Below are 72,089 nucleotides of genomic sequence, written 5' to 3' on the forward strand. Positions count from 1 at the left end.
GTAAAAAGTGAAGCAGTTTGCTATTAAGTACAAATCAGTTGAATTCAAAGAAATAAAATAAAAAAGGAGAGGAGAAATGATGAAAATGGGTTTTGAACCCACGAGATCCAGCAAAGGCGAAAACTTAAGCACCCCACAAAACCATTCCTCCAGTTCGCCTCTGTGGGGGGGACACACGAAAAATATTTAACAGGTCTCACCTGTATGCAAAAATATATATATAAAATATATATATATAGAATTTTTGCAGAGTCTAACAGGGTCTTGTGACCCCTCAACCCGAAACATAGGTCCGCCTCTTATTGTTAGTAGTTAGGAGTAATAGTTTGTAACCTATATAGAGGTTGAATTTCATAAAATATGATCAATGGACATTCATATTTTGAGCCGTTAATATTAAAGAGGATATAGACTGTCTTTGCTCTTTGAGCAGCTGATTGTACATATTTTTTTCAGCACTCTTCTAGTCTTATCTTAGTACAACTATTATCTTTGTGAAAAAAGAAATAGTTTTTCCACTTCACTCTACTGTCCTAATTACATGATAAAAGTGAGAAAAAATTAGATCATTATATTAGATAACAAGCTAGAATTGCACATATAAGATTTTAATATTTATATTAATTAATCATGTAGGATCAATTTCTATAGAAAATTATTATTAGCTTAATATGAAATAATGTAGTATATTTTACAAATAAAAACAAAAATTAGAGGTCAACTATTTGTGGCTCTCGAGACGGTCAACTATTTTCTTTTATTGTACTCCACTAGTATTGATCAAAGATAGACTTCAGTGTACCAGCTAGTATCGATGAAAGATAGACCGGGTGTGTTATTCTAATTTTTTTCGATTTATTATCATGTACAATATTACTTTTCTTTCGTGTTGCGGAAGGAAGGGGATTGTGATCGCTCGAATTTGGTCTCATATGAATTGGCTTTGAGTTTGTATTCGACAAACGATGGTATGTGTTTTGATTTATTTTGCAAAAAATTTACTCTGGAAAAAAATGTGCTTGGAGTTGAATTATAAACTCTTGAAAAAAAATAGTTATTTTACTCCATAGGATTTTGTTAACATTACGAATTAGACTTCTTTCGACTTAATTTATTTGCAAATAGATGACAGAGGTAAGAAAAGTAGTGAAGGGAATGTGTTTGGGCAATATGGTAGAAAAAATCAGACAAAACTCAGAAATGTCTTAAGTTTCATATGTGACATTTAAACTTTCATGACAATACCTATTTTTCAATTATAGAAGCTTATAACTTATAAGTAACCAGCTTGTGCTATAGTACGAAAAAGTCCATATGTCAAAATTTGTGGACATGAAGCTGTAGCTGAGGAAGATTTTTTTGAACTGCAAGCCAAGAGACAAATTTCAGTGAACCACATATTTTTTCATTTATTGTCCGTTATAAGAAATTTAAAAACAAATTACAATTATTGAAATGTCCGCACGTGCTATCGGATGCAAAGTCTTTATTCAAACCAGTATAAGAACCCGCGCAATGCACGGATAATTTAAAAGAATATTAATCTTATAAAATTATGATATAATATATCATATAAACTTAATAAATATTAGTTGTATTTTATTATTTAATATAGTATGCAGAAATATAACATAATCTATATAAAATTAAAGGATACACATCATTGCATATAGTAATCAAATAAATTGTTTGATCCTTTTTATTTTTATTATTGAATTAGCAAGTACTTATTATAATTGATAATTTTCTTGAGTGTTATTTATTTATCTTTTTATTTTTAAATTAATTTAAAATATAAATATCATAAAATAATCTCTATCCTCATCTTTTAGGACATTGATTTTTACTGTAATACTTATTTGATTAGTTTTTAAATTTTGTAGTTTATTAAAAATTTAAATAATGTAATATTGTTTTACTAAATTATAATTTTGAATTCATCAAAAGTACAAAAAGACAAGCATTTATATATATATATATATGTGTGTGTGCGCGCGCTTATCTTATATATAATATCTGAATAGTATCTTTATATTTTTGTATTTTTCATTTAACTTGAAAGTTTCTTTATTTTTTTATTTTGTTTTTTATTTTAAAATAATTTTAAAATCCCAACTTGAAACTACTCCCCAATTTGAATGGGTAGTATTTTTTCCTTTTGTTTATTATATATATATATATATATATATATATATATATACATTTTCATTTTTTTATTATAGCCAATTTTTTTTATTTTAAAATATTTATAAAACTCCAACTTGAAATTACTCCTTAATTTAAATGGGTAGTTCTTTTCCTTATTTTATTATAACTAATTATAAGATATCTTTATTTATAATTTAAATAGAGTAACCGATTAATTCAAAATTTAAAATTCAAAGGTTTTTTTAGTTAGAAAGGAAGTAACCAAAACTACTCCCCAACTTGAATAGGTAGTTTTGTATTTTGGTTGTTTGTTTTTTAATATTTTCGTTTTATACTGTAGCTAATTTAATATTTTCTTATTTTTTGTTTTTTAATTTTAAAATTCCAACTTGAAACTACTCCCCAATTTGAATGAGTAGTTATTGTTTTTTAAACTTTCATTTTTTTAATATAGCTAATTATAAGATATCTATATAAATTAATTCAAATAGAGTAACCAATCAATTCAAAATTTAAAAAGGTTTTTTAGTTAAAAATATAGTTTATTTTATCTTAATAATGTCACTTGACTTTTTGTGGTTATACCACTTGTCTTATGTGCAGAGGCGGCTTAGCCCTAAGGCAACTAAAGCCAAGGCTTTAGGCCCCAAAAAATATAGGGCCCCAAATATTACTCATACTATATATATAACAAGTATATTTTAAATAATTACTCCTATAATTCTTTATAATAGTAAGTAAATCCTTTCAAACATTTGCTATGTCAATAATCATTATGGCATAGTCCAAACATTATTGCTATTTTTCAGGGCGAATTTAGTTGAGCTATAACAAATGAATAACATACACTTAAATGATCCTCCTTCATTCTTCGTATTCTCTTCAACTTGGATTAATTTTTACTTTACGGTAGCTTCTATACATACCCTGAGCGAATTAGTTCCATATTGATATTTTTGACTTATTTTGTAACAAAAGTACTACGAAAAACCATCAAGTAGATCGATAATATTCTAATCGATATACTAATGAATTAAAAGATTGGGTTACATAATATTGATCATCCTAGTCACTATGGACGTATTTGCCCAATTGACACATCTGAAGGAATCAATGTTGGACTTATTAGAAAAATAAAGATATTTTCCCCAACGGAAAGATATTTTTCGAAAATAAAATTAATAAAGCTTTACCTAAGATCAACAATATCTTAAGAATAATTAAATAAATTAGCTATATTATTAATTAGGAAGAAAATATGAGAAGAAGTTGATATATTTAATTCTTGATATATTGCCTCCAAAGGCCTAACGATTCAGCTTTAGGCCCTATATTCCATCGAGCCGCCACTGCTTATGTGATAAATATTGTATTCTCTCTTTACAAAGCCTCCTTGGTGAAGTTATTTGTTCTTTTATACATAAGTTTCTTAAACAATTATAGTCAAATACTATCTTATTTTTCTTTTTAATTCGTAAATCAGATCTCGTGTGATAACGCGTTATCTACGGTGCAATAAATATTTAAGGTGAGACTTGTACTTAGGGGTGTACAAACCGAATTGAAAAATCGCATCAAATCGATTAAAAATCCGACTAGGTTTGGTATCAAACCGATTTAAAAACTCGACTAAATTTGGTTTGGTTTGATTTTGTATTAAGTAAAAAAATCCGAACAAACCGACATATAAATATATAATTTTTATATATATTTTTAAGACTTTTCATAGATTTTTCTTTAAAAAAATATCTAAAAATATTTGTGATTCTCTTATGGGATGTAATATTTAGTTAAATATGAAATGTTCTATTTTTATTAACTTTAAATAATGGGTTGTACCATACTTTCTTATCAGGTGTTAGTGAATTGCGTCAATCTGTTTGTTCTTTCATATTCATATGTCAAGATCTATTAAATTTTTAAATCTTTTTTGAATTTGAAGTGGTATTTCGATAATTTAAAATTAAATAGAACATATTATTATATAGGTATCATATTGATTTTATGTTTAATTATTAAATTCAGTTAACCTTGAAAGTGTACATCAACGAAAAATTATTGTCAGACGACTAAAAAATACCTATCATATATTATAAAGAAAATTCTCATATAAGAATATGATAGATCATATGTTTGTCAAATTTTTCAATTTTTACTAAACATATATTTACTTATAAAAAAATTTAACAAAGTAAGATTGAAATAATATTCATGTAACAAAAAACTTCAAAAAATCCGACAAAACCAAACTAATCCAAACCGATATAGTTGGTTTAGTTTAATTTTAATAAAAATCGAACCAACCCGGTCAATGTACACCCCTTGCACCTCCTTTGAACTTCTGTATCGTACTTTATCTTAATCATATAATGTGGTTTTGTTTATAAAAAAAAATGTAGCTTCATGAATGAAGAAAAATACTTTTCAATACTTAACTAAACCAAAAACTGGGTTTAGGCTTCCTTTTTAAAAAAGAAAAAAAGAAAAAAAAAACACTTCGCATCAAACTTAATTCTAATGCTTTGGATTCTGAAACAAGATACAAACTTTATGTAGAACTTTTGAAGTAGAAAAAAACACACATGAAATTACAGATTAGATACCGATGCTACTACGTACTTCATATCTCTTTAACCTTTTCAGTATCTTCTTTCTCCTCTTCTTTTCCACCCTTCCATAAATCGGACAGTGTTGGAAGCTTGATCTCGCCACTATGAGAAAGGGGAATGGTGAAGTTGCCAATGACTGGAAGGTCAATGGTGAGACCCAATTCCAATGTATAGTCAATGTCCCAATCTGCGCCAATATCCTTAGCCAAGCTAACTAGCACACTGTGAGGAACTTTCACTGGCACATCTAACATGGTTGTATCATCTGCCTTTATATTCCCTGGGTCTGGAATTGTTCCTGATACTATAACCCTGTACTCCATAATCGATTGATTTAAATATGATAAAAGTCAGTATATAAAAATATTTTCCGTTCGTTATATCAGTCAATGAATTATGTCTCAATCCTAGTATCCTACACTGGATCTCCGTATTTGTAATTGGAAAATTCACTATCAATTAGCAAAATCTAAAACAAGACTAAAAATCAGGGGTGTCAATGCATATTTAAAAACCGATTAAACCGAACGAACCTCACCAAACCGATTTTTAGGTTTCTTTTATTAAAACCGAATCTATAACCTTACCGATAATTAGAGTATTTTTTTGGTTTATTTAAAAAAATATTGAACCGTACCGAATGGTTTTTAAACCGAACGAACCGTACCGAACCGATTTTTAGGTTTCTTTTAATAAAACCGAATCTATAACCTTATCGATAATTAGGGTATTTTTTTGGTTTATTTAAAAAAATACTGAACCGTACCGAATGATTTTTAAACCGAACGAACCGTACGAAACCGATTTTTAGGTTTCTTTTAATAAAATCGAATTTATAACCTTACCGATAATTAGGGTATTTTTTTGGTTTATTTAAAAAAATATTGAACCGTACCGAATATCGAATAAATTTATAATGTGAAAAATATATTTATATATTAAGTTTAAAATAATAAAGCATTAATTTTTTTACAAAACTAGCAAGACGTGAGTTTTTACTCTCTTGTGTGTGGTAGAATCACTTAGCCAGCATATGCCTATAAACTAGATCAGATAGCCAGTGAATTGAGTCCAAGGTGTACCTCAATATAACAAAAAAACGGTAACAAAGAAAAGTAGAACTTGCTTCTTAGAGGAGTTTCTATAAATCTGAAAGGTGAAAATTGTTAGTCCCGCCAATATTGTTGTATATGTAAATAATAATTCTGTAAAATATAAGTTATCGTAATAAAACAGTAATTAATTCGAGCCCACTGAATTCACAGTGTTTCCTTAAGAAATTTAATTCCCTCCTAGTACCCAAGGTAATGGATTATTTCCTCCCAGGATAGAACGAATCACACACTGGTGTAGCGATACTTCAAACCCTAGTGTTTTAACGAACACAAAGTTCGGTAGCAAATCACACTTACAGTTGCTTGTTTGAAGTTAAAAACAATGCAGAACGAAGGAGTAGAAACTCAGAAAATCGTATGGAAATGCTGAGAGGAAGGAGTGCAATGTATAGCCAAATCTGTTGAGCGATTTCAGTCTTGTGTATTGTGTGTTGTGTGTCTTTCTTCAACAGCTGTTGCACATATATATATATAGCAGCCAGTGTTGAAGAAAAACAATCGTCCACCCTCCATGGTGGAGCAAGCATTAGCTTGTTTGTGGAGCAAGCACATTCATGGTAGGAAGAGCATTAGGCGGCTGCCTTAAAATATCCGTTACAAATACGGATAATCTTACGTTAATATTTACTATTAACAAATAAATTTAGTCCAAAAAATTAATCAATCAATCATTTGACCGAATCCGAATCCGGGAATCCGAAGCCGAAGCCGAGCGAGCGACGGCGCGAGGCTTACTTTCTTCTTAACTCTTTAAGAGCTACAAGAAGAGCAATTATATATATACCCACCAAAAAAATTTTCCTCTTTCAATATGGAAGAATGAAGAATGTCTCATTGTCAAGAGTGAAAAACTTAAAATTTTACTCAAAAATTTTATTTTCCCTCCATTTCCCATTCACCTTCTATTTCATCTTAAAAACAAAAACCTCAACAAAAACTGCATCGAAGTTAAGCTTCACCAACATGTGAAATTAACATAGAGAAAAAGTAAATATATACTTCAAAGTTAAATCTAGAATGATAAGAGGAGATTTATAGGACCGACCTGCCGGAGCATTTAAGGGTGTAAGAGATCTGCATGATAGGTACGGGAACGGAGTAAGGGTTCTTCACTGCCACCTTAGCATGATATGAAATGCTGTCCATGCTCACTTTCTTCATATCCACGTCTGTGATGCTAGCCTCTGGTTTCTCCATGTTAACCACCTTCTCTGCCACGAAATTCTTCGCTTTGTCTATCAAACCGGCCATTACTTTTGAATCCAGGAATTAAGAACGTTTTCAGTTTAAAATGTAATGCTTGATATATGAATCACTCTACAACTCCTTTGGATATAATTAAAGCATCTATTTATAGGATGTGGTTCCGTGTGATAGACTTTGAGAGTTGACACGTAACAAGGTTACTCCTATCAAAGATATGATGTGGATACCTCTTTTTTTACAAGAAAAAATTGTAATGCCGACACCAGTACACGTGATGGTCGGTCTTGAGCCCGTGTCCAAGGTTTGATCGCATCATTCATGGATATCTATCTTCACCATTAATTACGTACGTACTACTCTTTAGTTGGGTGGAAAGAGGGAAATTAAAGTACCTGCTTATTAACTCTTTGTTGACTTTAAAGTTGTCAATGTGGAGCTTGTCATGTTGCTGAGTACAATTGCATTGCTCTTGCGTGTGTATAATTTTTTTTTTTTTTAAAACTTACTTGTGCCAAGTATTTATTACATCACAATAACTTATTATGATTAAGTGACTTATTGAGTTGAAAATATATATTAAATAATCGTACGTAAGCGATTTAAAAAGTAAATATAAAAATATATAATAAATAATAGTTAGTCCGGTGTACTAAACTCCCGCTATTCGCGGGGTTCGAAGAAGGATCAGATCAACAAGTGCTTCTTTAGTGCCTCTCCTGGGGGATGGATTCATGGAATATGGATACATTAACACTATATGACTTAAGGTTTCACCACGTATTCCGTCTGTCGACAACTCGTACGGATAGTCAATGATCCCGATACTTCATTTGTCAATCTCAAAAAGATTGTCCTATTACTTTTCTTTATTCTCCAAATAGTCGGTTCTCCACCTCCATATTTTTTTCTTTGTTATTTTTCATACGTCTCTGTTACGATTTCTTTTTATTCAACCGATAAATCTTGGAGGTTCCCTACCTTTTTACTTTATTAGTATTTTATTCATTCGTAAAACGTCTCAGTTACGTTTTTATCGTTTGGTCAATACATCTGAAGCCCTGCCCGGCCCATATGCACATATAGCCACTTTTGGCATCGCTGTATTGGAACAGTCAAAAGTTCGAAAACGTTTAAATTTTAGCCACTTCATCAACTTCAGACCATCGCCTCTGAAGTTGGCCGCTAAGACAGGTCTGAAAATTGGCAGTTCAACTTCAGAACTTTTGTCTGATACCGGGATAAAGATATTAATTTGAAATAGAATATAAGATTGATTCATTCATGTTTGGTTGTGGATACTAGCCGATAATTGTATAAATTTTAGATCAAAATGATGAAATTAGCTATTTAAAGTGGAATAGTTAATTTCATATGATAACCCTCCGCATGAAATATCATCCCACCTAGTAACCAAATAAGCCCTAAGGGTATGAATCACCACAGAAATATTAGTATAGTAATTAAATGGTAACTGTGGAGATTACCCCTCGCTCCCACCCACTAATTTTGTTGGGCAAAATAAATAATTGACCGTTGGATCGAAATTAATTTGATTGACTAGTACAAAAATATATCTAAAATATATTATATGTATATAATGCACTTATATATAAAAATATATATTTATCAGATATTATTTTTTATAGCAGATAAAAATATATATTTCTAAATTTCGTTTTACTACATTAATTTGGACTGATTTTCAAAGATGGAGCAACCCAAATTCATGTTTGTGGTTGGTTTTGACTACTAAACAACAGTACATATAATTACACATGTAGTAGTATTATCTTTGTGTTGGCGGGCAAAAATTGGAGAATGAGACATTCCAGAGTTTGGAATTCATGAATTGCAAGCTGTACAACGGTTTAACGTTTTGCAACACTTGGCAACGGAAGCTCTGCATGCAAGAAGAACACGAACAAGCCAAAAATGGAGAAACACGAAAAACGTGAACTAAAGCAACATAAAGCTGTTGTTTTAATTTGTTACCGCTGTTGAGCAAATTCGAAAACGAGAAGAAGCAGACTGCAGTTACTTAGCGTTCTCGAAAATGGAGAGACCGACAAGCAGCTCGGCGAAGGTGCAGAACGCCGGCACGGCGTCGATGCTGGTGGCGACGGTGGCCGATTTGATGTCTCTGTATATGCAGAGTGGTCACCTTAATCATCTTTCAGTTTTCAGCGACCTCTGCCTCTCTTTAGCCAAGTCCGCATACATTCTTCTCTATTTCTGCTTACTAATTAACTCATTTACTAACTGTGTGTCCAGAGGCGAGGCAGATCTAAAATTTAAACGCAAAAAGTGCACCTCTACACACACATGCATACTTTTTTCATCACATCAGCACAACCTGTTTTTGGAAATTGAAGTCGAATTTTTCAGCTTCAATCGTTTGACAAAAATTTGAACTACGGATTGCGGCCAAGCTTTGAGTTGTTTGGCATTGTTTGAAATGCGTGCTCTGTTTACTGCTGGACTAATTCTCAAAACGTGGAGTCATAAATTAGGTATTTCATGTTGGAAGCTTATAAAATCGTTGTGCAGATCAGGTTACGTGCAATTGCTGATATACTTATTCGTATATGTTTAACGTTATGCCAATGAAGCTAATATGTTTGTGGGTTGACCTAATAAATCAGCTGAATCAGTACTGATCGTGCTACATTTTTAATTATTGAATTGTCAATGTTTTAGTGGAATTGTCTATGTGAATGCATCAAAATGAAAAACATAGGTAAATTAAGGTGCAAACAGTGAAACACAAGGGATTAATTTGAGGCAAGTTTAGTTTAGTCAATATCCTCTAACAGCATAGCCTTATGCGAACGCACAACTGGAATTTGCTGCTTAAACAGTACTTATCAAATTTCTTATGCAATGTAGTTGATGCCCACCCATAAACCTCTTTATGTGCTTTTGCAGACAGACATACATATACATATATATATAATGGACTTAATTTCAATCAATTACTCCTTAGCAGAACATACAAAGATCTATTTTAGTCCCACTATATTTGTTGCTTTTTACAAAATGAGTTAAATTCAGTTTTCTCGTTACTTTCGAGCTGGTCCAGATTCTCTTACTTGAGATAAACTTATGTTTGAAATTCAAAAGCAGAGGCATTGATCATGCAGTGGCTAACAACGAGGTCCCCTTAAGATCACATGAGCTACCATCACTGTTGAAACAGGTAAGATAGACTAAGATGCAAACGGAGTAATGAGCTTCTTAAATTTATAATGAACACTGAAACTGCAGACATTTTTCACATTCTCAGGATGCTTCCTTTCGAAGCTGCATTTGTGTCTTTAACTCTAGTTTGCTTAATGTTTGTAAGCTATCATTCATAATCTAATGTAAGTAGATAAAAGCTGGAAATAAAATTTGATGCTGTGGTCAGTTCACAGTGTAAGTGCAGCATCTTGATGCATCCACTGTAGAATATGTTGAATACTTTTTGAATCTAATGGGAGTGTGTTCTGGAGATTTATCATCTATTTTCATGTGCCCCAAGGTGTACAAGTATAGGAATGACTTTTCCCTCCAAGACGCTTCTATGGTGTTACTGATGTCTGTCAAGGTATACCAATCTTTCATGTTTCCTCATAAAATTAGTCATATTAGTTTCCAATATGAAAACCTGAAGTCATAGCAACTAAACTTCTAATTCCAGCTTGTATACCTCAATTCTACTTGCACATCCCAGAACTTGTATGCAGTTTATACTTTTGCTACCATTTATTCTCTTTTAGTGCAGGATTTTACTGTATTTCTTCCCGAGTATTATGGCTCCCTTTGCATTGTTATAATGTTGTGGTCATTGATATACAAGTGCTGTATGTGCAAGTTCTGTGATTTTTCTACACCTTGTATATGAGGTGCTGACTAAAATGTTGCCTGAACTTTTACTTGTGCTGGACCCACCATTAATTTCACCATCATACTCACATCTTCTTGACCTCTTCTGCCGCAAAGGACTCCTATTTCTCACCAATAATAAGCAAGCAAGTAGCAAACAGTCCTCAAACACAACCTACTACATCTTATTGTTGCTTAGATGGTTACATGATATCGGTATTCCAATGCAGCAATTACAGATGTGTTGGTAAAGCTATTAAGAATCCCCTTTCCTAATAATGTTCTCTTGGCTATTTTCCTTATCAGAGGGAATAATTAGGAAATTATAGTTTCTAACAGAGTTGGAATAAGATTTATTATTTCCTTGTAACAAATGTTTCACAAATTAGCTTCTGAAACTTGGAACTGCAAATCCTGTTAGAGATAGATATAACTAGTATAGTAGCCAAAGTAACCTTTCTAGGAGCACGTAGATTTCTTTATATTGAAAAGGAGGTGATTTTGAAAATTAAAAGCCAGAAGTCTTGTGTCCAGGTTAGAGAAAATTTGACTTTCAGCATACTGGTATATATCTGTGCGAATTAAATAGCAACTTGTTAGTGTATTGAATAGTAAATAGTTTCCCACAGCAGGCGTCTAAAATTTATGTGCCATTTATTTGGGTGGACAGCGACGAATCTGATCTGCTGTGTAAAAAAAAAAAAAAAAACAGGAACACCGCTATGAAGATACTTACTGGTGCTACTCTATTCTTAAATCTACGAAAATAACTTTGTACTATATTAGCACAAATAGAAACATATAGTTACTCAGGTGATTATTGATTTAGATGGTTATAGAGCCCAATCAAACAAAAAACAAAATCAAATTTAGTATCCTCTCCAGAAGATGAGTTCTAAAACATCTATGATATATGGACGGGGAGCTAGGTTGGGTAAGGGAGAGAAAGGACAGGATAGTTTTTCTGGTAGTTTACTAGAAGTAAGGAACACAGCTTAGTTAGAGGGTTAGACGTGGAATTGTTCTTGACTTCTAAGAGATCTACAGACCCGTTATAATATTCCTCTCACATGATAAATCAGATAAAAGTGCAAATATGCTTCTCTCTAAGTACTGAGTTCTTTTGTGAACCAAAGAAGAGATAAGTGGTGGTTTAAATTGTTTCCAACATTCTCAAGAAATCTCTTTATCATGTTCATTTCCATCCGAAATGTTGCAAAGCTGGTTACTCTTGTACTTAGTTTAGACTAAATGGATTTGTTGCATCTGTGTCCTGATTAGAGTGCCTGCAAGGTTGGGTGGTTTCGGAATGAAGATACCAATGATCTGCTTATACTTATCCAGGAGGTAAGTGAAACCTTTCATGTTGATCCTGCTCTTTGGTTTTCAATGACTTCGTACCTTGTGACTTTCGATCTTATTTTTGGGATCCTGCTCAGGTTAACAGATACTTCTCCAGTGCTGAAGATATTGGTGTTGACCCCAGCTACGTCCACCCTTATGTTTCAAAAGTATTAAGAAGGTCTGTACTCTTAATGTGTTAGCCATGTCATTACTAACTGCACCTCTATTTTTAACAGTTCCCTTAATACATCAGAAGATTTAGAAGGATATGGTGTGACATCTCTAGCCGTGGTAGCTGTTACTGCCAATTTGTCAATTAAACTATTGTTCTTCTGATTGGCCATTCTTTTTTTTTTCCTTGAGATAATATGATTTCCCTCTTTCTTTGTTAGCAATCAAACTGCTTTAACTAAAGCAAGTTACTCCTTATTGTATTACTCACGTGTCATGTCCTAGAAATTAACTCGGTCAGTTTATAATTTTTTGTCAATACATGAAGCTCACACTTCTATTTCCCTCACCAATCACCATCACCATCCCATCTCCGCAGTCACTTTCACTTTAGAATAATGTCAAAGCCTCTTTGCAAATGCAGATTCTCTCCAAAGCTGAAGATGGACAGGATAGTAGCTGCTTTTCAAATCAAGGCAGGTTAATTTGTCTACTAAATGGTCTTGCTACAATTTGAAATTTTGGTGGTCTAATTGGTTATTTTTGTGTAGCCTGGATTTGGAGCTTTTCATGCTGATTTCCACATTTTAAGGGGAATGGTCACTCCAGAGAAGGACGAAATAGTAAGTGTTTTTGCTAGCGTTTGGCCATAGATTTCCAAATTTGTTTTAAAAAATCTGATTTTGGTGAAGTTCGGTTTGAAGATGAATATCTGTTTGAACATAATTTTTCAAAACATATCATTTTTAAAAAAAATATATGAAATATGACTTATACCCATAAGTTTTAAAAATTATCAAAAATACCCAACAACACTGAAGAAAATTCATACAAAACAAGCGAAACAAATCTAAAGAAAATTTATACAAACATTAGCAGATTTTAGCAAATTACCTTCAAATTTTATCTTTGCGGTGGATTGCCACATATTGGCACAATAACTTTGGTGAAGGTTTTCTTATGTTTATAGAGAAGGCAAAGCCGCGTGAGTTTAATGAGGGAAAAGTGGGTAGATATGGATTAGTTGAGTCATAATATCAGAAAGTGGGTTTTTTTATAAAATACAAAAGTTTAGGGCAATTTTTGAAATTTTTTTAAAAACCAAACGGTAATATTTTGGGCCAAAAACAACTCTTGAGCTAGTTTTGGGATTTGAAAATTTGCCAAAATATGGATAAAATCTACAAACAAACAGGTATTTGCCAAAAATAATTTGGAATTGTTTTGGCAAAATCTATGGCCAAACGGGGGTTTTGTTTAATCCATTGAGTTGTAAAAGCAAGATGGTTAATCCGAAGCTTGTTGCTTATAGTTGAATAAGAATTTAGGATGTGTTTGGTATAAAGGAAAATGTTTTCCTAGAATCACTCATTTTCTCTTGTTTGGTTGGTGAGTGAAAAACTTTTTCCGGAAAATAAATTTTTATGCTACTTTTCTTCCCCCCCCCCCCCCCCCAAAAAAATCCCCATATTTCCTATGCTACTCTCCCCCCCGCCCCCTCTCAAACCCCAAATACTCAACGTTTTGAGGACTCTATTTTCTTCAAAAGTTTAATTATTCTTTTAAAAATTCACACAAATCCAAAGTGACTAATGTTTGTTTTACTTTTTCACGCAAAAATAACATTGAAATTTGTGCTACATAATAACTAAAAAGAAAATACTACTATTTTTTTTTGTTGAAAAAGAAAGTACTCTTTCTACAACATGAAAAAGTACTCATTTTGTTAAAATGAGAAAATATTTTTTCTACATCATAAAAAGAAAATACTCATTTTGTTGAAATGAAAGAAATACTTTTTACTACATCATTTTGTTGAAATGAAAGAAAATATTTATTCTACATCATCAAAAAGAAAGTACTTTTTTTGTTGAAACGAAAGAAAATACTTTTTTACATCATGAAAAGAAAATACTCATTGTGTTGAAATGAAAGAAAATAATTTTTGTACATCATGAAAAAAAAAAGTGTGGGGAAGGTTGAAGAAGAATTTAGGAAAATATTTTCCCAATTGGAGGAAAATGAATTCACGAGGAAAATATTTTCCAAAACATTTAAGCCAACCAAACATGGGAAAATTGGAAAACATTTTCCGGAAAATATTTTCCTTCATACCAAACACACCCTTTGTGTTCTATTATTAGTATCTTTTCTACTCTGAAACTATAGCTGTTCTCTCGTATACATTTTTGCAATCTACATTTCCTGAGGGTCCTGGTTCTTGTGTCCAATTGGCCCTTACATTGTTTCACATATTTTGGCTTCACTAGTGGGAAATTCCAGAGTACTGTTGCAGTTATTTCGCTTCTTATCATCACTACCTTCTCTACCGTCATGTTCTAATTAACTAACGCTAGTCATCCAGTAGCAACTACCATGAGCAGTCAGGAGAAAAGAAGTTAGGTCTTTATTTTCGTACTTTTACTACTTTAAATATACTTAAATCATACTGTTTGAGCTCTTACATAATACTAGTACTATTTTTTTCATGTTCCAATCTTATTGGCTGAATTTCATGCAGTTATTACTTGTAACAAATGTTGACAATATGGAGACAGCATCCTGCATCATTGCGCCACCAGAAACAACGTATAACCTACTTTATTTTATTCTACTTTGTTAGCTTAAACTCTAACCCTCCATTCTTCCTTTGGTGTCGGACCCTAATTTTCAACTCTTCTTGACTGTAGCTTTCTTTTAAATGGAAAACGGCTGGAGGTGACGACTAAGGTGTCTGTAGTCTGTTTCTCCCACCAACTAATTTCTCTCTCTGAATGATTTTCTTGCTATCAATTTTTGGAGTTGATCAATTAGTGTAACTGCGCAAATTCAATCTCCATTATCCTGAAATTTTGCAGGACAGTATGCAGCAGCCTCCCACCAACATCACTAAAATGCTCAAATATGGTGTGAATATTCTACAAGTTGTTGGACAATTTAATGGTACCCAAACGTTTTCCCCATTGATGCCATTTTTCATGATGAATGTGCTTATCTATTATGCTATACTATTAGGAAAAAACTTTTACAGGTCATTATATTGCTGTAATTGGCATAATGAGGTTACTACCATCTTTAGAGTCTCATGGGATAAAAGATTGTGGTAGATCTCTTCCTTTAGCTTGTTCAGGTAAACCCAAATAAAAAGAAACAACGGTGCACGTGTGTTTTAGTCTGTTTAGGTGAACATATTTGATAGTTTGTGTAAGGAGATGTTTTGTATAACTTGAATAATTATTTGCTCCTACTTCATCGCAGATCTGGAAATTGTTGAGAACTCATCAAGAATCTCGCTTAACTGGCCCACCAGGTAAATTATCATATGACACAAATTTTCTTAGTCCATGTCTTGGCTTCTCTACACTTTTTTATATTTATGGATACATGTTTGAATATGAAAATGCCATGTAGCACGCACACTAAATTTATCTCCTAAATTTTCCCTAGCAGATGATGCTCACCTGGAGTTAAACACAGTCCTCTTGATACTATTTTCTGGACGGTAAAAACATACCCGCACCGGGTGTTTACACCCGACCAATAAACAAATGACACATGATTAACTTAACTAAGCCGGGTGTAAACACCAGGTGCGGGCAAGTTTTTACCTTTCTGGACCCAGTCCCACTAATCTTAATTAATTATATGGCTAGAAATCTTTGAGTTTTTCCCCTCGGATCAAGTTGGGTCGCTTGCTGACAGTTGTGTGTACTTACGATCTCAACATCAGCCTTGGAAAGGTTGCGTATTTTCTCCAGCTAGTCTTAATTTAAAAGAGTCTCTAGGATTATATGTTGCTAATATACGTAGTCACATACACATACAAACCGAGACAAACTCATGCGCATGGAGTGTCATTTTTCCTTTGTAGTCCATCCAAAGATAAATGACGAATCATTTAATAACTAGAGTTTCATCACTGATCTAACGTCAAGTTTGGTAGCTGGTTTACTTGCATATTGGTGATGATAATTGTTTGAGCGTGCATTTGGCGTCTACAAGCCTGAGTGTTTCCTGAGGTCAGGGGCGGAGGTAGAGTGCGGGATGCGGGTTCGGCCAAACCTAATAGCTTTTATTCAAACCATGTATTTGTCTTAAGAAATCTATTGAATATGTACAACTTATTAATTTAGAACCCAGAAACTTAAAAGGATTACAATTCCGAACCTTTCAAATCCTGACTTCGCCTATGCTTGAGGTCCTTTTTGAGACTAACGGGAAGTACCATTATAATGCTACCAATTATTAGTGATTATTCTTTTTTGCATTTCTGTTAATGATGTAGTGCTTGATTATCACTACTTGGAAATTCATGCAACGGAACCTATTTGGCAGTTCCTCACTGCATAAAACCAGGATGTCTTCAAGAACTAAGGATTTATCGAAATGTTGATAAGGTAACTCATGTTTTAGATCTCCTAGCAATTCTTGCCAGGTCTTGAATGAGGTAGGCAACGAGGTTGTTCCTGGAGTCGCATCTGCAAATGGATCCTGGAAACCAATTGTACAAGACAAAAGTGTCTCAAGTCAAACATACAGCAAAAGCCAATACATTAAGCAACTACGGCATGAAAGTAAATACAGCCTGAGCGCTGCGACATTGGATAAAATTCAAATGCCAAAGCCTAGGATACTTGTGCATGCTTCTGTTCCAGTTACATCAGTGAAAACAAATGCCCCGGCAGGCTACAATCAACAACCTCAAAGAACCTTTCTGGCGCCATCTTGTCTTGCAACAACTGAAGAAAGCTCAGAAATGTGTTCTGCCATGGTTAACCAGGTTAATGAACAAAGGATAGATTTGAAATAAGAGAGCTTATTGGCTCCAAGAACAAATTACTGGAGGGGCAGCCTTAGTAGCAGACCCTCTTCGGCTATATTCCAACAATTTATGTTACCACACTATGTGATCGATAGTATCCTTTTCATTCTGCGTGCTGTTTTCGCTGCTTTATTTTAATATGAAGTTATTCACCTACAATAGATAAATTCCGTATAATTGTCTGTCCAGAATCTATTTAGCTATTTTATTACTTCAACATTTTGTAAAAAATCAACTATTGCGTAGTAATTTTTAATTTCTACTTCTAAAAATAAAACTTCAACTGGTTAACTTGACTCGAAGAAAGATTGCTTGTCTAACTTTCATAGATCTAGAGGTTAGACATTTTACCTTAATGATTAATCAATTGAATTGATCCAAACCAAATGAGAGTTGGTGCGGGAAAGATAAGAACGGAGAAGGCCGAGGAAAAGGGGGTTCCTAATTATTTAATGTGATTTGCGAAAAGAGATCATGAGATGTTTTAGAGTGTTCCAGTGACATTACTAATTGCTGAAGAAGGTTCGATGCTCGAAGATGAGATCCTTGATACCATCCTCTCTGCAGTCACAGACGATAATGATAAAATGCATAAAAACCTTTCTGATACGGAAGTGACTTCTTGTCTTTCCCTAAGAGGACTCCAATTCTTAGACTTGGAATACACGTAGACTTTGTCGTTTCTATGGTGTGTATCAATGGGTTGTAAGATGGGAAGGTGGGGACGGAAGGATAAGAACAAAGAAGGGAGCACTTTCATGCATAAAGCATAGGTGAGGAAAGGTCCAGAAATAGAATGCGGGCAATCCTTGGGCAAGACATTTGAGACAAGCTCTTGTAAAATTCTGAAAGCCAACAACAATTCAACTACTTTTTGTTCCACTTCATTTTTTTGAAGGCAAAATGCGGAATATCATATATGTATTTCTTGCCTTCTTGATTCTTTCAAACCGCATATGAACTACTAGAAAGGACATTCAGCAAGGACATGTTCATTGTAACGGCTTATTTTCATTATAAAAATATTTTGAGCAGATGGGTGTGCAGGTTGGGGATTGAAGATATCTAAGACACAGTACCCATGCACAGCATAAAATATGTATTGAAAGGTCTAAAGGAAATAAAAGGAGAATTACCAATAAATTCATCAGCATTATCTAAAGCCTTCGACGCTGCAGAGAAAGCGTGGATGGCGGCCAATAGAGTTAAAACAGGGGCTTCTTTCCATTTAACATAGCAAGCAAATGATCCAAAACTTTACTTCCGGCGTCTCTCAGACCAGAGTGCATGTACTCATTAGTAATCCAAAGCCTGATTCCTGCTATCTGAGAAGCAGTCTCCATAGATAGCTTAAAGTTAACATACATGTCTTCGTAGTAAACAGCAGCTCCAACTGGTACCTGTATATAAAAAAAAGAGCCCAGGTGTTATATGAAGTATAAAACATCAGGTTACTGTAACTTCTTGTCTATTATTAGAAGTGATACGTCAAGGTAGATTAAAATCTTTAACATATTGATTGACACGAGCCTGAAATTGTCAACTTTAATAGAAATACAACATACCTTGTTATCCTCTAATGCAGCAATATCATATAATGAAGGCCAATCCTTCTTCTCTGCTAATAGCTGGGCCGCATCTTTGAATGGCCTCAAGGCATGGACTTCATCAAACAACCATGGGAATATCATCTACATGTTAAATTAAAAGGCGATCAACACTTGCTCAATATACGAAAAGTTCAAACTTTTTTCACCCAAAATAAACAAAGGGGTCTCTTAATTCCAGCTGAAAGAAATAAATGCATTCTGCAAATTTTTGACCTCAGATCAATGGTCCATCAGACTAAATGCAAAATAAACCCATGTGATATCAGCTGAATGAGTGATTTATAAAAATGTCCATAATAAAGAAGTGTAGGCTTTATTAAATCACAAAGACAAACCTCACAACTCTGATCAATAATAAGCACCTCAAGTGGGACAGAAGCTCTTAAACCCAGTACATTAAGCATATTTTCAGCAGTTCTCAGAACTGGTCCGTGGAGAATACCCTGGGTTATGATTTCGTCCCTGATATATTGGTTGTTCATATGTCGTTCCAAAATAATCCCATTGTTTAATTGATCCTTTCCTCCAAACCCCAACCAAATATCCATGACTTCTAGGAGCAGTGTGCAGTTGGAATTTTCTTATGTTATTTTCCCCATATGTGCCTCACAGAGGAAGTGTGAACTAGGGAAGATTTGACAGTCAATCCTGTTGAACTCTAACCATAGTGTTTCTTTGCATTTGTCCTCTGAGAATTGAACTCTCACCACTGAGGGTCTGCTACTCTTCTTCTCTCTTAGTCATTCAAAAATCACCATTTCCAGCAATTTGAACTCTTAATTAACACCATAATTAAAATCTCTTTCATTTACAAAATGAGAAAGCAACTAGGAAGAAGACGAAGAAGAAAATTAAACTTAGCTAAACAGAAAATTGAATTGTTTCTATTAAGAGAATCAATTTAGGTAAAGCAAAATCAAGAACAAGGTAGCAGTAGCTATATACATCTGCAGGAAGTTAAAGAATTATGTCGGAACTTGAACTAAGGGAAATAGATAGGATGTGCAAGGATGAGCATATACATCATAGTTGCTCATAAACAAACTGATATTAATATAATTTTAGACTCTATGGTCTATGCCACATCTCTACTGTGCCGTCAATGTGGAGGTCAGATCATCACAAAACATAAAGCGGAAGTAAAACTTTTGTTTGATGCTTGCTTCATATTATCGCGGTTCTTAACTAAAAAGCGTCCACATTGTGTCTTACCTCTCCAGTAAAAAGTACGGGGCGGCTGTTTTTTGCTGCCTCAATTGCGTTGAATTTGTTGTCATTTTCAGCCCTAATTCTGTGAGCAGACCACATTGACGACGCACCCTTCATATCAGAAAAGGCCAATGAATTAGACAGTAGCATGCATGCATGCAGAAAATAGGTACCCAAAACTATAGAAATAGATGCAGAAATTCCTTTAGCCAAGTGGTCACACTGTTGTAGCCATACTCCTATTGAAAGTTTACCTGGCAATATATGCTTTCATGCAAAAGAGCATATAAAGGATTTGCATCAAATGCTATCCATCTCTCATACTGCAATGCCACAAAGAGTTCAAATCAGCAGATATCTCATCCAGCTCCTGCACTTCTAAATATATCTCGAATTACCAAGAAAATGCTGGCAGCTCATTCTCACAAAATGGGCTGGAATTTCAGATCCTTAGCATCTCCTAAATGGCAAAAAATCTCACAGTCTACAGTAACAAATATGAAAAACTCTGTTTACTTGTCAACAGACGGAAAGACACAGCACTTCTACAGTTATCATAACACCTATATGTCATCACCAAAGTCATCATGAGCTGCTAAAGGCTTAAATATGTCATTATCCAGGATAATCCACATCTGAAAGAACTTTATTTTTGTCCAGCATCTTAAATTAACTTTTACCATGCAACAGAATATCAATTTTCTAGAGAAACAAAACTGATAATAACTTAACATGACATTTAGTTTCTGGTTCATAAGAGATCAGACATTGCACATGAAAGATTTTTGCATTCTTCCTTAACAGGATGTTCGCTCGTGTTCTTTTCTCTTTCCTCCCTTTATTTTTGTATTTCTTCGTTTGAAGTCAAATCAGGATTAATTAGTCATGAATTATCCTATTCAAAAATCAACACAAAGATAGTCATTAGGAGTACCATATAAACAAACAAAGAAGAACGCGGGCCACTGAAAATTTTTAAACTGATGAAACTGTACAGAAAGCATTTGAACTCAATGTAAAAAAATTCAAGGAGGATATCTATGGCAGCATGTTTAGTTCATGAACCATGTTTACTAATTGCTGAACAAGATCTCAAGTTTTTCGCAATATTAATCAACTTAAACTCAGAGAATAAAAATTCACTATTTTTTTTGTAACAACAATATCTCACAGCATTCAAGAAGTAGTCACTGATTCTCCTTTTTGCTCCTTGAACTATTACAGGATCCCAGGCTCTCTCAAACCTATAAGCATAGTATGGAAGTCAAAGATTCAAATGTATGATATTTACTGGGAAAAAGAAAAGGAGGAGATGGCAAAATGATGGCTTACAGGTAATGCAATCGTTCAAAACCGGTACTAGATCCTAGACCCGAGAGACCAAGAAGCTGTAGTCCTCGAGGTGTTAAGATGCCGCCAGATGGAAGAGGCACCTATGTCACACACAGAGAAAAGGAGGGAGATAGGGTAGGGTGCAGAGAGATAGAAACATTAACATTATTGGAAAAGTATGTATCAGATGGACTCATATGAAAAAAGTAATTGTATACAAGCATAATTCCCTTACCCCTCCTCCTTCAGATTCTGCCAGGTAATTTACGACATCACGAACAATTTCAATATCCTGCGGAAACCTCTTGTAATATTTTTCATTCTGATGAACAAGCTGCTCAAAGCCTGCCTTGTAAACAGCATCAGCTGTGCATCCTTTTCCAATTGGAGGGAGTCCGCCAGTTATAAGAGCATGTTTGAGTCCTTTGGGAGCAAAACTCAAGTAAGTAACTGCACAAAATCCTCCGAAGCTCTGCACAATTATGGATCCAATCACAAGCCAGCGATTTCAAGCACAACTAACATCAGAATTAAGACTTCCATACATCATATGAGATGATAGTTGTACCTCAAAAGATATTTTCAAATAAATTTTTAGAAAATATATACTCCGTAATAAAAACGAAAATTGAAAAAATTGTTCCTGCAGTAGTCTTTTTTAACAACTTATTGAGAGAATACACGATGACATGTTAGGATCGGGAACCCGGATAGTGCGGAATTTAGCCAAACAACGGTATAATGACAATAACAAAGACAATGTAAGTTGATAATAACGGCAATTAAAGAATATAAAGAAGACACAAATTTAACGTGGTTCGGTCAAGGTGACCTACGTCCACAAGCGGAGAGAAGCAATTTCACTATATCAACAAGAGTACAAAAGAGAGTACAAATTAGAGTAAATACTCTAATTAATCCCAAATACCCCAAGAGAATAACCTCACAAAATCACTCCAAAGAAAAGGTTCACACAAGTGTTTCCCAACACTCACTCTCTTACAAAATACTCTATAATGAAATAAATGGGGAGAAAGAAAGACAAGAGTGAAAAGCTTTTGAATTGGTGTGTTTACAAATAAGGAGAAACTCCTCTATTTACAGCAAGAAATCCTTAGTCTAATAATGGATATTATGTCATGGCAAATGTCATGATCCACAAATTTGTTATAATGGATATTATGTCATGGCAAATGTCATGAACCACAAATTTTTTATAATGGATATTATGTCATGGCAAATGTCATGAAAATTTGGCCATATTACAAATCTCCACCTTGGCCTAATTTCAGCTTATATATAGTAAATTTGCTCCACCTTCTCCGCAAAAACCCCAATGGGCAAAATCATTCTTCATAAATGCCAATCAAGTTCAGGCAAAGCTTGAACTTGGACACTGGAAGAGGTTTTGTGAACATGTAAGCAGGATTGTCTCTAATGTTGATCTTCTGAACAGAGACTTTTCTTTCAGCAATGGTTTCTCGGATGAAATGATACTTTATATCAATGTGCTTCGTCCTCTCGTGATACATTTGATCTTTAGTCAAGTGAATGGCACTTTGACTATCACAGAAAATGGTAATACCACTTTGGTGTAAACTGAGTTCCGCAAATAGACCCTTCAACCATAAAGCTTCTTTGATCGCCTCGGTCACTGCCATATATTCTGCTTCGGTAGTAGATAAAGCTACTACATGTTGTAATGTAGCTTTCCAACTAATAGCGCAACCACCGATGCAAAATACATAGCCTGTCAGTGATCTTCTTTTGTCAGGATCACCTGCATAATCTGAGTCTACAAAACCAACCAAAGTGTTAGTATTTCTCCCAAACTCCAAACATGTATTTGAAGTACCTCGCAAGTATCTGAGAATCCATTTCACAGCATGCCAATGTGCTTTACCAGGGCAAGCCATATACCGGCTTACCGCGCTCACTGCTTGTGAAATGTCTGGACGTGTACAAACCATTGCATACATAATACTGCCGACTGCACTGGAATAAGGAACCTGTGCCATGTACCTCTCTTCTTCCTCTGACCGCGGGGACTGAGCAGCTGATAACTTAAAATGAGCAGCAAGAGGGGTACTAACTAGTTTAGCATCTTTCATGCCAAACCTCTCCAAGACTTTCTCCAAGTACTTCTTCTGGGTCAGAAATAGCCTGTTAGCTTTTCGATCTCTTTTGATCTCCATGCCAAGGATTTTCTTAGCTGCTCCCAAATCTTTCATCTCGAATTCACTTTTCAGCTGACTTTTCAAATTATGAATTTCTGTTAAATCCTTAGCAGCAATGAGCATGTCATCAACATATAATAATAGGTACACAAATGAACCATCATTTAACTTCCGGAAGTAAACACAACTATCATACATGCTCCTCGAATAACCATGACCCAACATAAAGGAATCAAACTTTTTATACCATTGTCTTGGAGACTGCTTTAATCCGTACAAGGATTTCTTCAACAAGCAAACATGATCTTCTTTTCCTTCAATTTCAAATCCTTCGGGTTGATGCATGTATATTTGTTCCTCAAGTTCGCCATGTAAGAAAGTTGTCTTAACATCAAGTTGTTCTAATTCCAAATCATACATGGCAACGAAGGCAAGCAAGACACGAACAGAGCTATGTTTAACAACAGGTGAGAAAATATCATTAAAATCAACTCCTTGTACCTGACTATAGCCCTTTGTAACTAATCGTGCCTTATACCTCGCATCTTCAACCCCTGGAATGCCATCCTTTTTCTTGAAGACCCATTTGCAACCAACAATTCTTTTTCCTGATGGCGGCTTCACAAGAGACCAAGTACCATTCTTGTGGAGAGACTCAATTTCTTCATTCATTGCAATCAGCCACTTGGCTGAGTCAGCACCAGAAACTGCTTCTGAATATTTTGATGGTTCTCCAATTTCTTAAGTTTCCTGTGCAACTGAAAAGGCAAATACAACATAATCTCCAAACCTTAGTGGTTGTTTACCTTCTTTTCTTGGTCTATGTTTGGCTATAGAATACTCCTCTTCTTCTGGTTCAACTTCAGGAGTCTCAACTTCAGGAATTTCAGCTTCTGTCTCAACTTCAGGAGTTTCAACTGTATTTTGCTCCAAAGTTGATGAGCTTGGCTCAAAAGGAATGCCAACCTCAATCTCCACCTGGTTCTGTGTACACTTTCCTTTATCTGTATCACAAGAACTAGAAGACTCTTTTCTAGAATGTAACATAAAGGATTCATCAAAGGTTACATCTCTGCTAATTATAAATTTTGGTGCCATGGGATCAGGATACCATAGTCGGTATCCTTTCACCCCAGATGCATACCCAAGGAAAATGCACTTTTTATCCCTTGGCTCTAATTTTCTATCATTTACATGCATGTATGCAGGGCAACCAAATATCTTTAAATCAGAATAATTAGCAGGAGTGCCTGACCACACTTCCTCTGGAGTCTTAAAGTTCAAAGGTGCAGAAGGAGCTTGGTTGACAATATAACAAGCTGTAGAGATAGCTTCTGCCCAAAAGGCGTTTGTCACCCCAGAATTTGAAATCATGCAACGAGCCCTTTCCAAAAGAGTTCTATTCATCCTTTCTGCCACACCATTTTGCTGAGGTGTCATTCTCACAGTACGATGTCGAGCAATTCCTTCATTCTTGCAAAATTCGTTAAATTCATCATTACAAAATTCCAAGCCATTATCTGTTCTAAGCCGCTTAACCTGTTTTCCTGTTTGCTTCTCAATCAAAATTTTCCATTGTTTGAAATTTAAGAAAACATCACTTTTATTTTTCGGAAAATAAACCCAAACTTTCCTTAAATAATCATCAATGAAAGTTAACATATACCTGGCACCACCTTTTGATGGGGTACGTGAAGGACCCCAAAGATCTGAATGAATGTAATCCAAAGTACCTTTTGTTCTATGAATCGCTGGAGATTTGAAGCTAACTCTTTTCTGTTTCCCGAACACACAATGTTCACAGAACTCCATATTTCCGGTACTTTGGCCACATAAGAGACCTCTTTTGCTGAGGATGGAAAGACCTTTTTCACTCATATGCCCCAATCGCATATGCCACAATTTGGAGATGTCAGAATCTGATTTATCTGATATTGAAACTGCAGCAGCACCTGTAACAGTATATCCCAAAAGAGTATACAACGTACCAGATCTGCGTGCTTTCATGATCACAAGAGCACCATGAGAAATTTTCAGAACTCCACATTCACCTGTGTACTTGCACCCAAGAAATTCTAGAGTGCCCAAAGAGATGAGATTTTCTTCAAGTCAGGAACATGTCTAACATTGGTGAGAGTTCTCACCACACCATCGTGCATTTTGATTCGGACTGTACCTTTCCAAAAACTTTGCAGGCAGCATTGTTGCCCATCAAGACAACTCTACCTCCAATAGATTCATATGTGCTAAATAAATCCCGACTGGGACACATATGATAAGAACAACCCGAATCTAAAATTCACTCATTGTTAGATTTGAAACTATTATTAGTTGCTAAAAAAATAGTTCTCTCAGTCTCATCAGCAGCTACACTTGCTTCGACAGTGTCAGTATTTTTGTGCTCATTTTTCTTTTCTGTATGCTTTTCTTTGTTTTTCAATTTAAAGCATTCAGAAATAATGTGACATTTCTTATGACAATATTTGCACATGACATTTCTGTATCTAGATTTTGACCTTGATTTAGGTTTCTCACTACTTGAATCTTTCTTATTGGATCTACCTCTTATGAATAAGCCTTCCCCTTGGTTCCCACTAGTTTCCCCAGTAATATCTCTATCTATTTGTTCTTTTGATTTCAAAATAGATTTGATATCTTTATAAGAGATATTATCATTTCCATAAAGCATAGTATCTCTTATATGTTTAAACGATTGGGGTAAGAAAACTAGCAATAACACAACTTGATCCTCATTCTTTGATTTCAGCATCTATGTTACTTAAATCCATAAGAAGAGAATCAAAAGTATCAAGATAAGTAAGTATAGAGGTACCTTCAGCCATACGAAAAGTGTAAAGTTTTTGCTTTAGATAAAGCCTGTTTTCTACTGTTCTTTTCATATATAAGGTTTTAAGCTTTTCCCATATGCCTTTGGCTGAGCTTTCTGCTGCAACTTCACGCAAAACCTCATTTGAAAGATTTAAAATAATACCTGCTTTTGCCTTTTTGTCTATGACGACAAACTCCTCGTCCGTCATTTTATCCAGCATCTTCTCCTTTCCTTGCAGTGCCAAATCTAAGCCATCCTGAATTAGGATAGCTTCCATCTTTAATTGCCACATTCTGAAGTTTGCACTTCGGTCAAATTTCTCAACATAAAACTTTGTTAGAGTCATTTTGGCTGTTTAAACTAACCCGGTTAGATATGGCTCTGATACCAATTTGTTAGGATCGGGAACCCGGGTAGTACGGAATTTAGCCAAACAACGGTATAATAACAATAACAAAGACAATGTAAGTTGATAATAACGGCAATTAAAGAATATAAAGAAGACACAAATTTTTCGGTCAAGGTGACCTACGTCCACAAGCGGAGAGAAGCAATTTCACTATATCAACAAGAGTACAAAAGAGAGTACAAATTTAGAGTAAATACTCTAATTAATCCCAAATACCCCAAGAGAATAACCTCACAAGATCACTCCAAAGAAAGGGTTCACACAAGTATTTCCCAACACTCACTCTCTTACAAAATACTCTATAATGAAATAAATGGGGAGAAAGAAAGACAGGAGTGAAAAGCTCTTGAATTGGTGTGTTTACAAATGAGGAGAAACTCCTCTATTTATAGCAAGAAATCCTTAGCCTAATAATGGATATTATGTCATGGCAAATGTCATGATCCACAAATTTGTTATAATGGATATTATGTCATGGCAAATGTCATGAACCACAAATTTGTTATAATGGATATTATGTCATGAAAAATGTCATGAAAATTTGGCCATATTACATGACATTAAGATAGAAAAACCAAATACTGAAAAGCTTCAAAGCTATCGGACCTGTCCAAGTATTGTCCAAGGTCCAGCACCAGGGACAAGACGTTTTCGGATGAACTCGGCATCATGTACTATATTATCAGCTCGGAAATGTCTCAAGTAGTTAACTAAATCCTCTAGTCTTTTTTAACAACTTATTGAGAGAATACACGATGACATTAAGATAGAAAAACCAAATACTGAAAAGCTTCAAAGCTATCGAACCTGTCCAAGTATTGTCCAAGGTCCAGCACCAGGGACAAGACGTTTTCGGATGAACTCGGCATCATGTACTATATTATCAGCTCGGAAATGTCTCAAGTAGTTAACTAAATCCTCAGCAGACTTCACTTGTGACATAGACGATGGTGTTAACGGTGTTGATAAACCTGTTCCTCTCTGCAGCGAAAGCATCAGCAGAAGGAATACAGAGAACTGCCTATGTCACTATGGTTGAGAGACAGAAAAAGAGAGAGAGAGAGTACCTGATCCATTAAAACTACACGGTACTCCTCACATGCTCTGCTTATCCATCCTCCAGCTTCAGTTGGTCTTGGGCATTCAAAGCCCGGTCCACCTTGCAAATATAGTAGATATGGCAGAGGTTGTTCCTCCTTACCAACTGCAATGTACTTGATAATCAGTAGAGAAAATAAATTAACCAAAAACTGTTCTTAAAAGAAAATAACAGTCGGCTAATCATGGAATCAATATATAAGCGTGCTAAAGTACATAACTTATTAACTTAACAGAACAAATGTAAGACAAGTATTTTGAAGCTAATAGCTTAAGCAGTATTTGGAAAACTTCTTCTAGTACCTTACATATCAGTTAAGCTGAAATTTAGAGCTTTTACTTCTAAATATTACTTTTGTAGTTCTTTATAAGCTAAGCCAAGACCAAACACTGCCTAAAATAAGAATCAAATAGAATCAACACATAAGCACGCCAATACATAAGTTAACCGAACAAATGTGAATCCTTCAATCAAACAACTACACCTCAATCCAAAATAAGTTGAGATCCACAATATGAAGTTTCTCACTATTTATTCAGAAATAGAATATTTTTACAAGCAATCGTTCTACTTAGACAGAGTAAAGTAGTAAACAAATGCAAAATCCATGATGATGAACATTGGGAACCGAATAAGAGTAATACCAGTAACGACTTCCCGAGCGAAGACTGTGATTTTAGGAGAGGAAGAGTCATCAAGAGAGTAGTCGAGAGGAACGATGAATCGGTGATCGCGTAACCGTAGGTCGGGAACGGAGTACCAACCGCCAGCGACGTGGTCCGGCGTGGATTTGCCGTCGACGGTGGCCGTCTTGTTGGCGGCCATGGCGCTTAGTTCTGAAGGAGTAGTGGAGAAGTGGAAGTGGAGATACTTTGTTCGAAGTGGAGAGAGCGAAAAAATGGGAATAGAAAATGGGAATGGGAGGTGAAGATGGAGGAGTGGCTTTATCAACGATGAATGAAGTGCCCGCATTTTGACTTCCTAAGTTTACTCTATTGGTCACGAGTTATCTTCACACACTCAAAAAAAAAAAGAATTTATGCGTTGAATTAATTATTAATCATTTACCTTAGAGGAAAATAGAAGAGTTAGTTACATATACTAAACTCGTAAGCTAATCTTTTACTAGAAAAAAAGGTGAAAAACCATAAGAATGAGTGAAGTGTTATGTTTTTTTCGTTATTTGACTATACTAGTCTTAGAACGCGCGTGTATCTTTTCTCAATAAGTATACTTATAAAAAATATACATAAATATTATATTAAAAGTTTTGTTTAAACTATAAAACAAAAATAAAAATTCTGAAAATGGTGAGTATTAATTCAGACAACTAACTCACAAAAAACAAAAGGGCAAAATAGAACTTCTCAAGCATTAGTTATTATCCAACTTAATTTTTTTTTTAATTTTATAATTTCATCACTTCAATTTTACCAATTAAAGTATCATACTTCCTTTTTACTTACCAAGTTCATGCACTCATCACTACCAATAATACATTTTTAAATTCTACAAACTTTATTATGGAGATATATGTTAAATTAATAATTATGTATGTTGTATAAGATCTATTTGTACTCGTAGGCATTATAGAAATAATATTAAAAATTATGACGACAAGCAAAATATTTAAATAAGTAAAATTTTACTCAATTTTAAATTTTTAAATATTAAATATTTTTGCATAATTCAAATGGCGAGAGCGATTAATAGCTAAAATTTTGATTAATGTCAAGATCTAAAATATTAAAAAAAAAATTAAATGACAATTTTAACCAATAGTACATTCTAAAAATACTATCAAATCTTTTGTGAAATAAGACTTGTTCGACAAACAATTTGAGAAAAATTCATTTATAGTCACTCGGGCCAAACTTTTAACACCCGATAGCCCAAAATTATAATATACAATAGCCCAAAAGTAATTCTAGTGGCTAGCCCAAAAGTACTTAACTAAGAGGCTCAGATCTGCAAAGACAGATCGCGGAAAAAGAGAGGCGACCACGCCAAGGCTGCAAAATCACTGATTGCATGCAAAGTAAAAACCTTTGAATCGTCGGTCGTTCGGTGATTTGCCAGGCCAAGATACGGGTCGGATAGTCTCTATGCCTGATCCAGTTAGCCCAGAATTCGGATAAAATATCATCACTGTCTCAATTGTTATGTACCAGAAAAGAGGAACTAAAATCATAGAAACAGAGACAGAGAAAGATAGATTTGGCTGTTATTATTGATTGATGCTAAAGAAATGACTATATAGTAGTAGTACGTATTTTCAGGAATTCAAGGGCTGTTGAATTTGTTTTAAAAGTGGAAAAAGAAAATCATTGGCTAAACAGAGAGGGGCAACCACCCTTTGAATAAAAATCCCCCTCACTTGTCGTTTGGTGAATTAGCGTCTCGTTCAACGACTTAAGGTCCCGAGCAGCTTTGTGATGTGTATTATGACTTGCGTGTGTGATCGAGTTTGGTTTTCGAACGATTCGGAATCAAATTGGAAGAGCAATTCTTAATTAATAAGCTTAAAAGAAAAGAGTTGACCGAAGAGTTGACTTTTGAGCAAACGACTCCGAAATAGAATTTTGATGAATTCAATAGCTCCGTATGGTAATTTTGGACTTAGGAGTGTGTCCGGATATTTATTTGGAAGTCCGTAGTTAATTTTGGTTTGAAATGGCGAAAGTTAAAAATGGAAGGTTTGGAAGTTTGACCGGGAGTTTTACTTGGGTGATATCGGGGTCGGAATGTAATTTCAAGATTTGGATTAGCTCTGTTATGTCATTTGAAACTTGCATGCAAAATTTGACGTCATTCCAGGTTAATTTGACATGTTTCGACACGAGTTTTGGAAGTTGGAAGATTTAGAAATTCATGAGTTCGATTTGTGGTGCGATTAGTAGTTTGACGTTGCTTGATGTGGTTTGAGGACTCGAGCAGGTCCGCGTTATATTTTAAGACTTGTTGGTATGTTGAGTTGAGGTCTCGGGGGCCTCGGATGTATTTTGGGGTGAGTTTTGAACGAGTTTGGGCATTTCGGTACTTTGATGCTGTTCTAGAACAGTTGAAGTGCGGAGGGAGCATTTTGGAGTGCTGAGGCAAAACATTATGTGCGGACCTTAGAGGAAAATTGTGGACCGCAAAAATCCTCTTGCGGCCGTAGAAATCCTCTTGTGGCCGCAGAAAGGAGAATTTGCAGGTTCGACAGTCTAATTTCGGAAGCTTATATCTTTTGATCTATAAGGAATATGGAGATGATACAAAAATAAAAGTGTATCCCTTTGAGTCTAGTTTTCAGAAAGTTAAACCATTTATTATTTGGACATTTGTATAGAAAGTTATGATTAATTTACTAAATACCGATAGTGTAGATATTGCTGAACTGCGACCGCACAATTTGGGTTGCGGCCGCAGAACATGGGATGTGCGGACCACACAAAAATGTGCGGTCAGCACTTTGGAGGTTAGATGTGGTACCATATAAATGAGGTTTTTATCTCATTTTTCAATCTTGGACCTAGAGAGCTTGGTTTGTGGCGATTTTTCGTAGGTTTTTCAAGAAAATCATCGGGGTAAGTGATTCTAACTCGGTTTTGGCTATATTACATGAATTCATTATTGTTTTTATTATTTAATTAGTATTTTGAGATAAAAATTTTGGGAGAAATTATAAAAATTTCACAAAAACAAAGTTTTTGGATTTGAATGTCGATTCAGAGTCGGATTTGAATGAAACTAATATAGTTGGACTCGTATCAGAATGGATGTTCGGATTTCGTAAATATTTTGTCAGGTTCTAAGAGGTGAGTCCCGCGTTGACTTTCAGTTGACCGTTTAATACGAAATTTTAAGTTGACCTTATATTATCCGGAATTATTTTCGATAAATTTTAATGAAGTTATACAATTAATTTGGATAGATTTGAGTTGCCTGGAGGTCAATTCAAGCAAGAAGGTTATTTTGGAATATCGACTAACTTCAAAAAGATAAGTATCTTGCCTAACTTTGAGTGAAAAAATTACCCCTTAGGCGTTGAGTCATATGTGTCATTTGTGTAATGTGAAAGTCGTATACGCGAGGTGACAAGTATGTACTCAGACTTATATGTGCAAATTTTATTGGTTTAAAGTCTTAGGCATTTTTATGTATTACATTGGAAATTTGCTGGCACTTATTAATCCTTATTTGTCATGCCTCACTCTTTGGTTGTCGAATTTGTTTTATATGATAATTTGGTGTGATTGCTACTTTGATTTTTATGTGAATTTCGTGTGCTTGTTGAATTGACATTTCCCGAAAATAATTACATTATGGATTTTCTATCTGTAAATAATTTATTAAATAAGTTTAAAAGGAGACATTAATCTATTTGCCAAAAATTTGGATTAAAGAAGGCGTTGTTCCTTGATGAATTACTTTCTAGTTCATGTTGTTGAAATTGGTATTGAGTTATAAAGGTCGTAAATCATATTGAGGTAAAGTATTAAATTGTGAAATATTATTCTGTTGAGTTGTTCACTCCCGTATTTTTTTTTGTTAAGATTTTGTGCACATTATGGTCGAGTCATGGGCTCCTTATTGTGAAAAATAATGTATCGTTGATTTCTGTGGCAAGTTATAATATTTGAGCACTTGAGGTGTAATTTATGAGATGTTGTGATAATTGAGCACTTGAGGTGCAATTTATAATATGTTGTGATATTTGAGCACTTAGGTGCAAGTTGTGTTATGTTGTGATATTTGGGCACTTGAGGTGCGATGTGCGAAATATTGTGATATTGATATGCATGCGGTGATATAAGGTTAGGGTATTGAAACGCATGCGGTGAGTTAAGGTGGGCTTGATACGCGTGGCTAGTAGGGGAACTACTAGAAATCATGCGGTGTGATAAGGTGGGCTAAAACGTAGGATACTATTTCGAAAAAAATAATTTTTAAAAACTAAATGTGAAGGCTCCTCCGATGATATAAGGAAAGATTGAAATTTATTTATGATTTGGGACTCCGAGGTGGTATCTCGGGAGTGCCTTTTGGTGAAATTTATTTATGATTTGGGACTACGAGGCCGTACCTTGGGAGTGCCCTTTGATAATATTTCTCTATGGTTGCACTTGCCTTTGGTTATTTTATTTTTTCGTGATATGTAAATTATTGTGTTCTTCCGTGATGTATTATTTGAATTTATTATGTGTTTTGTATTCCTTGTTGTATTGTGTTGTCTTTGGCCCTTCGTACGAGACTCTGAGGATTTGTGTTTCTGGTTTTTACTGGTTTTCGAGGTTTGAGTTATTTTGAATAAAAGAAATTGCTATTATGTTTTAATTTAATAAATTTTGAATCCAAATCGGTAGCTATCCGAAGCTTCATTTTATTTGAAATGTCATTCTCTTCACCCAAACGAGTTTGAAAATAAACTCATTTCTTTGTTGATTTCTTATTTGGTTTAAAAATTGTAAACTTACTTTATTGAAAATAAATTGATCCTGCAGATCTTATATACATTAATATTTTGGTACGTGAGTTGTCCGTGCGGTTGTAATAGAGATATGGACATAAGGTACCGTAAAAATATGAAAGTGGGTTGAGACCCGTATTTTATGATTTGAAATGAGGTGTCAGGAGTGACTTTTATTTGAAAGAATTATATTCGAAAGGTTTTTATTTGAAGAGCTTATATGTGAAAGATTTATATTTGAAGGACTTACATTTGAAAGATGTATATTTTGAAGGACTTGATTAATTGGTTGTACTTGTGTTCATTATTTTCTTGAGCAATATTTATGGTGTTCTTGTTGCCTTGCTGTTTATATCACTAGTTGATTATTGTTGTTATCGCTGCTATTTGTCTTTCTATTATTTTTGTATGTTATATTGCACAAGTTATTTGACTAGTGAGTGTCTTGACTGTATCTCGTCATTACTCCACCGAGATTAGTCTTGATACTTACTGGGTACCGAATGTGGTGTACTCATACTACACTTCTGCAGATTTTTGTGCAGATTCAGGTATTGAAGATATCGGATTCGGACAGAGGTTGGAGTGTGATCGCAAGGATTTAAGGTATAGTTGCTTGGTCGTCGCAGTCCCTTTGAGTCTTTCTATTTTATTGTACTGTCAACTATTATTCGAACAATATTGTATATTTGATCCTTCATATCATTGCATGCATTCAATTAGAGTTCGTGACTCAGTATTACCAGTTTTGGGAGGTTGTTATATTTGTTTTCGCTTTTATTTTCGACACTTGTTTTAAATTATATGTTTAAAAAAAATGGCTTCAACTGAAATTGTAATCGGCTTACCTAGTCTTAGAGACTAACTGACTAAGTGCCATCATGACGCTTGAGGTGGGATTTTGGGTCGTGACAATAAATTTTCACATATATGGCATTAGTTGATTTTGATGGGAATCATAATTTCAGGCCCACCATTACTATATATTTACATGGATATTTATGTATTTCTTTCGATGAAAATAGATTTGAATACTGGTATATTATAAAATATATACAAAATAGACTGTCACTATACAAAAATTATATAAAATAGACTGTCACTATACAAAATATATACAAAAATAGACTATCATTATACAAAAAATATACTAAATAGGCTGTCAATATACAAAATATATACAAAATAGACTCTCACTATACAAAAATATACTAAATAGACTGTCACTATACAATTTATATACAATAGATTGTCACTATACAATATATATATACAAAATAGACTGTCACTATACAAAATATATACTAAATAGACTGTCACTATACACCAAATATATAAAATAGTCTATCACTGTACAACAAATATATAAAATAGATATTTTGGACTAGTAGATGTAATATGTTTGAGTCGGAGGGCCATTTTGTGTCAATGGTAAAAAATATGAGCTATTAAAATTTTGAGGGGCTATAGAGGGTAGTTTACTCAAACAATTTTGTGGAAACACATGATTATGATCTTGAGTAAATGACGATGTATGGCCGTCCAAACGTTTTAATAACCCATATTTTCATCTTTGACCCGAAATAGCCTTTAGGCCTAACTCTTTTGCAAGTTGTAGCCACAATTCCCAATGCACTTAATTCTTATTTCCTACTCCTCTATTTATTTCTTATTCTCCTCCCACATCCATCATCGATATAATCACCACCAATCCAGCTAATCTCCATCGACTTCCTCACATCATCGCTCCAGATTATCTCTACCACTGATCTCACTACCACCGATTCACCATATTTCCATAAGTAAATCTTCATCTCCCTCTCAAAACACACTCAAATCTCAAACCCAAAATCAAATCGAGACCAACAACCATCCCTTGCGAATAGGAAATTTATAGAAATAATTTTTCTTTGCCTAAAACATCTCCACCACTACCTATCATCGATGATAATTTTATTATCCTCCGTGTTACTTCCTTCACTTCTATAAAAGTCATGCAATTCTAGATTTATAAGGGATTATAGCAAAATACTTGGCTAGTGATATCTATCGACCATGGTTGCGATATGATAAAGACTCCGTTGACCTTCCCTTTTGCTTTCCTTTTCGGCTCCGACTTCTTTGCAACGACCTTACAAATGTATAGATAATATATATATGTTGTATAATAAGTGTATATGCACTATTATACAATTTGTATATACTGTTTATACAATATTAATGTTATTGGTGTGTTGTTGGTGTTTTACGAGCCGTTTTGGAGGTTGGGGCTTCATGATTCTTTTAGGATGAATTTATGTGCATTTCCTAGGAAGAAGTAAAAGGTGAAGTATATTTGTGAAGGTGGTTGTTGTTGCTATCTTCTTCTTCTTCTTCTTCTTCTTCTTCTTCTTCTTCTTCTATGGATTCTAAAGGTATTTGTATATGAGATTTATAATTAATGTATCTCATGTACAATAAATATATATTTAGTGTATCTTTTCTATAATATCTATGTATCTATATACACTTTGGAGTTTTTATACAGTATACATTGATTATACTATTTCAACTATGATAATTTTTTCAGTCTTTGGGTTATTTTTGGTGAGCAAAAAAAAGATATGGAATTGTATATACACTATTATATTGTATAAATTTTGTATATAAAGTGTATCATATATTTTCAGTGTAACCCTAAATCCTAATGTATCTTTAGCGTATCCTAAGCGTTTTAGTGTATCCAAAGTTTATATATTTCTTATTAAAAAAGTATATATATTGCTCTATAATGTATAAAAAATGTATATATTATTCTACAATGCATAAGAAGTGTATATATTATTTTACAATATATAAAAAGTGTATTTACTAGTGTAAAATGTGTATATTGTGTGGACAACATATACGTCACCTTTTTCTTTTTCTTCTTATATTATGAATATTTTTGCTTATGCAATAGCATATTTTTTAGATTAGATCAATAAAAATTTTAGGTTCTTAGTAAAATATAAAAAGACTACAATTTATGTGTAATAGGAAGGAGTTTGGTAGTTGGAGAGGTGAAAATGCTCAAAACTTACCCAAAAAAAAGAAAGAAATCCTAAACATAAAAGGAGGTGAAAGTGTTTGAAATTATTTCCGTGTGTCATAACAAACAAAAAAAATCCTAAAACCTAAAAGAAACTTTTTTATGGACTTAAAAGGAATAGAATCAAAAACTAAGGATCCCAAATGCAAAAGAGAGTTCAAACTGATGTAAATATTTTTTTAGACACTTTACAAAAAGATTAGGCGGCCACTGAGTTTTTTTTTGTTTTAGTTGCTAGCCCTTGTAATTGATTTTGGGCTATTAATTGTATGGTTTATTTTGTGGCTATCGATTGTCATTAGTTTTTTTCGGATGGCTATAAATGATAATAGCTCAATGATCTTTGTGCTCCTTTTGCTATGTTAATCATTCAAGCTAATGATAAATTATTCTTCCAGCTATCTCATAAGAATCTCAAATTTTATATCTAATAGTCGCACTCACTCAAAATTTATGCATAATTGTCCGGCTCTCACCAAGCTGATGCCTAAATGGCTAAATTTTATGTCTATCAAAACTTTTAAATGCAATATAATGACAATACTATTGCAAACTTCAAAACAAAATAGAACATAGAAACTAAAAGCTCGATGAATCCTATATCACAAGTACATTGATAGGGAAAATATCTTTTTGTGAGTTTGATTAGGAAGAATAATGGTTGCGCTTCATTAATCGGAATTATATTTTCACTTTGACTATTTTGAATTATGGATAACCTTCATATGTAATTCAAACCACATAATACATGGCACTTTATTAATGCATGTCACGCCCCAAAATCCTAACCTGTCGTGATGACGCATATCTCGATATTAGGCAAGCCGATAATATCAATAAACAATAATTTCTTTTAAGTTTGAAAATATAATATTTAAATACAATACAAAATCCCACAAATACTGATACTAACACTCCCCAAAATCTGGTGTCACTGAGTACATGAGCATCTAATATGAATACAAGTCTGGAAAAATACGGTCTATAATAGTTTAAGACCAAAATACGGTAAACAAGAAGATAGGGAAGGAGAGACAAGGTCTGCGAAACACGGCAACTACCTATGAATCTCCGAAAGATCAACTGTACGACAGAAGCAATACCCGCTATGTCCCGAAGCACTTGGATCTACACACAAAGTCCAGGGTATAGTATGAGTACAACCAACTCAGCAAGTAATAATAATAACTAAGGAACTAAAGATAGTGACGAGCTACACAGTTATAGTTCACTTTCAGTAATTCCAGCAAAGAATAGACATGTTTTCAAGTTCAGCAGTTTAAGTAAAATCAATTTTATACAGTTCATGTTCATGTAATCTCGATATAGAATCTTTCAGAGAATTTCACAACAATGATAGATAGCAACTAAATGCAACAACAAATGAAAAGCAAGTACAGCCTCTCAGGGAAACAGTCACTCAACTCGTCACAACAGCTCAACCACTCAACTCTCAGCCCTCAACACTCACACTCAATGGGTACCCGCGCTCACTGGGGGTGTACAGACTCCGGAGGGACTCCTACAGCCCAAGCACGATAATTCGCACGGACAACTCACGTGCTGCACGGACAACTCACGTGCTATAATATCCTGTACGGAAAACTCACGTGCCATAATATCTTTACCTCACCGATAGGCCCTCTGTCTTACTCAGTCCTCAACCTCTCTAGTCTCTCGGGCTCTAGGAAATCACAAAGATCAGCCCAAAAAAAGATAACATAGTGAATCGACAAATATCAAGAAAGACTGAGGTACGATGTACAAGTAAAATCATGACTGAGTACAAGACATCAAATAGCAAATAGTTCAACAAGTATGTGACCTTTGTGGGTCCCAACAGTACTATCACATAGCCTAAGCATGATTTTTAACATGATTTACAATCAAATTTCTTCAACACAAAGGGAGCATATAGCTAAGAAGTTATTCAACCTTACAGTTTCACGGGACGGACCAAGTCACAATCCCTTCGGTGCACGCCCACACGCCCGTCACCTAGCATGTGCATCACCTTCAAAATAATCACATGACATAAAATTCGGGGTTTCATACCCTCAGGGCCAGATTTATAACTGTTACTTATCTCAAAACGTAAAATTCTTTACTCTGTTATGCCTTTGCCTCGCAAATCGGCCTCTGGATGCCTCAAATCTAGTCACAATAATTCGTTTAAGTAAATAAATTTTATTGGAATTAATTCCATATGAAAATACAATTTTTCCATAAAAATCCAAAATTTAGCTCAAACATTGCTCGTGGGGCCCACGTCTCACAACCTGACAAAAGTTACAAAATCCAAAAGCCCATTCAACCATGAGTCTACCAATACCAATTTTAATAAAATCCGACCTCAACTCGACCCTCAAATCTACAATTTAAACCAAGAGGGTTTTCTAATCTTTCCAACTTAATTCACCTATTAAATGTTAAAAACAACCATGAATTCGAGTAATTTAACCAATAATGAGTTAAGAACACTTACCCCTTTTTCCCTTGAAAATCTCCCAAAAATCGCCTCTTCCCGAGCTCCAATCCGTCAAAAATGAAAAATGGGACTTCGTCCCATTTTCAGAACTTAAACTTTCTGTCCAAACCTGTCTTCTTCGCGAACGCGACAGGTCCCTCACGTTCGCGAAACACAAAATCGTTCTGCCCAACATTTGCTCTCCGCGAACGCGAGACACTGCTCGCGAACGCGATGCTTTACGGAGCTCTTCTTCGCGAACGCGAGTCCCCTTCACGAACGCGAAGGCAAAAATCCATGCCAACTATTTTTCCCTTCGCGAACGCGATGAACAACTCAACTCCTCTTTGCGAACGCAGGGGCCCACTCACGAACGCGAAGGGCAAATATTGCGTGACTCGAATTCCCCTTCGCAAATGCGAGGGCCCACTCGCGAACACGAAGAAGGAAACCAGAAAAACACACCACCAGTCTTTAGCCAACATGCCAAGTCCAAAAATGATCTGTTAACCTCCCGGAACTCACCCGAGTCCCCCTTCCCCGAGATCTCAACCAAACATACCATCAAGTCCTAAAACATCATAAGAACTTAGTCGAACCCTCAAATTACCTCAAACAACGCTAAAACCACGAATCATACCCCAATTCAAGCCTAATGAACTTTGAAATTTCAAGTTTCCACAAACGACGCCGGAACCTATCAAATCACATCCGATTAACCTCAAATTTTGCGCACAAGTCATAAATGACATAACAGAGGTATTCAAATTTTCAGAATCATATTCCGACCCCGATATCAAAAAGTCAACCCCCCGGTCAAACTTTCCAAAAATTCAACTTTCGGCATTTCAAGCCAAATTCCACTACGGACCTCCAAATAATTTTTCGAACACGCTCCTAAGTCCAAAATCACCATACAGAGCTATTGGAATCATCAAAATTCAAATCCGAGGTCGTTTACACATAAATACACATCCTGTCAACTTTTCTAACTTAAAATTTTAAATTATGGGACTAAGTATCTCATTTCATTCCGAATTTCTTTCGGACCCGAACCAACTAACTCGATAAGTCATACATCAATTTTAAGGCATAAATTGAGCAGTAAATGAGGGAACAATATTATAATACTCAAAACGACCAGCTGGGTCATTACATTCTCCCCCTCTTAAACAAACGTTCGTCCTCGAACGAGTTTAGAATAATACCTGGAGTCTCAAATAGGCGTGGATATTTGTTCCGCATCTTCTGCTCAATCTCCCAAGTAGCTTCTCCGACTGGCTGGCCTCTCCACTGTACCTTCACTCATGCTATGTTCTTTGACCTCAGCTTTCGAAGATGCCGGTCTAAAATAGCCACCGGCTCTACATCATAAGTCAAATTACCGTCCAATTGTACTGTACTGAAATCCAGAATATGAGACGGATCCTCGACATACTTTCGGAGCATAGATATATGGGACACTGGGTGAACACCTGATATACTAGGTGGCAAGGCAAGTTCATAAGCCACATCTCCAATTTTCTTATGTATCTCAAAAGGTCCAATATACCGAGGGATAAACTTGCCCTTCTTCTCGAACCTCAACACACCCTTTATGGGTGAAATCTTGAGCAGAGCCTTCTCCCCAACCATGTAAGTAACATCACGGACCTTTCTATCACCACAACTCTTCTGTCTAGATTGCGCAGTGCGAAGCCATTCCTGAATCACTTTGACCTTCTCTAAAGCATCTTGAACCAAGTCAGTACCCAATATTCTAACCTCACCCGGCTCAAACCAACCCACCGGAGACCGACACCGTCTCCCATATAAAGCTTCATACGGAGCTATCTGAATGCTTGACTGATAGCTATTATTGTAAGCAAACTCCGCGAGTGGTAGAAATTAATCCAAAAAACCCCCAAAATCAATGACACAAGCGCGTATCATATCCTCTAATATCTGAATAGTGCGCTCGGACTGTCCGTCTGTCTGAGGGTGAAATGTTGTACTCAACTGAACCTGTGTGCCCAATTCTCACTGCACTGCTCTCCAAAACTGTGAGGTAAACCGCGTACCCTGATCTGAAATGATAGACACCAACATACCGTGTAGGCGAGCAATTTCGCGAATATAAATCCCAGCCAACCGCTCCAAAGAATAATTAGTACCAACTGGAATAAAATGTGCACATTTGATCAACCGATCTACTATCACCCAAACAGCATCAAACTTTCTCAAAGTCCGTGGGAGCCCAACTACGAAGTCCATAGTAATACGCTCCCACTTCCACTCCGAAATTTCAAGTCTTTGTAGTAATCTGCCCGGTCTCTGATGCTCGTACTTTACATGTTGACAATTTAAACACTGAGCTACAAATCCAACTATATCTTTCTTCATTCGCCTCCACCAATAGTGCTCTCTCAAATCCTAATACATCTTCGCGCCGCCTGGATGAATAGAGTACCGCGAACTGTGAGCTTCCTGGAGAATCAGCTCACGCAAACCATCTACATTAGGCCATAGCCTGCCCTGCATCCGTAATACACATTCATCTCCAATAGTGACTTCCTTGGCATCACCGTGCTGAACCGTGTCCTTAAGGACAAACAGATGTGGATCATCATACTGGCGCTCTCTGATGCGATCATATAAAGAAGACCGAGAAACCACACAAGCCAAAACTCGATTTGGCTCGGAAACATCCAATCTAACAAATTGGTTGGCCAAGGCCTGAACATCCAATGCTAAAGGCCTCTCTGCTACCCGTAAGTATGCTAAGCTGCCCAAACTCTCCGCCTTACGACTCAAGGCATCGGCCACTACACTGGCCTTTCCGGGATGATAGAGAATGGTGATATCATAATCCTTAAGCAACTTTAACCACCTTCGCTCTCGCAAATTAAGATCCTTCTGTTTAAACAAATGTTGTAGACTCCGATGATCAGTATATACCTCACACTGGACACCATATAAGTAATGCCGCCAAATTTTCAAGGCATGAACAATAGCTGCTAACTCGGATAATTCTTCTCATGCACCTTTAACTGTCTGGACGCATAGGCAATCACCCTACCGTCTTGCATCAGCACTGCGCCGAGACCAATACGCGACGCGTCACAAGCTGTAATTAAAGTTGTAGGCAACACCAATACTGGAGCTGTAGTCAAAGTTGTTTCGAGCTTCTGAAAGCTCTCTTCACACTTATCCGACCACCTGAACGGAGCACCTTTTTGGGTCAATTTAGTCATAGGCGATGCAATAGACGAGAAATCCTCCACGAAGTGACGATAATAACCGACCAAGCCGAGAAAACTCTGAATCTCAGTAACTGAAGATGGCTTGGGCCAATTCTGAACTGCCTCTATTTTCTTCGGATCCACCTTAATTCCTTCACTGGACACTATATATCCCAAGAATGCCATCGAACTAAGCCAGAATTCACACTTAAAGAATTTGGCATAAAGTCTCTCCTCTCTCAGCCTTTGTAATACAATACCCAAGTGTTGTGCATGCTCCTCCTGGCTACGTGAGTACACCAGAATATCATTAATAAATACTACGACAAATAAATCAAAATATGGCTGGACTACACTATTCATCGAATGCATAAATGCTTATGGGGCATTGGTTAGCCCAAAAGACATCACAAGAAATTCGTAGTGGCCATAACGAGTTCTAAATGCCGTCATTAGAATATCCGAATCTCAAAATTTTTAACTGGTGATACCCCGATCTCAAATCAATTTTGGAGAACACCCTCGCTCCCTAAGGCTGGTCAAATAAGTCATCAATACGTGGCAAAGGTTATTTATTCTTGATTGTAACTTTGTTCAACTGCCTATAATCAATGCACACCCGCATAGTACCATATTTCTTCTTCACAAACAGAACTGGTGCACCCCAAGGTGACACACTAGGCCTAATAAACCCCTTTTCAAAGAGTTCCTGAAGTTGCTCTTTCAATTCTTTTAACTCAGTTGGTGCCATATGATACGGAGGAATAGAAATGGGCTGAGTTCCCTGCATCAAGTCAATACCGAAATCAATATCCCTGTCGGGTGGCATACCTAGCAGGTCTGCAGGAAATACATCCGAAAAGTCTCGCACGACCGGTACTGAATCAATAATAGGAGTATCTGCATCAACATCTCTCACAAAGGCCAAATATAACAAACATCCCTTTCTAACCATATGTCGAGCCTTCAAATAAGAAATTACCCTGCTAGGAACAAAATCTAGAGAACCTCTCCATTCAACCTTTGGCAACCTCGGCATCGTCAACGTCACGATTTTTACGTGACAGTCCTGAATAGCATGACATGGAGACAACTAATCCATACTCAGGATTACATCAAAATCAACCATACCGAGTAATAAGAGATCAACTCTGGTCTCCAGTTTCCCAATAGTTACCACACACGACCGATACACACGGTCCACAATAATAATATCGCCCACCAGTGTAGATACACAAACAGGTGAAACTAAGGACTCACAAGGCATATCCATATAATGAGCAAAATATGATGATACATATGAATAAGCAGAATCAAGGTCAAATAATATAAAAGCCTCCCTGTGGCACACTGAAACAATACATGTGATCATTCCATTTGAAGCAACAACATCTGACCTGGCAGGAAAAGCATAAAATTGGGCATGATCGCCACCTGACCGGCCTCCCCCTCTTGGGCTACCCCTAGCTGCCTGACCCCCACCCCGAGCTGGCTGGGCGAGTGGTGTAACTACTGATGCTGGTACCGTCGGTCGAGAACTCTGCTGTAGAACCCCACTCAACATCCTAAGATAATCTCTCTTGAAATGGCCCAATTCTCCGCACTCAAAACAACCCCTCCTCTGATGGAACTGCTGCTCCTGATAACCCGAGGAATACCTGTAGAAGCCTGAGCGGACGAGGCATGATGAGAACTCTGCGCTGGTAGTACACTGAATGAAGACTGTCCTGAGTGAGCACTGTAAGAACTGTGGCTAGCTGATGCACCACGATGAGCTGGACGAGTCGCCTGAGCGTGTCTGAAAGAACGACCCTTACCGCGGGAAAACTGGCCCCTTGAAGGAACACCACTGAAATCACCTGAACTACGAGGCCTCTTAGCCTCCCTCTCAACCCGCTCCTGACTGCGAACCATCTCACTTTGATGAGCAATGTCGACCACCTCGTCGAAAGTGGCACCATACACTCTCTCTCTAGTCTTGAGTAATCGTAGCTAAAAAGTGAGGCCATCTATGAACCTTCTGATCCTTTCTCTGTCTGTGGGAATCAACCAGATAACATGATGGGCCAATTCCGAAAATCTCATCTCATACTGCGTCACAGACATATCACCCTAACGAAGCTGCTCAAACTGTCTACGCAGCTCCTCTCTGTGGGACTGAGGTACGAACTTCTCCAGGAATAGACTGGAGAACTGCTGCCAGGTAAGGGGTGCTGCACCGACCGGCCTACACCTCTCGTAAGCCTCCCACCATCTGAAGGTAGCCCTAGAAAACTGAAAAGTAGTGAACGAGACCCCACTGGTCTCTAGAATACCCGTTGTCCGAAGCATACGTTGACACTTATCCAGAAAACCCTGAGCATCCTCTGACTCAGCACCGCTAAATGGTGGAGGTCGAAGCCTCTCAAATCTCTCAAGTCTCCTCTACTCATCATCTGCCATAACAAGAACTACCGGGGCCTGAGCAGCTGTAACCGGCTGGGCTGGTGGTGCCCCCGGTAGATGAAGTCCCTGTACTACCTGGTCTGGAGTAGGGCAACAGGGGTATGAGTACCTCTCCCGGCCTGAGAAGTGGCAGGTGCGGCCTGAACCGAAACCACCTGAAGGCCTGGAATCTCAATAGGCACAACTGGTGCCTGAGCTGGACCTGTCGGCTCAGCTATATCTGGAATATGCTTCTGAGCTGGAGCAACTGGCATTACTACAGGTGCAGGCCCAACTGCGGTACGAGCTACACCTTGACCTCTACCTAGGCCCCAGCCTCTACCTCGACCCCGGCCTCTCGCGGCCCTAACTGATGGCACTAGTGGCTGACCGTCCGATCCGGTAGTACATGTCCTCACCATCTGTGAGAGAATAGAATAACAGAAATTTAGTTTCCGGAATCAACAAATTTGCACGATAGAATACAAGAAAGTGAAGTTTTTCTAAGGGTTCTGCAGCCTCTTGAAGATAAGTACAGACGTCTTTGTACCGATCCACAAGACTCTACTAAACCTGCTCATGACTCGTGAGACCTATGTCACCTAAAGCTCTGATACCAACTTGTCACGACCCAAAATCCCAACATGTCGTGATGGCGCCTATCTCGATACTAGACAAGCCGATAGTATCAATAAACCACTATTTCTTTTAAGTTTAAAAATATAATATTTAAATACAATACAAAATCTCACGAATACTGATACGAACACTCCCCAAAACCTGGTGTCACTAAGTACATGAGCATCTAATATGAATACAAGTCTAGAAAAATACGGTATATAATAGTCTAAGACCAAAATACGGTAAACAAGAAGATAGGAAAGGAGAGACAAGGTGTGCAAAATGCGGCAGCTACCTCTGAATCTTCGAAGATCTACTGTACGAGAGAATCAACACCCGCTATATCTCGAGGCACCTGGATCTGTACACGAAGTGCAGGGTGTAGTATGAGTACAACCAACTCAACAAGTAACAATAATAACTAAGGAACTGAAGATGGTCACTTTCAGTAATTCCAGCAAAGAATATACATGCTTTCAAACCCAACAGTTTAAGTCAAATCAATTTTATACAGTTCATGTTCATGTAATCCGGATATAGAATCTTTCAGAGAATTTCACAACAATGACAGATAGCAACTAAATGCAACAAACAAATGAAAAGCAAGTACAACCTATCAGGGCAACAGTCACTCAACTCGTCACAACAGCTCAACCACTCGGCTCTCAACCCTCAGCACTCACACTCAATGGGTGCCCGCGCTCACTGGGGGTGTACAGACTCCGGAGGGGCTCCTACAGTGTCACGACCCCAAATTTCCTCCGTAGGAGGTCGTGATGGCACCTAGTCTCTAAGACTAGGTAAGCCTATCAATGCGGAATAATAATAGATATCTGAAATAAATGAACTACAGTTCAAACAATTGCAACTCCCAAAACCCGGTAGAAATAAGTCACAAGCTTCTAAGAATTTATTCTCTATGTCTCTGTACATCAGAGTCTAAAGCAAATAAGGAAGACAACATAGTAAGATAGAAAGGGACTCCGGAGTCAGCGGACGCTGGCAGATATACCTCGAAGTCTCCTTGTACAGCTAGTTTACTGATGCCTGGTCTGATAAGATGTACCTGGATCTGCACAAAAAGATGTGCATAAGCGTAGTATGAGTACACCATAGCGGTACCCAGTAAGTGCCAAGCCTAACCTCGGTAGAGTAGTGACGAGGTCATGTCAGGCCCTACTGAAAAATAAATAATGGCATGGTAAAATGTTTAACAATATAATAGGATAAAATGATGATAGAAATGAATCAAGTAGTATGTCACTATTTAATTACACCAAATAATGGCAATTAATACCTCGTGGAAACAAAATAGAATTCTTTTCAACTTTAAGAAAATCACAATAGGCAACTACGACCATAAATCAATATCAACAAGGACACTCCTGAGGTACCGCCTCGTAGTCCCAAATCATAAATAAATACACAATATCTCATTTCCTTATCTCACCGCGGGAGCCTTCATAATTTATTTTAAAGAAAATATTTTTTCCGAAATAGCATCCCGCGTTTTAGCCATCCTTATCACACCGCATGACTTCTAGTAGTTCCCCCTACTAGCCAGGCGTATCAAACCACCCTTATCTCACCGCATGCATTTCAATACCCAGACCTTATACCACCACATGCGTATCAACATCACAATATATCATAATTTGTACCTCAAGTGCTCAAATAATTTAACTTGCCAAAATACTTCAACACCAATATTTTTCCACAATAAAGAGCTCACGGCTCATGCCAACATAAATCATCAATAATATTTTTCCACAATAACGAGCTCACGGCTCCATCACAATGAGTACGAAAATCTTACAAAAATATTCAGGAATAAATAATTCAGCAAAATAATATTTCAAAATCTTTAATATGTTGCTTCAATACCAAATTTAAAAATGTCAAATACTTCATATTAATAATATTTAATTTAAAGAAAATCAACTTCAAATAATGCACAGAATAAAAGAAACCAAGTTTCAACTAAACAGGTGAAATAATTAGCAAGAAAAGGTCAAGCAACTTTAAAATATAAACATTAAATCAATGATGAAGAATATATTAGAATAAAGTAGTTTAATTAATGCGCAACAGTGATCTACACAATTTAAAAATATAATCTTTCACATTTAGCCCGTGTACACACTCGTCACCTCGTGTACACGAGTTTTAACACATTATAATTTATCACTTCAATACCAATCCTAGAGGAAATTTCCCCCACACAAGGTTAGACAAGTTACTTACCTCGACTTGCTCCAATTTAACCAAGTAATATGCTTTTTCCTCGATTTTTCGACTCCGATCGACTCGAATCTTGTCATAATTAATTCGACACAATCAACAAAAATTATAGGAATCAATTTCATAAGAAAATACTACATTTTTAATAAAATCCGTAATTAGCTCAAAAATTGCTCATGGGACCCACGTCTCGGAATCCTGCGAAACTCACAAAATCCGATAACCCATTCAATTACGAGTCCAACCATACCAGTTTCACTCAAATCCGACTCCAAATCGACATCGAAATCTCAAAAATTCGTTTCTATAAGATTTCTAAATGTTTCTCAAAATTTCAATCTCAAAGCACTAATTAAATGGTGAAAACAATGATATATTCGTGTATATTAATCAAATCCGAGTTAGAATCACTTACCCAAATATTTTTCCTTGAAAATCTGTCAAATATCGCTTCTGCTCAAGCTCAAGTTCATCAAAAATGGCAAATGGGACGAAATCCCCAGTTTTATAAACTGACGAGGCCGCCATCGATCCTGGGTATCTATCATGGTTTCGATCTTTAAGGCCCTCGATCTTGGCCTCGATCACATCCATCGATCCTCGGTATCGATCATGGCTTCGATCTTTATGGCCTTCGATCACTGGCCTCGGTCATAGCCCTCGACCCTGGGCCTCGATCCTGGGCCTTCGAGCTTGCCTTCGATCATGGCCCTCGAGTCTGGGCTCGATTTCTGGGCAGAAGAACATTTGCAGCAGCTGTTTAAGTCCCATTTTAGATCTGTTAACCATCTGAAACTCACCCGAGACCCTTGGGACTTCAACCAAATATACCAACAAGTCCTAAATCATCATACGGACTTAGTCGAGTCTTCAAATCACATCCAACAACACTAAAAATAAGAATCACACATAAATTCAAGCTTAATGAATTTTGAAACTTTCAATTTCTACAAACGACGCCGGAACCTATCAAATCAAGTCCGATTGACCTCAAATTTCGCACGCAAGTCATAAATGACATAACAGAGCTATGAAAATTTTCAGAACTGGATTCCAATCCCGATATCAAAAAGTCAACTCCCTGGTCAAACTTTCAAACTTAAATTTCTATTTTCGCCATTTCAAGCCTAATTTCACTACGGACTTCCAAATAAAATTTCGGTCACGCTCCTAAGTCCAAAATTACCATACAGAGCTGTTGGAATCATCAAAATTCTATTCCGGGGTCATTTTCTCAAAATATTGACCGAAGTCAAACTTAGTATTTTAAGGCCAACTTAAGGAACCAAGTGTTCCGATTTCAACCCGAATATTTTCAAATCCCGAACCAACCATCCCCGCAAGTCATAAATTAATAAAAGCCCATACAGAAAGTTTTATTTAGGGAAATGAGGTTCTAAAAGTCAGAATGACCGGTTGGGTCATTACATACAGCCCAAGCGCCATAATCGGCACGGACAACTCATGTGCTGCACTGACAACTCACGTGCTATAATATCCTACACGGATAACTCACGTGCCATAATATCCTTACCTCACCGACATGCCCTCGGCCTTACTCAGTCCTTGACCTCTCTAGTCTCTCGGGCTCTCAGAAATCACAAAGATCAGCCCAAACAAAGATAACATAGTGAATCAACATATAATAAGAAAGACTGAGGTATGATATACAAGTAAAATCATGACCGAGTACAAGACAGCAAATAGCAAATAGTTCAATAAGTATGTGACCTTTGTGGGTCGCAACAGTACTATCACATAGCCTAAGCATGTTTTTAACATGATTTACAGTCAAATTTCTTCAACACAAAGAGAGCATATAGCTAACAACAAGTTATTCAACTTTACAGTTTTACGGGACATACCAAGTCACAATCCCTTCGGTGCACGCCCACACGCCCGTCACCTAGCATGTGTGTCACCTCCAAAATAATCACATGACACAAAAATTTGGGGTTTCATACTCTCGAGACTAGATTTATAACTGTTACTTACCTCAAAACGTGAAATTCTTTACTCTGTTATGCCCTTACCTCGCAAATCGGCCTCCGGATGCCTCGAATCTAGTCACAATAATTTGTTTCAGTAAATAAAATTTATTGGAATTAATGTCATATGAAAATATAATTTTTCCATAAAAATCCGAAATTTAGCTCAAAAATCTCCCGTGGGGCCCACGCCTCGGAACCCGACAAAAGTTACAAAATCCGAAAGCCCAATCAACTACGAGTCTACCCATACCAATTTTACCAAAATCTGACCTCAACTCGACCCTCAAATCTACAATTTAAACCAAGAGGGTTTTCTAATCTTTCCAACTTAATTCACCCATTAAATGTTAAAAACAACTATGGATTCGGGTAATTTGACCAATAATGAGTTAAGAACACTTATCCCGTTATTTTTCTTAAAAATCTCCCAAAAATCACCTCTTCCCGAGCTCCAATCCGTCAAAAATGGTTCATCCCATTTTCAGAACTTAAACTTTCTGTCCAAACCTCTCTTCTTCGCGAACGCGACAGGTCCCTCACGTTCGCGAAGCACAAAATCGTGCTACCCAACATTTGCTCTCCGCGAACGCGAGGCACTACTCGCGAACGCGATGCTTTACGGAGCTCTTCTTCGCGAACGTAAGTTCCCCTTCGCAAACGCGAAGGCAAAAATCCATGCCAACTATTTTTCCCTTCGCGAATGCGATACCCAAGTGCAAACGCGATGAACAACTCAGCTCCTCTTCGCGAACGCGAGGGCCCACTCGCGAACGCGAAGAGCAAATCTTGCCTGCCTAAACAATCCCCTTCGCGAACATGAGAGCTCACTCGCGAACGCGAAGAGTAAATCTTGCCTGCCTCAAATTCCCCTTCGCGAACGTGAGGGCCCACTCGTGAACGCGAAGAAGGAAACCAGAAAAACACACCAGCAGTCTTCAGCCAACATGCCAAGTCCAAAATTGATCTGTTAACCTCCCGCAACTCACCCGAGCCCCCCGGGACCTCGACCAAACATACCCTCAAGTCCTAAAACATCATATGAACTTAGTCGAACCCTCAAATCATCTCAAACAATGATAAACCATGAATCATACCCCAATTCAAGCCTAATGAACTTTGAAATTTCAAGTTTCTAGAAACGACGCCGGAACCTATCAAATCACGTCCGATTAACCTCAAATTTTACACACAAGTCATAAATGATATAACATAGGTATTCAAATTTTTAGAAATCCGATTCTGACCCCGATATCAAAAAGTCAACCCCCTGGTCAAACTTCCTAAAAATTCAACTTTCGGCATTTCAAGCCAAATTCTACTACGGACCTCCAAATAATTTTCTGAACACGCTCCTAAGTCCAAAATTACCATACGCAGCTATTGGAATCATCAAAATTCAAATCCGGGGTTGTTTACACATAAATCCATATCCGGTCAATTTTTCTAACTTAAAATTTTAAATTATGAGACTAAGTGTCTCATTTCACTCTGAATTCCTTCCGGACCCGAACCAACTAACCCGATAAGTCATAAATCAATTGTATGGCATAAATTGAGCAGTAAATGGAGGAACGAGATTATAATACTCAAAACGACCAGTCGGATCGTTACAATCCAGTTCAAGTACTACAAGCCATCAAAATTCACAACATGTTCTAACTTTAAATAAATTGTGAATTTTTGTTACTCAAATAATCATGCAAGAAGTAGATATACAATAATAATAAATAAAATAAAAAAGATCACTTTTTTGGATAAAAATTTACAATATTTGACACTAATTATACCTACAATGCACCTACAATGAGACTACATAAACAATACATTCAAATTTGAACTTTTCAGAAAAATAAAAACCAAACAAAAAATAAATAGAAAAAATGCATCAGCACGAGATTTTGTATTGAGTTTAACATATCGTGCAACACAGCCTCTCTCTCTCTCTCTCTCTCTCTCTCTCTATATATATATATATATATATATATATATATATTTGTTGGTCAGATGATCAAGAAGTAATATATAACATACCTTAAAAAAATTAAATCACAAAAGAAAAGTAAGAATCACACCTCGAAAAGTTGCTTGATATATGTGGCTGGAGCCTGGAGGGGAGCTTATTTATATAGAGTAATAAATAATGGTGCTTAAATATAATTCAAAATTTATGAATCATTTTTAACCTAAAGTCTTAAGTGGTATAATCTTTTATTCCTAAAAAACGAATTGTATGGCAATACGAAAAATAAAAAATAATAATTGTGTTACCTAATTTATATAACAAAAGAATAATCTTTTCACAATTAACACAATGCAAACGTATGTGGAATACATTACAAAAGGGAATAATATATATACTGCCCTTAAGATTAGGGCTTCAGAATGAATTTAGTCTACCGTTGCCTCAAACTCTTTTTTCCTATAGCAATAATACATTAATTAATTATACAAGAGAAGAGAAAGACGATCTTATAAGGTAAATCTTAATTGATTTTAAAGCTCTAACTTTCTACATATCTCAAATAAGGAAAAACCTGACAAATAAATTTTTAGTTCATTTTAAAATTCTAAATATTAGAAACTAATTAAATGACTATTTTATCCAGTGTGAACTCTATTTTAAAAGGATAAACAAGACGAACGACGTTTCGCTAAGGGTTTTCGTGCTTTTAATATAGTATAGATATAGATAGATAGATAGATAAGAGAACAATATAATTTCTCTTGTTATAAATTATTTTTTTACCTTCCTTCCTTATTTAATTATTTGGTATTAAAAAACTCAATCTTCAAATTAATTTATATTTTGTTTATTAAGGATTTTTCCGTAGTATTAAGTACTCTATTTAATTATTATAATTTCTTTATTTCGTCCACATTATTCTTAAGAATATATATTATATAATTATAAATAAATAAAAAAGACTTGCAAATCAGTTATACATGTCCAACAAGTTTAGGGACCACACCATTTCTTGGTACTACTTGTGATGATATTTGTAAACTCACGACATATTTTAATCAGTAATATAAATAGTGTACATATTCCCGTGCTTGGAACATATAAGCTAATAGATTGGTTAATTTTTGGATGTCTATCTTACCTGATATCTCTGTATACGGGTAAAATCGAGTACAATGAGCACCTCGCTTTTCCGATGAGGCAAACGGAGCAGGGACGTGACTGTGAGGAATCGAAACCAAAACCAAGAGCCTCTCGTACCAGGCCCGAGCAAAACACCTACCCTCGGAGCCATCGAGACAACGTCCCCCATGTACGGTTCGAGTCCCAAGACTTCGAAGAGCATTACCAAATGACCGCACACGATTAACAAAGGGCCGAGATATCCGTGCCCAACCGGATATCACTACGAGAATTACGGCCCCGTATTGGTAGAAAATCAGTGATTAGTGAAAAAGAAGATTTTTACCTTTTCTTAGAATTGTACCTAGGGTAAAACTCTTCTACTATATAAAGAGGAAGCTAATTATTCATTAGACACAATGTAACAAGCATACCAAGGCAATATACTTCTATTCTCTCTGTTTCTAAAAGTTATTCAAAGTTCTTGTTTTGGTTCATAAGTTCTTTGTGAGTGCAAGCCCGGAACCGAAGGCAGGTTCCTTGTTAGGCCTTTAACTGAGCTCGGACTCACTATCATTATTGGTTTGGCTATTTACTACATCTTTTATTTGCTTTATCTAACGTCATTAATTATTTGTATTGAACTAATACACATATCCTTAAAATCGCGTATAAATTTAATTGTTATCCGTTTTTAAGGGTAAACAGTTTGGCGCCCACCGTGGAGCTAAGGATAACAGTGATAATTTGATATAAATTTTCATAACGCACTCTGTTTTACGCTTGTTCTTTGAGATTTTAATTTCAGGTCAGTTTAGAATGTCAAACTCTCAATCTGTGCACTTGAACGTTGATGCTGAGTCTAGCCACCATGGCGAAAACAATAATATAGTGCCTAGCAACGAGTTGCCCCCTGTTGACCCCAACGGGGTCCTAGTTGCGGACCCGATCGATGCCAACTCGCATGTGGCCATCGATGCGAACCTGCCAACCTACCCCAAGAACAACGTTTGCGGAGAGGCCTTATGAGCAGCTCGGGGCACGCACGACGGTGAAGGCGACAAGATCAAGCTGCGGGTGATCTTCGAAATGTTACAAGATCAACAAGCGGTGATAGCCCAGTTGCATAACCAAAGTCGCGCCCCCAACAGAGTTGAGCCTGGACCATCCCGGGAAAACACTCGAAGAAATGAACATGTCACATGAAGTCTAGGTGAAGTTGAGCCTGGGGCCAACCCCGAAATAATAAAGATGCTTGAGGAACAGACAAAGCGGGTGGAATGGGGGGAGAAGAAGATTGACCTCCTCGAGCACGTGACCTCCTACACGTGTGCCATCAAGGGAAATGACTTGGAGAATGACTAAATCGAGTCGGTTTTGCTAAAAACGTTCGAGGAGACCCTGTCGAAGGGAGCAATGATATTGTTACACCCCATATTTTCGTATGTAAGAGTACGTTGTAAGACAATTGATGTAAGCTCATAAATGAGATCATTTTTGAAAGTAAATATGGTAAGTTATTCATGTTACCTTGGAGGTTACAAATCTTTAAGATCATAGATAACAAGTACCAAGAGGGTTGAAAGACTTAGAAGTTAAGCAAACTGAAGAAAATAAGTTTTGTCGAAAGTCGATAAGTTGGAAATATTATAACATGTAATATTGGGATAATAATAGGGTGATTAACATGATAAGGAAGTTATGTTATGAGTTATTTTAGGCTTATGATAGTTGTTGTTACGTTTTTAAATCAAGCGAGTTGTGGAACAAAAGTTGGCAAAGTTCATCACAAGTTACATTCATAAATGTGCTGAAATTTAGATCAAATGTAGCGGAGCTTTTCTCCCAATATACTTGTAACTACGAGATGATCCATATATAAAATTGAATATCTATGAATCTAGTTTTCAACTCATTAAACCGTTTGTCGATACGACATCGAAGTAAAGAAATATTCGCGTTTTTGCAAGACTGCGCAAGCAGCTCGGTTGGGACCTACTTGAGACGACCACCGACCTTACGTCTTTTAAAAGATGTTTCAGCCTCATTTCGGGTCATTTCTCACCCAAATTTCGTCCAAAAGTTCTCCAAAACCCTCACTAACATATCCCAAGACCCCAAGAACCAAACTCAAGGAAAATCAACTCAAATCATCATCAAATGTGTTGAAGACTACAAGAGAATGCTTCTATGATGCTGTGGTGTGATTGAGGGCTATTGTGAGCTAAGTTGAGATAGGGTTTCGAGTTGTATATCCTGTCCAAGGTATGTATAACATCTTCTTGATTGTGCCTAAGGTTAATCTTGTGTTGGTTGTGTGGTTTGAGTGAAAAATCATAAGATAGCACTTGAAAGAACATAGGATATGGTTGTCTTTTTGGTTGGACTATATTGTGGCTAAATATATAGTTTGGGGTGGCTGTAAATTGTGAGAAATAATTTTATAATGATGTGGCTGCTGTTGTTAAGCTTTTCTAGGTGTTAATTAAGTTGATTGACGAAGAAAATATGAAAAATAAGTGATTGGCGATAAAATTTAAGGTGCTAGACGTATGTGGCTGTTTTGGAAAGCATCTTATGGATGTTTTGAACTAGAAATAATATAGTACATATAAGTAAGTATGATGTTCTGAAGGTTGTAAACTAAATTATTTAATAAGAGTTGGATTCAATTTATATCTTGTTACGAGTAAAAACGAGTTTGCCGCTCAATATGATTGTTAAGATAATCGGAGAAACTCATATTGGATTATATTGTTGTTGCTATTGTTGGTTATAGTTGTTGTTGTTGGGATATTGATGATCCTTAGTGGTCTTTGGGATGTATTAAAAATAGGGGAGTTGCTGCCCGATTTTCCTTAAGCCATACGACTAGCCAAATACGATGGTACGACATTATATGTTAATTGCAATATCATTTCACTTGTTGTAGATGCAAGAAGTTGTGTTGAGCTTGGTTGAGTAATAAGGAAGAGATCATACAGGTATGTTAAGGTTATCCCTTCTTTCCTTTTTCATGATCCATATGATACAACGAAACGATCAAGCACGCCACTTTCACGAATGATTTTATTCCTAGAAGTACTAGGGTTACCTATGTTCTTGATTTCCTATATGTCCTACTATCATATCGTATGTTCATGGGTCTCATGACATTCCAAGAGATCTTATTGACTTATTTAATTATGCATTACATTCATTTATACATGTATATTGACCCATGACCAGATGGCATTATATACGCGTATAATATATATATATATATATATATATATATATATATATATATATATATATATATATATATATGGGGTATGGGGGAAAGGTTATGGCGTTATATACGCACCACCACTTGATCAACTGGTATACGTTAATGATTTCGCCCACAGTGACTGCGATGATATGATGGGATGCCCTCATAGGCTTGATGATATTATGTATGCATATACCTATGCATGGTATGACATTTATACGCACATGCATGACATTATAAATTTTTCATGACTCACAGAGCTAGTCAGAATTACAGGTTGAGTTCTTTACTCCATGTTTCTTTCCTATCTTTTATATACTACTTCCATGCCTTACATACTCGGTACTTTATTTATTATGACGTCCTTTTTTGCCTGGGGACGCTGCATTTCATGCCCGCAGGTCTCGATAGACAGGTTGAGAGCTCTCCTAGTAGGCTATCAGCTCAGCGGAAGGTGTTTGTGCACTCCACTTGCTCCGGAGTTACCTATTTGGTCAGTATGATTTAGACATGTATTGATTGGTATGGCGGGGTCTTGTCCCGACCTTTATGACATTTATGTACTCTTAGAAGCTTGTAGACAGATCTCATGTATATGGATACTTGTATGGCCTTATCGGCCTATGTTTTGAGTATACAAATGATCATATCGGCCTTATAGGCCCGTATGTCACATGTATAAGTTTTTATTTCATGTTGGGTCATCCTATGTCTAGTATTCCCTTATGTTTTATTCCTGTTATCTCATGACGGCCCTTCTAGCCCACTTACCCATGACGATATGATAAGAAAGATATGTTATATTGGTACTCGGTTATGTAAGGCACCGGGTGCCCATCACGGCCCTACGGTTTGGGTCGTGACAAAAGTGGTATCAGAGCAGTTCTATCCTAGGGAGTCTACAAGTCGTGTCTAGTAGAATCTTGTTTATGGGTGTGTTGTGCACCACACTTATAAGTAAGAGGCTACAGGGCATTTAAGACTGTCACTCTTTCTTCTTACTCTAGATCGTGTGGTAGAGCTCAGTTGTAAGAAATTTAAACTCCTAAATTCTATTTTATTCGTTATACAATGACATCTACATCTAGAAAGACAGTTGGTAAGAGATTGGATGTGGCTATGGAAGAGTTGAATCAGAGGAACTCAATTTTGCGTCATGCTTATGATGCGTAAATTTAAGGCATTCAGTAGATTATGTGTGTACTACGACGTGTAAGTTTCTTGATAAGGAGCCCTAAGGCATGAATATTTGTCCACCCCTATGGTAAAAAGCAATGAGAGAATCAGAAGGTAGATACAAGTTTCAACAAATTAAAGAAGCTAGGTGAAGAAGGATACGAGGTACCCAATTAGTGAAGATTATCTGTATTTACAATTCAGGCAGAGAAATATAAGCATTCTGAGTTACTTTCAACAATAACAAAGATATATTCACTTGACAACACCCATTTCAGTTATGCCATGTGGGAGCTAACAGATATAATTTAAGAGAAGGATGGGATATCAACATCCAGCTGGGGTTAGAGTAACCCAAAATTGTGGATGGATTGTTATCATTAGCTCACATTTATGAAGGATATTACAAACGTGGTAATAGTTCTCCTTGTGAGACACCCAGATGGTGCACTCTAGAATAGTACAATCAGATATGAATACTAGAATGTTCAGAAATTTCAGAAGATTGGCATTGGAATCCTAGAAGGGACAAATATTTACCTTTGTATGGCTCTCATCCCTAGTAAAGAGAGAGTGTTAGACGACCCGAAGAGCCAGCGAGGTGAATCAAGGGGGGCTAAAAGTGAAAGAATATTTTGTTGAAGTTTTCATAATAAGGTGATAGACAGAAATATTAGCAGGAGAATAAGAAGAAAGTAAATGAAGCATTATGAGTAAGATGTGATAAATGGATGATAAAGATAAAATCAAAATATGACAGGACTACAGATTCTATAGTCAAGTGAAGGAAAAGACAAAAGGTTACATACCTTGAGACAATAAAAGAGTATAAGCCATAAAGTCATGTCCCCATTTCGATAAATGAGTTGGTGACTCGTACGTGATTACCAGAAGGAAAAGTTAGACCCCCAGAGTAATAAAAATTAGTATGGGCTAGTGAATAAGATAAACTGAACATGAATTCGGGACTGAAGGATTTGATAATAGTCGACATCGTGAGAATTTCAGATATCGCGTTCTGACATAATAGAATGGACAACAAAAGAAGAACCTTTAAAGGTCATTCAGGAAGACGCTTCCCTACATCAAGAACTGTGAGCAAAGTTAAGCTTAAGGGACTAAGTGTGCTAGTTACACTAGGTGTCACCTTCGTGCGTAAAAAATTCAGTTATCCATGGTACAGAAAGGTTACCGCAAGGCAAGTAAAAGTCCGTGGAAATGTGAAAAGACTCCAAAGATGAAGAGGTAAAACATTTATAGGTAAATCTTCATAGCATTAAATATTAGTACTCCCGTAAAGGGGGAAGATGGTATGATATGGTATTAAGTCGGAGTTATGTGGTGCAGGTAACTATGGAATAGTAAAGGAAGAATGTGGTAGAAAGGAGAAAGGAATGAGATTGCATTTATTCAGATCCTACGGATATGATACGACTCTAGAACATTATGTAAGCATGATGACGAGGAGAGGCAGTAAGGGTTCCATCACTAGATGTTATTGATAAATAAGTGCAAATGAACACTTGATACATAAGGAGCCAGTGTGCGGGGTAAGTTAAGACAAAGGATATAACCCAAGAGAGATTACGCAGAATATAGATATGAGAATGGACTAACAAGTATTTAGTAGTTGATTCAGGAAGAGCCTAGTCATGGGTAGACAAGAGGATACAGATAAATCAACAGATTGTGTAAGATTAACGTAGTGAACCCAACATAGTGAATTCAGTCTTGCAGATATGATGTCGTAACCCTTGAGAAATATTCAAATAGGAGTTGGGGTAATTATAGGTACCGTATAAGTATTATGGAAATAAAAGAAAGTGCCACTAGGAAGACAGTCAAAAATTTCAGTTCAGAAGCAACCCTACGAGCACAAGGGCGCAGAGGTAAGTAACGAAGGATAATTATAAGCGAGTAAGAATATCAAAAATTATTTTGAGTATACGATGTAATAAGCTTGCAGCTTTACAGGAGTCAAAGGCCCCCCTAAGTCTACAGAGAAAGACTAGCTGAGAAAATAAGGAAGAAGGCTTCAACTTAAGCATAGTGACATAAAGCAAAAAATGGTCTTGTAACAACAGTCTCACTATAACATTGTATGCACTCCATAAGAAAGTGGCACCTATCGTGGCTAATGAACGGGAAGAAAAAAAAATCAAAAGCTGATATTTGAGATCATATGAGTTACAGAAAATTTCAGTATTTGTGGGCAATGAGATAAGCCATGTATTCATACAACAAGTGGCAAAACGACCATGAAAAGTAATTGCTTATGTTTAAAGACAATTGAGAAGGCAAAAAAAGAAATCTATGGTGCTAGCAATTTAAAGGAAGATTACGAGTAGCATGAATAGATATGTGTAGGTCGCAAGCTAAAGTATCATAGAGCGACAAGGGTTTAGGTAGATAGGAGTAAGGATAAGTAAAGATGAGTGAGAAGGTGACAAGAATAAGTAAGGCCTCGGGATTAAGCCCATCAAAACAAGAGAGCTGATGGTTTTTGTAAGTTAAAGAAAGCTCAGTATAGCTTGAATTAACTCGGAGGAGTCTAAGACTGGGTGCATTTAGAAGAGATGAAATCATGTCCCGGTAGTAAAATAAGGGTGTAATTGTGATTAATAAGAGGATGACGTCTAGGCCTTTGATTGAGTAATTATTTAAAGAAAAGGGATTTCATGAATTACACAGGATTAGAATATCCCCATAAGATGAATCACTTTGGGATGCCATGAAATACGGTTATTAAATTATAGTATTTTCCCTATGTGGATCAGGAAAAACACTTCAAATGTTCTCCGATGCAACGTGAGCCCTAGTGATAATGTATTACGCAAGAGATTTCAAGTTATCAGTGGTAGAATATAGATCAACGTTGAGGTAAATCACCAATAGATGGATAAAAGTACAAAGTATGAGATGAGATTAGGCCGTCATTCTTAAGATGAAAAGTAATAAGGAAGCACTAAAGGAATTAGATTTATACATATAGATAAGCATCGAGAGAGTAACCTAGAGTTGGGTAGCAGACCTCGGTAATAATAAACCGAAGTAAGAGTTATGGTATAGTATGACCTACCTAGTTTTAGTAAAGCCATAAGCATAGATAACCGAGGCTATGAAACAAGATATATCAATAGTCGTAAGTTCTGGAGATTGGCTAAAAGCTGGACGAAAAAGGAGAGAAGAGTCGCATAGCCACACATACAAGGAAAAAGTTGTACAGGCTGCATGACAGAAGGTAGCAACAGTTAAGAGATTGGAAGAATTCCAATCACAAGTCGTGGTGTGAGAAAGAGGACTAAAGGGGGGAATGCCATGGTCTTTGAATTTATTCACAGAATAATTGCCTAGATGGCAAGGACAATATTAAAGTATTCGCAAGAGTAATACGTTATGATATTGATAAGCACATAAGTCAAAATTTGAGGACGAATGTTCCCAAAGGGGAATGATGTTACACCCCATGTTTTCGTACGTAAGAGTACGTTGTAAGATAATTGATGTAAGCTCAGAAATGAGATCATTTTTAAAAGTACATATGGTAAGTTAATCATGTTACCTTGGAGGTTACAAATATTTAAGATCATAGATAACAAGTACCAAGAGGGTTGAAAGACTTAGAAGTTAAGCAAACTGAAGAAAATAAGTTTTGTTGAAAGTCGACAAGTTGGGAATATTATAACATGTAATATTGGGATAAGAATAGGGTGATTAACATGATAAGGAGGTTATGTTATGAGTTATTTTAGACTTATGATAGTTGTTGTTACGTTTTTAAGTCAAGCGAGTTGTGGAACAAAAGTTGGCAAAGTTCATCACAAGTTACATTCATAAATGTGCTGAAATTTAGATCAAATGTAGCGGAGCTTTTCTCCCAATATACTTGTAACTATGAGATGATCCATATATAAAATTAAATATCTACGAGTCTAGTTTTCAACTCATTAAACCGTTTGTCGATACGACATCGAAGTAAAGAAATATCCGTGTTTTCGCGAGACTGCGCAAGAAGCTCGGTTGGGACCTACTTGAGACGACCACCGACCTAATGTCTTTTAAAAGATGTTTCAGCCTCATTTCAGGTCATTTATCACCCAAATTTAGTCTGAAAGATCTCCAATACCCTCCCTAACATATCCCAAGAACTCAAGAACCAAACTCAAGGGAAATCAACTCAAATCATCATCAAAGGTGTTAAAGACTACAAGAGAATGCTTCTATGATGTTGTGGTGTGATTGAGGGCTATTGTGAGCTAAGTTGAGATAGGATTTTGAGTTTTAGATGTTGTACAAGGTACGTATAATAACTTATTGATTGTGCCTAAGGTTAATCTTGTGTTGGTTGTGTGGATTGAGTGAAAAACCATAAGATAGCACTTGAAAGAACATGGGATATGGTTGGCTTTTTGGTTGGACTATTTTGTAGCTAAATATATGGTTTGTGGTGGCTTGAAATTGTGATAAATAATTTGATAATGTTTTGGCTTCTGTTGTTAAGCTTTTCTAGGTGTTAATTAAGTTGATTGACAACGAAAATATGAAAAATAAGTGATTGACGATAACAATTAAGGTGCTAGACGTATGGGACTGTTTTGGAAGGCAATTTATGGATGTTTTGAACTAGAAATAATATAGTATATATAAGTATGATGTTCTGAAGGTTGTAAATTAAATTATGGAATAAGAGTTGGATTCAATTTATATCTTGTTATACGTAAAAACGAGCTTGCCGCTCAATATGATTGTTAAGATAATCAGAGAAACGCATATTGGATTATATTGTTGTTGTTGCTATTGTTGGTTATAGTTGTTGTTGGGATATTGATGACCCTTAGTTGTCTTTGGGATGTATTAAAAATAGGGTAGTTGCTTCCCGATTTTCCTTAAGCCATACGACTTGCCAAATACGATAGTACGACATTATATGTTAACGGCAATATCATTTCACTTGTTGTAGATGCAAGAAGTTGTGTTGAGCTTGGTTGAGTAATAAGGAAGAGATCATACAGCTATACTAATACTATCCCTTCTTTCCTTTTGGCATGATCCATATGATACAATGAATCAAGCAAGCACGCCACTTTCACGAATGATTCTATCCCTAGAAGTACTAGGGTTACCTTTGTTCTTGATTCCCCATATGTCCTGCTATCATATCGTCTGTTCATGGGTCTCATGACATTCCGAGAGATCTTATTGACTTATTTCATTATGCACTATATTTATTTATACATGTATATTGACCTATGACCAGATGACATTATATACACGTATAGTATATGTATATGGGGTATAGGGGAAAGGTTATGGCGTTAAATACGCACCACCACCTGATCAGTTGGTATACGTTAATGATTTCGCCCACAATGATTGTGATGATATGATGGGAGGCCCTCAGAGGCTTGATGATGTTATGTACGCATATACCAATGCGTGATATGACATTTATACGCACATGCATGACATTATAAATTTTTCATGATTCACAAAGCTATTCAGAATTATAGGTTGAGTTCTTTACTTCATGTTTCTTTCATGTCTTTTATATACTACTTTCACGCCTTACGTACTCGGTACTTTATTTGTTATATGTCCCTTTTGCTTGGGGACGCTGCGTTTCATGCCCGCAGGTCCCGATAGACAGGTTGAGAGTTCTCCTAGTAGGCTATCAACTTAGCGAAAGGTGTTTGTACACTCTACTTGCTCCGGAGTTGCCTATTTGGTCAGTATGATTTGGGCATGTATTGATTGTTATGGTGGGGCCCTCTCCTAACCTTTATGACATTTATGTACTCTTAGAGGCTTATATACAGATGTCATATATATGGATACTTGTATGGCCTTATCGACCTATATTTTGAGTATACAAATAATCATGTCGGCCTTATAGGCCTGTATGTCACATGTATAAGTTTCTATATCATGTTTATAACGACCCAACCGGTCGTTTTACGAGTAATAGCCCCGATCCCCTGTTTACTATTTTCCCCGTACCTTTTTCTACTTATGTGACTTGCCGGGAGGTCTTATTTTTGGTTTCGGAGTGTCTTGGGACACTGAGTCCCTAAAAACGGAAGCTTAAGTCTTAGGATTTTGACCGTAGTCGAAACTGTGTGAAGACAACTCCGGAATGGAGTTCCGTTAGCTCCGTTCGGTGATTTTGGACTTAGTAGCGTGTCCGGACTGTGAATTTGAGGTATGTAGCCCATTTAGGCTTGAATTGGCGAAAGTTGAATTTTTGGAGATTTTTACTGGTAGTGTACTTTTTGATATCGGGGTTGGATTTCGATTCCGGAAGTTGGAGTAGGTGCGTAATGTCGAATATGACTTGTGTGCAAAATTTGAGGTCAATCGGACGTGGTTTGATAGGTTTAGGCATCGATTGTGGAAGTTCGAAACTTTGAAGTTTATTAAGTCAGAATTTGAGGGTGATTCGTGTTTTTAGGGTTGTTTGATGTGATTTGAGGGCTCGACTAAGTCCGTATGGTGATTTAAGACTAGTGGGTATATTTGGTTGAGGTCCTCGGGGCCTCGGGTTGATTTAAAATGGTTAACGAATCAAATTTGGTTTTGGAAGAATAACTGAAGTTGCTTCACCTGGTGTAATAGCACCTGCGCAACATTGACTGCAGGTGCGAGCCCGCAAAAGCGAGCCAATGGACGCAGGTGTGGTTTTGAAGGTAGAGGCCAGAGGCCGCAGGTGCAGAGGTATAACCTCATCTACGCATCCGTAGATGCGGAAGATGTAGCGCAGAAGAGGAAGTGGCCAGGGCGTGAGGGATCGCAGAAGCGGAAGAATTTCGCAGGAGCGGGCGCGCAGGTGCGGCCCTTTGCTCACAGATGCGGACCCAGTCCCTTTAAGTCATTTCCGCACCTGTGATGGAAATTCCGCAGGTGCGACTATGGGCCGCAGGTGCAAGATTTCTGGACAGAACACTTAAATGCAAGGGTCGCGATTTTTACTCATTTTTAACATTTTGAGCCCAGGTTTGGTGATTTCTTAAGAGCATTTTTGAGGAATTTCTTGAGGTACGTCCCTTGTGCTTATTTTTGATCAATAATCTTGCTTCCCCATTTATTTTTCCACTTAGTTAGTGTGTATTTAAGGTGAAATTTGGGAGTTGAGACTAAGGATTTGGAGAGTTTGATTTGAGAATTTGAAGGACCATTTGGTGTAGGATTTTAGTAAATTTGATATGGTTAGACTCGTGAGTGAATGAGTGTTCATATTTTGTGACTTTTACCTAATTCCGAGACGTGGGCCCGGGTTGATTGTTTTAGGGTGAAATTCGGAATTTTTGTTAAAGTATTAATTTCATTAATTAGATGAGCCTATTATAGTTGTATTTATGATATGCAATTGTGTTTGGCTAGATTTAGGCATTCGGAGTCGGATAATCGAGAAAAGGGCATTCTTATGGTTTTTTCCTTTAATTTGAGTAATCTATTCGGAGTCGGATACTACATCGGAGTAATCTATTTTTTTTCTTTAATTTGAGTTATACCGTTTAAATGCGTATTAGTCTGTTTTCATTCTTAATTGAACTATTCCAATATGTGTAGCTATCCTGTTTAGTCTAATATCGCATGTCTACGTGCTTTAATTGCTTATTTGAACTCCATGAAGCATGCCCAGTTGATTTCCCGTTTTTCCTTGTTCTTTATCAGTATAACAGTAGAAATCTTGTTATTAACTATGGTATTTATCAGTTTGAGCTGTATGTTTACTTTGAGACTACGAGGCGGTTCCTCAGGAGTTCTCCCTGCATATTTACTTTGAGACTATGAGGCGGTTCCTCGGGAGTTCTCCCTTCATATTTACTTTTAACACTACGAGGCGGTTCCTCGGGAGTTCTCCCTGTACATTTACTTTTGAGACTACGAGGCGGTTCCTCGTGAGTTCTCCCTGCACATTTACTTTTGAGACTACGAGGTGGTTCCTCGGGAGTTCTCCCTGCATATTTACTTTTGGGACTACGAGATGGTATATCGGGAGATCCCCTGTCGAGTATTTACTTTTGGGACTACGAGACGGTATCTCGGGAGCGTCCCTATTGTTATCACATTGTTTGTGTGTTGTTATTTCTCTATGAATTCCTTCTGTTAAATTCTCTGTTTTACTTTATTTTATTATATCATCTGTCTTGTTATTATATCCCAGTAGGGCCCGGACCTGACCTCGTTACTACTCTACCGAGGTTAGGCTTGACACTTACTGGGTACCGTTGTGGTGTATTCATGCTACTTTTCTGCACATATTTTGTGTGCAGATCCATGTACTTCTTATAAGCCCCGCTATTAGTTGAGAGTGCTTGCTGATGTACGGAGACTTCAAAGTACATCTGCCGCATCCGCAAACCTCGGAGTCCCCCTCTATTTTCTCCTATGTCATTTACCTTTCGTACTTCTTTTGTTAGACTCTGGTGTATAGAGATACTAGTCTCCTTCTGTAGCTTATGACTTATGATGTTTCGGGTTTTGGGAAGACTGTGTATTTATAGAGTATTGGTTATCGTACATGCTGAGCGGCATTGTTACTAGTTATTCAGTTATCCACTGTTGTTAGTTGCCAAGTTTTACTTTCATTTGTTATTTTCTGCAATTTGTTAGGCTTACCTAGTCGTAGAGACTAGGTGCCGTCACGATGTTTTACGGAGGGAGTTAAGGTCGTGACAAGTTGGTATCATAGCTCTAGGTTCATAGGTGTTGTGAGTCACAAGCCAGTTTATTAGAGTCTCGCTAATCGGTACGGAGACGTCTGTACTTATCTTCCAGAGGCTAATGAACTGTTACGAATAATTATACTTCTTTGATTCCTTGTAGTGCGAAATTTGTTGACATAAAAATTTCTAAACTTTTGTATTATATTCTCTCACATATGGTGAGAACACGTACAGGCAAATCTGATGACCACGTACCCGCGCCCCCTGCTAGAGCCGCGAGAGGCCGGGGTAGAGGCCGAGGACGACCACGCGGTGCAGCCAGAGCACCCGCACGCGCGGCGACAGAGGAGCCCCCAGTAGCTCCAGCTGGAGGGCAGACACCTGAGATACTTGTTGCTGCACTAGCTCTCCAGGAGACTCTAGCCCAGTTTATAAGCATGTTCAGCACCTTAGCTCAGGCTGGATTGATTCCACTTGCTCCTGCCACATCTCAGGCCGGGGGAGGAGCACAGACTCCCGTCGCTGATGCTCCAGAGCAGCGGGTTCAGGCCGACCAGGTTCCAGAGATTATACCGATACAGCCGGTAGCTCCAATTCAGCTCGAGACTAGGACAACCACTTCTGAGGCGGAGCAGCTCAAACTTGATAGGTACAAGAAGTACCACCCACCTTCAGTGAATTGGCTACGGATAATTCTCAGGGTTTTCTGTAGGAGTGTCATCGTATTCTCCGTACTATGGGCGTAGCGGAGACGAGTGGGGTTTCTTTTATCACCTTCCATCTTAGAGGAACAACCTATCAGTGGTGGCGTGCTTATGAGTTGAGTAGTCCGAATGAGGCAGCTTCACTTACATGGACTCGATTCTCGGACATGTTTTTGAGAGAGTATGTCCCTCGGAGCCTCAGGGACTCATGGCACGCAAAATTTGAGCAGCTGCGCCAGGGTGCTATGACTGTGTTAGAGTATGCAGTCTGCTTCAGTGATTTGGCCCGACATGCACCGACCTTGGTTGCCACATTTTGAGAGAGGGTTCGACGGTTTATTGAGGGACTCCACCCCAGTATCCGAATTAGTATGGCTAGGGAGTTGGAGATGGATATTTCTTATCAGCAGGTTGTGAGTATTTCTAGGAGATTGGAGGGCATGCTTGCGCGGGATAGAGAGGAGAGGAAGGCCAAAAGGTCTCGAGATTCTGGCACTTACAGCGGTACTCGTTCCCCAGCTGCAGTTCGACATGGTAGGGGTTATGTGAGTCGCCTCGTTCATTCAGCTCTTCCATCTGCCAGTGGTATTCCGGTCCCTTCTAGGCCCCAGGAGACTTATTATGCACCGCCAGTATCCAGTGTGCCTCCTGCTCGGGGTGCTTTTAGTGTCCAATCCAGCAGACCTGGCCCGAGTCAGTCACAGCAACCACGCTCTCAGAGAGCTTGTTTTGAGTGTTGCGACACTCGCCATATGGTGAGGGATTACCCTAGATTTAGGAGGGGTGCACCTCCACAGACTTCTCAGCCACCACGTGCTCCACCGGGTCCCCATGCTATGATTCCAGCACTATCTACCACCCCACCTACTCAGCCAGCTTGAGGTGGAGGTCGGGGAGGTCGAGGTCACCCTAGAGGGGGAGGCCTGACCAGATATTATGCTCTTCCGGCTCGTACAGAGGAAGTCGCTTCTGACTCTGTCATTACAAGTATTGTTCTGGTCTGTCATAGAGATACGTCAGTATTATTTGACCCAAGATCTACATATTCCTATGTGTCCTCTTATTTTGCCCCGTATTTGGGCGTATCTCGGGATTCTTTGAGTTCCTCTATTTATGTGTCTACTCCTGTGGGAGATTCTCTTATTGTGGACCGCGTGTATCGGTCGTGTTTGATTGATCTTAGTGGTTTTAAGACCAGAGCCGATTTATTATTACTCAGCATGGTAGACTTTGATGTTATCTTGGGCATGGACTAGTTGTCACCCCATTATGCTATTCTTGATTATCACGCTAAGACCGTGATGCTGGCTATGCCAGGTTTACCGCGATTAGAGTGGAGAGGTACCTTAGAGTATACTCCCAGCAGAGTTATTTCATTTCTTAAAGCTCAACGAATGGTTGAGAAGGGGTGTGATGCGTATTTAGCTTATGTGATAGATGTCAGTATTGATACTCCTACAGTTGAGTCAGTCCCAGTAGTGAGGGACTTTCCAGATGTATTTCGAGCTGATCTTCCGGGCATGCCGTCCGATAGAGATATTGATTTTGGCATTTTTTGCTGCCGGGCACTCAGCCCATCTCTATTCCCCCGTATCGTATGGCTCCTCCTGAGTTGAAGGAATTGAAGGAGCAGTTACTGGAGTTTCTTGATAAGGGTTTCATTCGGCCCAGTTTGTCACCTTGGGGTGCTCCTGTCTTATTTGTGAAGAAGAAGGATGGTTCTATGCGGATGTGTATTGATTACCGCCAGTTGAACAAAGTTACAATAAAGAACAAGTATCCATTGCCTCGTATTGATGACTTATTTGATTAGTTACAGGGTGCCAGAGTGTTTTCCAAGATTGACTTACATTCAGGCTATCGTCAGTTAAAGATTCGGGAGCCAGATATCCTGAATACTGCTTTCAGGACTCGGTATGGTCATTACGAGTTTCTTGTGATGTCATTTGGGCTGGCCAACGCCCCAGCAGCTTTTATGCACTTGATGCACGGTGTGTTCCGGCCTTATCTTGACTCATTCGTCATTATGTTTATTGATGATATTCTGGTGTACTCCCGGACTCGAGAGGATCATGAGCAGCACCTGAGGACTGCGCTTCAGACCTTGAGACAAAAGAAGTTATATGTAAAATTTTCAAAGTGTGAGTTTTGGCTATACTATGTGGCATTCTTGGGTCATGTAGTATCGAGTGATGGGATCTAGGTGGAAGTAATGTAGAGTTGGCCTAGACCGTCATCAGCTACGGAGATCCGGAGTTTTCTTGGTTTGGCAGGTATTACCGCCGTTTTGTAGAGGGATTCTCATCCATTGCAGCACCTAAGAATAGGCTAACCCAGAAGGATGCTCTGTTTAGGTGGACGGAAGAATGTGAGAGCTTTCAGAAGCTCAAGACAACTTTGACTACAACCCCAGTATTGGTATTGCCTTCAGGTTCGGGGTCTTATACTGTATATTGTGATGCATCGCAGATTGGTCTCGATGCGGTGTTGATGCAGGACGATAGGGTGATTGCCTACACGTCCAGACAGCTGCAGGTGCATAAAAAGAACTATCATGTCCGTGACCTTGAGTTAGCAGCTATTGTTCATGCCTTGAAGATTTGGCAGCACTATTTGTATGGTGTTCCTTGTGAGATTTACACCAATCACCGGAGTTTGCAGCATCTGTTCAAACAAAAGGATCTTAACTTACGTCAGCGTAGGTGGTTGGAGCTACTTAAGGACTATGATATCACCATTTTGTACCATTCAGGGAAGGCCAATGTGGTGGCCGATACTTTGAGTCGTCGGACAGAGAGTTTGGGTAGTTTAGCATATCTACGAGCAGCAAAGAGGCCATTGGCATTGGATGTTCAGGCCTTAGCCAGCCAGTTTGTGAGATTGGATATTTTTGAGCCGAGTCGAGTATTGGCTTGTGTGGTCTCTTGGTCTTCTCTTTATGATCGTATCAGGGAGCGTCAGTATGATGACCCCCATCTACTTGTCCTTAAGGACACGGTCCAACACGGTGATTCTAAGGAGGTAACTATTGGAGATGATGGTGCATTGAGGATGCATGGCAGGCTATGTGTGCCCAATATAAATGGTTTGCGTGAGTTGATTCTCCAAGAGGCTAACAGTTCGCGGTACTCTATTCATCCGGGTGTCGCAAAGATGTATCAGGACTTGAGACAACATTACTGGTGGAGGAAAATGAAGAAAGACATAGTGGAATATGTAGCTCGATGTCTGAATTACCAACAGGTAAAGTATGAGCATCAACGACCAGGTGGATTGCTTCAGAAGTTATAGATTCCGGAGTGGAAATGGGAGCGGATCACTATGGATTTCGTTGTTGGACTCCCACGGACTCAGCGGAGGTTTGATGCAGTCTGCGTGAATGTGGATAGGCTGACCAAGTCAGCTCATTTCATTCATGTGATGACTACCTATTCTTCCAAGCAGTTGGCTCAAATTTATATCCGTGAGATTGTCAAACTTTATGGCGTACCGATATCTATTATCTCTGACCGAGGTACGCAGTTTACATCACGATTCTGTAGGGATTTATAGCAGGAGTTTGGTTCTCGAGTTGAGTTGAGCACAACATTTCACCCTCAGACTGACGGGCAGTCCGAGCGCACTATTTAGATACTGGAGGATATGCTCCGCGCTTGTGTGATATATTTTGGGGGTGCTTGGGATCAGTTCTTGCCACTTGCGGAGTTTGCCTACAACAACAATTATCATTCGAGTAGTCAGATGGCACCGTATGAGGCTCTGTATGGTAGGTGGTGGTGGTCTCCAGTGGGTTGGTTCGAGCCGGGCGAGGCTAGATTATTAGGTACAGACTTGGTTCAGGATGCCCTGGATAAGGTGAAGGTGATTTAGGATCGACTTCGCACAGCCCAGTCCAAAAAGAAGAGTTATGCGGATCAGAAGGTTCGCGATGTTGCATTCATGGTTGGAGAGCGAGTCTTGCTCCGGGTTTCGCTTATGAAGGGCATTATGAGGTTCGGAAAGAAGGGCAAACTGAGCCCAAGGTTCATTGGTCCTTTTTAGGTGTTGTGGCGAATTGGGGAGGTTGCTTATGAGGTTGCCTTACCTCCCAGTCTAGCAGGAGTTCATCCAGTATTCCATGTGTCTATGCTCCGGAAGTATCACGGTGACTCGGCTCATGTGTTGAATTTTAGCTTAGTCCAGTTGGACAAGGATCTATCTTATGTTGAGGAGCCAGTGGCTATTTTAGGTAGGCAGGTTCGAAAGATGAGGTCAAAGAACATTGCTTTCGTGAATGTTTAGTGGAGGGGTCAGCTAGTCGAGGAGGCAACTTGGGAGACCGAGCGGGATATGCGCAGTCGTTATCCTCATCATTTCATCACTTCAGGTATGTCTTTATGCTCGTTCGAGGACGAACGATTATTTTAAGAGGGGAAGCATGTAACGACCTGTCCAGTCGTTCTGCTTATGTGACTTTCCGGGAGGTCTTGTTTTTGGTTTTGGAGTGTCTTGGGACACTTAGTCCCTAAAAATAGAAGCTTAAGTCTTAGGATTTTGACCGTAGTCAGAACTGTGTGAAGATGAATCCGGAATGGAGTTATGTCGGTTCTGTTAGCTCCGTTGGGTGATTTTGGACTTAGGAGCGTGTCCGGACTGTGAATTTGAGGTATGTAGCTGATTTAGGCTTGAATTGGCGAAAGTCAAATTTTTGGAGATTTTGATCGGTAGTGGACTTTTTGATATCAGGGTCGGATTCCGATTCCGAAAGTTGAAGTAGGTACGTAATGTTGAATATGACTTGTGTGCAAAATTTGAGGTCAATCGGACGTGGTTTGATAGCTTTAGGCATCGATTGTGGAAGTTCGAAACTTTAAAGTTCATTAAGTTTGAATTGGAGGGTGATTCGTGTATTTAGCATTGTTTGATGTGATTTGAGGGCTCGACTAAGTCCGTATGGTGATTTAGGACTATTGGGTATGTTTGTTTGAATTCCCGGGGGCCTCGGGTTGATTTTGGGTGGTTAACGGATCAAATTTGGTTTTGGAAGAATAGTTGAAGTTGTTGCACCTGGTGTAATCGCACATGTGCAACATTGACCGTAGGTGCGAGCCCGCAGAAGAGGCCAGAGGTTGCAGGTACGAAGGTATAACCGCTTCTGCGCATCCGCAGATGCGGAAGATGGAGCGTAGAAGTGGAAGGGGACATGGCGTGAGGGATCGCAGAAGCGGAAGAATTCCGCAGGAGCGGGCGCGCATGTGCGGCCCTTTGCTCGCAGATGCGGCCCAGTCCCTTTAAGTTATTTCCGCACTTGCGATGGAAATTTCGCAGGTGCGACATCGCAGGTGCAACTATGGGCCGCAGGTGCGAGATTTCTGGACAGAACACTTAAATGGAAGGGTTCGCGATTTTTGCTCATTTTTAACATTTTGAGCTCGGGTTTAGCGATTTCTTGAGAGCATTTTTGAGGAATTTCTTGAGGTAAGTCCCTTGTGCTTATTTTTGATCAATAATCTTGCTTCTTTATTTATTTTGTCACCTAGTTAGTGTGTATTTAAGGTGGAATTTAGGAGTTGAGACTAAGGATTTGGAGAGTTTGATTTGAGGATTTGAAGGACCATTTGGTGTCGGATTTTGGTAAATTTGATATGGTTAGACTCGTGAGTGAATGAGTGTTCATATTTTGTGACTTTTACCCAATTCTGAGACATGGGACCGGGTGGACCTTTTTAGGGCAAATTTAGGAAATTTTGTTAAAAATATTGATTTCATTAATTAGATGAGCCTATTATAGTTG

At 37.3% G+C, this 72,089-nt stretch overlaps 3 protein-coding genes across 10 annotated transcripts; 1 reads left to right on the top strand and 2 right to left on the bottom strand.

The window, feature by feature from the left end:
• Positions 1–4,650: 4,650 nt before the first annotated feature.
• On the bottom strand, positions 4,651–7,203 carry LOC104113222 (desiccation protectant protein Lea14 homolog). The gene is made up of 2 exons (XM_009623335.4): positions 6,918–7,203; positions 4,651–5,069 (listed from the first exon to the last, which is right to left on the bottom strand). The coding sequence occupies exons 1-2, from the start codon at positions 7,121–7,123 to the stop codon at positions 4,769–4,771; spliced, it is 507 nt and encodes a 168-aa protein (XP_009621630.1). The 5' UTR covers positions 7,124–7,203; the 3' UTR covers positions 4,651–4,768.
• A 1,598-nt stretch (positions 7,204–8,801) lies between these two features.
• LOC104113221 (E4 SUMO-protein ligase PIAL2-like) lies at positions 8,802–17,388 on the top strand. Of its 8 annotated transcripts, none has more exons than XM_070182107.1 (13): positions 8,802–9,286; positions 10,202–10,274; positions 10,599–10,664; positions 12,224–12,289; positions 12,382–12,464; positions 12,882–12,933; positions 13,009–13,080; positions 14,979–15,046; positions 15,148–15,187; positions 15,316–15,400; positions 15,489–15,587; positions 15,716–15,767; positions 16,743–16,949. In XM_070182107.1, the coding sequence occupies exons 1-13, from the start codon at positions 9,132–9,134 to the stop codon at positions 16,747–16,749; spliced, it is 918 nt and encodes a 305-aa protein (XP_070038208.1). In that variant the 5' UTR covers positions 8,802–9,131; the 3' UTR covers positions 16,750–16,949. The 8 variants fall into 8 exon arrangements, with proteins under 8 accessions (XP_070038208.1, XP_070038212.1, XP_070038215.1 ...); XM_070182111.1 differs by having other exon boundaries at positions 16,893–16,949; XM_018776695.3 differs by having other exon boundaries at positions 8,811–9,286; positions 16,880–17,388.
• On the bottom strand, positions 16,980–28,952 carry LOC104113224 (uncharacterized). The gene is made up of 11 exons (XM_070182120.1): positions 28,590–28,952; positions 27,914–28,050; positions 27,654–27,827; positions 21,666–21,902; positions 21,431–21,531; positions 21,270–21,342; positions 20,353–20,421; positions 20,102–20,209; positions 18,845–18,970; positions 18,416–18,679; positions 16,980–17,220 (listed from the first exon to the last, which is right to left on the bottom strand). The coding sequence occupies exons 1-10, from the start codon at positions 28,915–28,917 to the stop codon at positions 18,485–18,487; spliced, it is 1,548 nt and encodes a 515-aa protein (XP_070038221.1). The 5' UTR covers positions 28,918–28,952; the 3' UTR covers positions 16,980–17,220; positions 18,416–18,484.
• Between the last annotated feature and the right edge of the window lie 43,137 nt (positions 28,953–72,089).

Source organism: Nicotiana tomentosiformis, chromosome 1 (genome assembly GCF_000390325.3).
Source record: "Nicotiana tomentosiformis chromosome 1, ASM39032v3, whole genome shotgun sequence".
Lineage (NCBI taxonomy): Eukaryota > Viridiplantae > Streptophyta > Magnoliopsida > Solanales > Solanaceae > Nicotiana > Nicotiana tomentosiformis.

What these genes read in the sequence shown, in the direction of transcription:
- LOC104113222 (XM_009623335.4), bottom strand. Translation starts at nt 7,123, where the DNA reads ATGGCCGGTTTGATAGACAAAGCGAAGAATTTCGTGGCAGAGAAGGTG. An exon ending in ACCCTTAAATGCTCCGGCAG is followed by an intron (nt 5,070 to 6,917) that starts GTCGGTCCTATA and finishes TATGGAGTACAG; the next exon opens with GGTTATAGTATCAGGAACAA.
- LOC104113224 (XM_070182120.1), bottom strand. Translation starts at nt 28,917, where the DNA reads ATGCGGGCACTTCATTCATCGTTGATAAAGCCACTCCTCCATCTTCAC. An exon ending in TTTGAACGATTGCATTACCT is followed by an intron (nt 21,343 to 21,430) that starts GTAAGCCATCAT and finishes CTATGCTTATAG; the next exon opens with GTTTGAGAGAGCCTGGGATC. An exon ending in CTGCATTAGAGGATAACAAG is followed by an intron (nt 18,680 to 18,844) that starts GTATGTTGTATT and finishes TTTTATATACAG; the next exon opens with GTACCAGTTGGAGCTGCTGT.
- LOC104113221 (XM_018776695.3), top strand. Translation starts at nt 9,132, where the DNA reads ATGGAGAGACCGACAAGCAGCTCGGCGAAGGTGCAGAACGCCGGCACG. An exon ending in GTTTCAAAAGTATTAAGAAG is followed by an intron (nt 12,465 to 12,881) that starts GTCTGTACTCTT and finishes TTGCAAATGCAG; the next exon opens with ATTCTCTCCAAAGCTGAAGA. An exon ending in ATTGCGCCACCAGAAACAAC is followed by an intron (nt 15,047 to 15,147) that starts GTATAACCTACT and finishes TCTTGACTGTAG; the next exon opens with CTTTCTTTTAAATGGAAAAC.